Source organism: Aythya fuligula, chromosome 4 (assembly GCF_009819795.1).
Source record: "Aythya fuligula isolate bAytFul2 chromosome 4, bAytFul2.pri, whole genome shotgun sequence".
Classification (NCBI taxonomy): Eukaryota; Metazoa; Chordata; class Aves; order Anseriformes; family Anatidae; genus Aythya; species Aythya fuligula.
In genome coordinates, this window is record NC_045562.1 from 51,690,747 (window position 1) to 51,762,835 (window position 72,089).

Below are 72,089 nucleotides of genomic sequence, written 5' to 3' on the forward strand. Positions count from 1 at the left end.
CTGTGAACTCACAGAAGCTTGTAATATTAAACAGATCCCACATATAGGAGGTTGGCTTACTATCTCCTGCTGTACTTGCTTAGGCTTCTCATTATCAACATTTTTGCTCAGCATCTCTTCTCTTAGCTCTGAGTTGTACTACAGGGGTAACAAGGAATCTGTTCTGTACCTGATCCGTTCAACCATTAGTTTCTGAGACAAGCAAAAAAGCTATAGAGATGGAAGATATAGATATGAAGGTGTTTGTTCTTTGTGGGTGTTTTGTTTCTTAGTTGGTTGATTTATTGTTACTGTTGTTGTTGTCAGCATTGTTATTATTATTATTATTATTATTTATTATTTGAAGAGTGTTCTAGTGAAATATTTGTTGTCCTATGAAGGCAATGTCTAGGGGGAACTTTTTACAGATACCAACTTCACCACCTCTGGGAATGCATGTATACTTGTTACACCCCAGCTGTTAATCTGGTGGAAAATCTAGGGCATTCAGTTACACAGTTACTTAGCATATTTTACTTAGCCATTGTGCTAATTCTAATACCAAGAAGCTTCATCTGAGTTTGTGGTAAAGCTTCTCAATAACCTCTGGGTGTTTCCTTTCATGAATATCTCCTATTTAAGATAGAACATGATTCCACACAGCTTGAGAGGCAGCCTCTCTGAAAACCCAACACAAATCCTTCAGGCTGCTTCAGAGGGAAGGAGACAGAAAGAAAAAGAAAGTGAAATAGAAAAAAAAAAAAAAAAAAAAGGCAGTATCAATCAGGCATCAGAAAGAACACAGCATAGTTTTATGCTTTAAATATTCCCTCTACAACTAGAGGTTTCTAAGGTTCATATAGGTTGTCCTCATTCTGTCCTATCTTCCATGACTGCAAAGATGACAAACATGCCACAGAACTATTGAAGGGATTGGTTTCAACAGAGAAACAGGTTCTGAGCTTCAAGGTATTGCAAATTCATCTTGCCACATTCCATAGGCTGCAGAGATCATGTTCATCGTCCCACAGCATCGCAGACCAGAACCGCAGTAAGCTGAGGGGTTGGAAAGCAGTCTTACTTCTGTACCACATACAAGAAGATACACATGGGTTTAGTAGCTCTCAGCAAGCCAGCCCAACTCCTGGGAGAAACCTTTTTTTGCCAGGCTTTGAGTGTGTCTCTAAAAGGGGTAAATCAGTACTGAAGCTCACTAGTATCCCAGCTGGAAAGTAACTGGTTGCAGCTGAATATACATAAGCACAAAACATCAAAACCTTTTTTTCTTTTTTTTTATTTTTTTCATTTTTTTTTTTTAATAAAAGCCTGAGATGCACAGATGTGCATTCAAAAGAAAGAAATGAAATGAATTTGAAAGAAAAAAATGAAAAAAAAGATAAGGAAAGGGATGTTCAAGCATTAAGTAGGATCTGTTAAGGTAGATAAATTTATCTTGATTTTGCCTCTGTGGAAGAACTTGTTTGCAATACTCTGAAAACTATCTGTAGGTTAGCAGTCTGTTACTGGGTTTTTTGTTTGTTTTTTTTGCTTGTTTAGGAAGAATAAACTCAGGTAAAAATAAGCCTCTCCAACAATGGTCTAGCTGTTCATTTTGTTGTATCTTGATCTTTCTTTTATGTTTCGTGGTTGCACATCTTTATATTCTAGACCTTGCATGGCCTTTACATTGCTGAAAGCTTTCATGTAATCAATAGAACTTCCACATTAACTACATCTAAAGGTGCAGCTTTTTAATATAGGATAGGCAATCTCTAGTTGGTGTGCCACTATCTCCCCAAATTGATTAATTATGAATGGAAGAAAAAAAAAGAAAAAAAAAAAAAAAAAGTAAAAACTCTACAGGAAACAACAAACAAATGAGACTTTTTTTTTTTTTTGGTGTAGAAAACCATTAAAAAAAAAAAAAAAAAGGAAAGAAAAAAAGTGAACCTGTTCTAAGAATTACATTTCAAAGACAGATGACAACCTTATTTAATAGACTACTTGGATCAAAACTGAAGCAGTTCAGAAGGGGTGGGAAGGTGATTCCTGGCAAATGCATGTGGAAGGGGGAAATTGGAAACATGGAATCAATATAAGCAATCAATTTGCTGTGAATAAATAACCAAAGCTAAAGATCTCAGTTAAAATATATATATATAAATAAATAAATATAAAATCTATCTTTATCCCTAAAAGAGATACAGGATATAAAATGGATTATAAAATTTATAAAATTATACATCAATAAAAACAAAAACAACAACAACAACAAATGCTGGAAAGTTTAAAAAAAAAAAAAAAAGCCAATAAGAAGGTGGGAAGTGTGAACATATTTATGGGTTTTGTTTCTTTTATGTTATTTATTTTATACTTATAATACAAGCATCACAGAGTGCTTCTGTTGATTAGCACTCTGAGAAAGTGAGAAAGTGTTAAAAACACGTATCTGTAGTGAATGTAATAAATATGCAAAACTATATGGACAAAGGGGAAAATGGCAAGAAAGCTGAATAGATTAGTAATATTAGTGAATTAGATTACTATCTGAATAATAAGGCGGTAATACCCAACAAAACATATAAGCAAGGTTGTAATGCAAGAAACCAAGTGCAGACTTTGAAGGAATAAAGGACTTGGTGTCATATTCATAATAAAAGCTACTCCTTATAAGCTCCTATATGATGCTGCAGCAAAAACAGCTGCATTCATGTGATGATTAAATTAGTAATAAGGGTATGAGAAAATAAACTATTTTTTACCTAAGCCAAGACTGACACCAATATTGTGAAAATGTGTACAGTTTGAGCATCCATAAAGTAAAAAAGTAGCTAGAAATTCTCTAGTTGAAAGTCAAATAGGCAATTTAAAAGCTGGAGAAATTGCCTTGCAGTAAGGGTTTGAAAGTCCAATCTGTTCAGCCCAAATAGAGGGGCTTGAGAGGTGACTTGATTACTGCTTGCAAGTACCTCCATAGCAATAAATTATGTATTAAGAGGATGTTTAATATAGTAGAGTGATAATAAGAACATATGTATAGAAAGTAACGCCAAACTTTTCTGGCTTGACATTTTTCCAACAATGAAGATGATTAATCATAGGGAACTCCTAAGGGAAATGGTGGATTTGTAATTGTTTCATGCCTTTGTATCAAGATTAAATGTCTTTCCTGGAGATATACATTTGTTAAATGAAACCTGTTTGAAAGTATGTGAAAGAAAATGATTCAAGATCCTTTAATGTCTATAAATCCTGTGGATCTATACACCAGAACAAGACCTGTGCAATGTCTGTAAAGCATTGCAAGATATAAAGAGTCCTTTATGCATTGGAAAAGTTGCTGTTTTCTCCCCTGAACCTACATGGAAGAACATACATGGCTATACTCCCACGTCTTTTGGGATATCTATAAACACCTGACAATGTTAACATTTTATATAACTAGACAATAGCAACATCAAATTTCATGCTGGAATGAAGTCCCATTTTCCATCTGTAAGCCACCAACTCTCACTGCATTCCAAAACAGAATAGCTTCTTTAAGTTAATATGTAAAAACTGTTTGTTCAGTAAGATCAAGGCTTTATGGTCCTTGACAGATAGAGTTGGATCATCATAGATAAAAAGTCTTCTTTTCTGGTTATGTGAATTTTGTGGGGAGTTAATGAAGTTGACACAATTTTTCATTTTCACTTTTATGTATATGCACCTTTAGTCTGTGCATAAACTTCTGTTTCAGGGTGGATACTTTCTCCAGATGTGCTGGAAGACCAGTAGCCATTCTGCTCTCTTGAAACCTCTGGTTTCTGCATGTCAAGAAGCTGGTGTTGTGCCAATGCGTTTCCAAGTCATCCAAAGCTTCAGTGGAGACGCTTGATGTCAACTGTGTATTAATAATCAGTCTTCAAATGCTGACCTTCACATCTTGTTACCGTAGAATAAGGGTTATTATACTCATTTCCAGTATGGTCCTTGTGTGAACGGAGAGCATCTTCTAAAGCACTCCAGTCACTCAGCCTATCCACTCCATGACAGGTGAATGAAAAGTATCTTTGCAGCATCTTTGGCAATGCACAAGGCTTACATAGAAAAGAAATGTTGATGGCTGGACTGAAGATAATGTAGCTGATACAAATGAGAACAATCACTTTTCTTCAAACCACCATTGGCATGAAATTCAGCTGCACAGATCATCTCAAAGAAAGGTAAGAAAAAACTAAGAGGCTATTTCTCTGGAAATAAGAGTAAGAATCTAAATCTTCTACTGCCATCCTTGTTCTTTAGTGTTCAACACACATCTATGCATATGAAAGGAGTAGAGTACAGTGTTGTGGTTTAGGCCCAGCAACATCTCAACACCACCCAGCCATTCTCTCACTCTCCCCAGGTGGGATGGGTGAGAGAATTGGAAAGGTAAAAGTACAAAACCTCATAGGCTTATGTACAGACAATTCACCAGGTAAAACAAATGCTGTTTACTCAAAGCAAAACAAGGAATTCATTTGCTACTTCCCATCAACAGGCAGGTGTTCAACCACATCCAGGGTCCACATGTATGTCCACATCTCATGCAGAATGCTATCACTCTGAATGCTCCTCCACACACTCACCCTTCCTCCTTCTTTACTCCAGCTGTTATGGCTGAGTGTTATAGCATGATGCTGTATGGTAAGGAACATCTCTTTGGCCAGCCTAGGTCAGTTGTCTTGGCTATGCTCCCTCCCAGTTCCTGGTGCACCTCCATCCCCCTTGCTGGCAGGGCAGCATGAGAAGCTGAAAAGTCCTTGGCTCTGTGTAAGCACCGCTCTGCAAAACATCAACATGTTATCACCACTATTTTAATCAAAAATCTAAAACACAGCATTGTGTGAGCCTCTGTGAAGAAAATTCACTCTGTTCCAGCCAAAACCATGACACACAGATAAACTTGCACAGGACAGAGCAGTTCTGGTGCTTTCACTGAACTCTTTAAAGAATTAAAAGTGTGTAGTGTATGTGGGGATGGCTGTAGTACAGCTGGTTTTGGTAGATATGAGGGGAGTAGGGAAATCCATGGAATAAAAGTAAGCAGAAGAACCAAGATAAGAAGTGTAAAGTCCTGAAAACAGTGATGAAAGAGCTACAGCTAAAGAAACAGTATGTTTTGGAAATGACTTGGAGGGCTGTGGGGTTGAATCAGATATAACAATAAAATTATATGTTGCCCAGAAAAAGGTATAAGAAATCCTGAAGGTGTCATTTTGGAAGGAAAACATTACAATGCATGGATAAATAATGGGTACATTCTGAATATATAGAATAGCCTCTTTTTAAAGCCTTGCTTTAAAAGCCTTACTAGTATAAAGCACTGGTGCTCTGGTTCAGTTAACTGAATAAGACAATTTTTTTTTTTATTTTTCTCTGGATGCAGAAAACAAGAAAGTAGCAGCCCAAGGGAAAACCAGTGCATTCCTAGTTCTGCTTGCTGCAAGCAAAGCTTAGTTTGTTAATTGGGCTTACGAGAATATGAAACACACCAGCGGGAAATTACACTATGACAATCATGTTGCAGGAACACAGCCAGCCCTGCAACATCTGTCTTTTCCCAAATTTTGCTGAAGCCAATTAAGTTTTCTTATAGCCAGCTGGTCTCATTGTGACCACAAACTGACTCATTTGATGGAAGCTGAACTTTCTGTACAGGAGCAAGGCAGCTTTCATTTCTACCTCTGTTGCTCAACTTGTGCACAGCAACTCCAGTCTTGTTCCCATGGGCTTCCTTCACTAAATTGCTATTGCCTTCAGGATAAGACCAAAGACTTTCTCAAAATGTCTTGAGTCTGCTTTTGTGTTTTACCCTGCGATCCAGATAAGCTAACATACACAGGCAGAAATACCCAGCTACTCCTCTGTTGCAATTATGGCTGTCATGTCGATGGCAGGGGAGCCCAGTAAATGCTAGGCTTTAAGTACTTTCTAGTGCCCAGAGACTGCAAAGCCTTAGTTTCTAAAGAAGTCCCTGACATTTGAATGCTCCTACATGACAACAATGGCTGGACAGACTGACTGACCGACCCCAGCCCAAACTGTTTCACTTCAGGTGTTTTTCTAAGATATCTTTGAAGATTTCTGCTGGTTAAGGTCACTTGCCCTTTGGCTTGTTGTCTTATTAAAGGCATTGAAAAAAACATTTGCAGAGGTGCTACATCTTTTTTTTTTATTACCTAGCAGAGATAGTTATGAAGAATAGAGGCAAAATAATACGGTATCATGATTCTATTGTCTTTCTGCTCCTGTGTAGCAATCAATTAAGATCACATAGAAAAGAAAGTTTTATAGTACAGTAATCTTCATGAAAGTCATAGTCATACATTGATGAGGATGTTGACAGAAATGTAAGTGAATTACAGCTTGGTAATGGATGAAGCTATTAAAGGCAAAATGTCCTCCAAGTCATCCCTAAGGATCAGCAGGTTTTATACCTGACAGCTTTTCTTTACTTCATGGTGTTTCAATGGGAATTACATGAGCACAGTTTCCTTTACAGTACTTTTTATCTCACATTTGAAGTCTGTGCCTAGTCAGTTCTGTGTTAGGAAATGGGGGAAGGAAAGAAAAGGAACATAAGAAAAAACATGCTTTTGAAATTAGGAACTGAAAAAACTTTTTTTCTCTGTATAACCCAGACTAATACCTTTACATACCCAGACCTGAGTAATTACTACTGAAACACTTATCTGATATCAATTTATCATCACTACCAAATTAAAACAACATTAGCAGGATTTGTTGTTGCACAATAAAAATATAAATTATTGTAAAATGCTTTTTGTTTCCATACAGGCACATTTTATTTTACCTTTTCATCCTCAGTTCATAATATCATCAGTGATCAATGTATTTTCTTGCTTTCTCTTTATGACTAAAATTATCTTTCAAATAGAGACAGCTGTACCTTGATAACTTCCTGTATGAATGTGTCAACATCTTTACAATCCACCACCTCTTGCCAGAATGCAGAAATGCCCTGTACAGATAAAGTTCTAGTTTGTTTCTTTTCCAAGCCAAGTCTGAAGGGAAAACAATCTCTGTCTTATTAAATCATGATCAGTCGTGTTTATTGAGGTCTGAAAGGTTCTGGAAGGCCTCAGAAAAATGATATCCTCGTATAAAAATACTGTTATTTGTAAATATTTTTGTTATTTATTATATTTTTTCCATATAAATATATGTCACAGGAAGCATAAGGGAAGCATTCAGTGACCTAAAAATCATACACTCGAAATATATAAGCAGGGTGGATAGTTGATGATGCATTTCAAAGGATGAATGAGAAGGCTAAAACAGACCTACATGCTTGTTCATGGTCCAAACATTATTGTTTATATGTGTGTACAAATATGTATTCCATATCAATAGTATGTACATTGTATATATAAATACATAAAAATATATTAAGTATATATTTATGTGTGTGTGCAAATATATATAAATATGTGTGTATAATTAACATGTCTGTGACCTGTTTAAGGTCACCTTTCTTAGGCATGGTTTAATTTCAGATGAGTTTACCTGCCCATATTTACAGTTGTCCAAACAGTACTGATCCACTCTTGTTTTTTCAAAAATATTTCATCCAAATAGTTATGTATATCTTTAAAATGTTTTTTTGCTAGCTGAAATTCAGTAGTATTTGCATGGGTCAGAAGAGAAAACACCACAGTGACAATCTCTGTGGTCGTTCCTGTAGGATGGAAAAGGCTAACTTAGTGAAGATTATTTCTTTGAAGAAGATTCTTTTACGTCATATTTCAGCGATATTAAAGCAACACAAATTTCCCCCCTCTGCATTCACTCCTTTTGATCTCAACCTGAGAAGCACTGGTGTCACAGTTTGGATGGCCTCTCTTTGTGAGTGATGGGCCTCAACTGCTGCTAGTACTCACCAGACATTTTCTTGTCCACCAGGAATGTGGTATTTGGGTTGTCTCTGTGCATGGTGAAAACAACATTCCTTTACCATAGGCAACTAATTATTCTTGTGTAATTGTAAACTCGGTCTTCCAGAGCTGGATGCTTTCTCCTTCCCCTTTAACCTTACCCTGTTCTGAAGGTTTCAGGAGCTGCAATGAAGCTTTGCAGTAGTCAAAGTGACACAAGCCTGCTGAGCAACAGAATGGGGAAACAGGAAATTCTGCAGCCAACAGGCAAAGAAGCAGGTAAAGAAACAGTTCTGTCCCTCTTATGCCACAGTACATATTATTATTATTAATATTGTATTATTGTCGTGGTTCCGCTCGAGTGGGCAGCCGAGCTCCACCACAGCCGCTCTCTCACTCCCCTCCTCAAAGAGGAATGGGGAGAAAATATGTGAAAAGGGCTCAAGGGTTGAGATAAGGATGAGAAAATCACACAATAATCATTGTAACGGGCAAAACAGACTCAGCATAAGATAGTAAGATTTATTGCTCATTACTAACAAGCTAGAGAAGTGAGAAACAAAGGAAAGAAACCAAAAGCACCTTCCCCCCTCATCCACCCCCTTCCTCCTCCTCCCCCCGAGTGGCGCAGGGGAATGGGGGAATGGGGGTTATGGTCAGTCTACAGCACTTCTTCTCTGCCGCTCCTTCTCGGTCACTCTCGTCCCCTGTGCTGTGGGGTCCCACCCACAGGATGCAGTCCTTGATGAACTGATCTGGCGTGGGCTTCCCACAGGCAGCAGCTCTTCCAGAACTGCTCCAGATATGGGTCCGTACCATGTGGTCCATCCCTCAGGAGAAAACTGCTCCAACCTGGCTCCCCTACGGGCAGCAGCTCCTGCCGGGTCACCTGCTCCTGCGTGGTCTCCTCTCCACAGGCTACAGGTCCAGCCCAGAATCTGCTCCAGCAGGGGTCTTCCACAGGCGGCAGCCTCCATCAGTGCAGGGCCACCTGCTCCACTGTGGTCTCCTCCACGGGCTGCAGTGTGGAACCCTGCTCCACCATGGTACTCCATGGGCTGCAGGGGGACATCCTGCTTCACCATGGTCCTCACCACAGGCCGCAGGGGACTTCTGCTCCAGCACCTGGAGCACCTCTATCCCTCCTTCTACACTGACCTTGGTGCCTGCAAGGCTGTTCCTCACTGCTCTCTCCCTCCCAGCTGCTGTGTGGCACAGCGTTTTCTTCCCTGTCTTAAATATGCTCTCACAGAGGCACAAAACAACATCGCTTATTGGCTCAGCTCTGGAAAACAATGGGGCCCTTCCCAAACATGGGACAGCTTCTAGATCTTTCTCACAGAAACCACCCCTATAGCCCCCTGCTACCAAAACTTTGCCACGTAAACTCACTACAATTATATACATTATATATTATGATATATTATCCATTATATTATATATCATATTTATTATTGTTGTTGTTATTATTAATATTATTATTATTATGTGGTCAGGAAAGGAAATAATATGACAAGAAAATATTGTAACACTATATAATGGCATATCACTAGTTCTCTCAGTGTGACTACAAATTTTGCCCAATGTGTAAACAATAGGGTCATTAAGGAGCTTCCTAACCATTTTGAATTACTCCTGGTATCTCATAAAACTGCTGATAATAAAATGCTTTTGGCACACTGGTTCTCTTGTAATATATAGCATATCCCACATGGACTTCTACCTACTCTGACAGGTTCTGATTTACAATGATACTAGAAAGAATGTTTTTTTTCTGCTGTGCTCCAGATTCTGGTTCCATTGTTTTCATCAACGTTGTGGTATCACTGTTTCCTACTATATCGTTCTCTTTATTGAAAATTCTTCTAATCCCTGCAGTTCACTGCTGATATTACAAACAGGGTATTTCACATTTTCAGAAACAGCTGCCATTGTGATGTGAAAGTTCAGAGCACAAACAATATATAGCAGCTTTTGGCTATAATTCCATGTACCACATTACTGTGTGCTTTCTTGGTCAAAGACAGGATGGAGATCAATTGCATCTTCTTCCCATCTTAATCATAATTCAGTACAGTGGTAGGAAATCAAAGGAAAGCACTTCAGCTATCTTACATGCTCACTTAGGAATTCTTCTGGGAGTTCCTGACCCCTCTCAGCATTTCAGGAGGTGTCAATGGCACTCAGCAGCTGTGCTTTGGATTTGTCTATTCAGACTGAAGAATTGAGAAGTAAATAGCAGCTTGAGTTTTATGATTTGAAGTTTCTCAGGTAGTTTGTGTTTTGCTTTTTTTTTTTTTTTAACTTCCTTCAAGCCTTTTTAATTGCAGTGTCTATTGCAAATTCCAAAACAAAATTTGATCTTTTGGAATTTGTGGAAGAATATCTACAATCTCGGTTTTCTTGTAAGCAAACTTGCAATTCATCTCATAACACAGTGGTGGAGGGTAGAAATCTTACACCTTTTTAATGAGATTGCTGCTGAAGAATATAACTTTGTATGATGCTGGGATAACATGACAAGATTCAAGTTCATGACAATTTTGATACAAATCCAAAGGTTTGTTTGTTTTTCTTGTGAGATGAAGATTAGTTTCTAAAAAGATATTCTGAACTCTAAAATGAATAATGCCTATTGCATACAAGAATAGACAAAAACTTGGACACGTCTACATTCTTTACTTGGTCCAAGAATCTAGGAAGTCATTGAAGAAGCAATCTAAATTTTGTACTTCTTTATTTGTAAAATTCTGTTTATTATTCCTCATATCTAGAGAAGAATAAGGAGACTTTACAACTTTACTTCAAAAACTTGGTTCGTTAACAATTTTTCAGGGATAAAGAAACAGAACAATATTTTCCCCCGTTGCCTGATTTGTATACCACATTATCTCTGAGGATGAAAAATTAGCCAAAACTCCAATATATTTTTAAATGTCCTGGTTCACATCGAGCTCTATAATAAATCTGTGTCAAAATTGTCAAGTTCCAAGCTGAGACCAGTATACTTCTCACAGTTTTGGAATCTAAGCTATTGTCCTGGATCACCATGAATCCTCACAACAGGAATTTCCCCCATCACATCAATAAAATTCAGTCAATTCATCTAACTGATCTCTCATGATATGTGATATGCACGTAAATCATGAGCTTTATATGATATGCACTTAAATCATGAGCTTCGAGCAGCTAAAATTAGAGGGACCAAAACTCTTGGAGTAAGATAGGTACATTAAAAACTAACATCTAGTTTTCATCAGGAACATGAAATCCACACCATCTCTTTCAAAACAAGTCTGTTCTCACTGTCTGTTCAGTCCTGTTCATGATGTTTCTCATTTACAACAATCTATGTATTATTTACATCATTTATACAGAAGTATCATTAAGCAAGGTTAGAGAAAAGCAATGATGTTTCTTGGCTGCTCTTTGTTTCTCAAAGGTATCACTATTTTCCCTAAATTAAATAACACTTCTGCACTTCTGCTTCTAATATCAATTTCTTTAAAGGGACTCCAGAAGTCCTTCAGCATCCGTTTTGCTGCACCACAATTTCTGTTGCATTCAGTCAGGAAGACGTGTTCCCTTTCCATGACTGCTATGGGCAGTCTGCCATTTTCCAGCAATATTTTTTCAGGATTTCATGTCCTTTCCCAATGAAGTAAAAATAGACCCTCAAATGACTACCTGACTACCTCCAGATCAGATAACCTTGAATATATCTAGGTAATATTTTCTGGTCCCAGCCGTATCTATAGCTATTACAGTAGCAAATCCATTTTATTTTTTTTTTTAAGAAATCAGTGCTGACAAAAATCTATTCTAAAAATACATTTATGAGTTCAATTGCTGTAGAGAATATCCTTCAGTAATACAAAGATATTTGCAACATAAGGTCAGTGTTGAAAATCCTCAACTTGCCTGAAGCTCCCCAAAAGTCCAGAAAGTATAAGTAAAAGAAACTACAGCGTCTCACTATTTTTTCTGCTACAGGTCTCACAGTGTCAATGTCTACTCTGATTTGTCACACTCCTTAACCAGTTGGGTAAGGGCAGGAAAAAAAAAAAAAAAAAAAAAAAACAGAGAAAAGACCTTCACAGTTAATGCTAGAGCGCAAGTCAGCCCATTCTTTATTACAGGTAACATGAGACCACGGTGCCATCTTAGATCTTTCTGAATTCTTTAGTGAAGTTATACATCAGCACTACTTAAATACTATTTTGGGGATTGCTTTTAGTTTCTATGTACATTTAATACCATCATATGATCACCGTCTTTTGATTGAGACAATAATTTCCATTTGTTATATAGTCCTGGTGGATTTAATCAGGCTAACTTCCCTGTTATTAGAAAATAAATATATAAATAATCAATTACTTCTAAAAGAAGGAAGAAATCCCCTCCTCACTTACTCTAGAAAACTGTGTTTCCAGTAATGCTATGTATCAAAATATCTTTTTTATTATTCTAACCATTAGTAATGTAACAGTCGCACAATATAATTGCTATATAAGACACAGATTTTTTGCTTATTTAATTATATTAGGTTGATTACTGTCACAGTAGAAAATAGAAATTAAATTAGTACACATAAGAGGAACTGGCCAAGAAATGAAGGAATAAGATATAACTTAGATAGTGTGCTTCAAAGAGAAAATGTTCAGTGTAGCAAGATCCGCCTGCAAGAATGTGAAAATGTCCAGCAAACAACAAATTAGACGTGATTGCAAAAAATTGTTATAATTTCCTCTTCAAGGAGGAATAAGTCTATGTGAAATTATTCTCCCTTTGCACAGACCAGTAGTGTTGCCTCTTTTTTTTTAATTTCTTTTGATAAGGGAAAACTCAAATCTCTGTGAACAATTCAAGACTCCTTGTTATGAAAGAAAGAAAATAACTGAAAAATTTCCATAAAAGAAAATCTGAGAAGCTAGCAGACACAATAAAATATAAAAAAAGATCTTTCCAGGAGTAAGGGGAGAACATGTGAGGTCTTTGAAGGATGTTCTCAGATTATACCTCTGAGAATATGCTGGAAGAGAAAACACTGTGCTAGGATGTAGGGTTGAAAGTAGGGAAATTTTCCCAGAAGCAAAACAATTTTTTCTAATTCAATCTCTGGGTTATGGAATCTAAAATTGTGAGAGCGGGAGTCAGAGGACATAACTGTTATTTAAATAAAATTAAGCATATAAATGTATGTATATAGAGACACCTTGGTAGTTATTATTACGAGGTTATATTCTATACTACAAGACAAATTAATAGAATTACTTTATCTGTGATCACTGGATCACTGATTGTTTAGGTATCAAACAATCAATATGCTATTGTTTGCTTAGGTATTAGAACATTTTAAATGAGTTCACCTTAGCTCTTTCTTTCTTTGTTTCACACTGAACTATACTGAAACAGTACACTTCTCTTTCCAGCATATAATGTCATTAATAAATATCTGTCAATTAATTATACACACCTCTAGTCATTAAATGTATCTTTTAAATAGAAGAAAACATTCTTCTGCTCCATCTTTCTGAAACAAAGACATAATTATTAAGAAAGTATAACTGCAGAAATCCAGTCTTTCATTCTAAACAGAACGCTTAAGATAGATGGCTTTTAAATTTCCTTTATATTTTTAGATGTGAACAGAAATGTTTACATCTTATTTGAAATACATTGTCTTAGCCATAGGTCTGTATACATTTACTAGTAACAACTTCTAGCCTTAAAACAGATCATATAAAATGAAACATTAACAGAATAAGTTACTTCAAAAGTGTTACACACACACACACAAAAAATATTTTAAAAAACATGGTTATCAAATTTGGGCTGTGTAACATAAAAGCTAAGTTTATTTTGTGAATTACAACAGCATTATCTAAGATTGGATGCATTTTCCTGGCTACAATGCAGATTTTGGCCTATACATGGAGGTGCACTAGCAGTACTACTGCATCCAATACACAGGTGCTACTGCATCGAATATGCTCTGTGTGCCATCCTACCAGGGGGCTGGAGCAGGCATGGAGGTACAAGTGGCATAATGTGGCATCCAAAGCCTCTGCTGCAGTCCATTGTGTCTCATGCAGGACTGAAAGTGTCAGTGAGGAATGCTTGTGAACAGGATAACTTGTTAATTGCTGGGAACAATGGGACAAGCATTTGTATTATTTCCTTCAGAAACAAAGGAAGAAAATGGGGCTTTATTACTCTGAGTTTTGTTTTTAGCTGTTTTGTGGTGGGTTTTTGTTGTTTTTTGTTTGTTTTGTTTTGTTTTTTCAGCCACTGATGTTACTTGTAAATATTATCTCAGCTTTTCATAATCTCCTTTCAATTAAGAAAAAGCATTCTGAACAGATTGCACACATATCAAGCTCTAGAACAAAAGTTCATAAGAATAGGAAGGTAAATTGTATTTAGTTAATAATCTCAATTTGATTGATACATTTAACAGCAAAACACACAAACATCCATGAAGGGTGGTTGTTATTTTTCTTTTAATTAGATGAAGTATCCAGCTAATACATGTATCATCATTAGCTTTTTCTTTTGCAATTAGTGTAGTAGTTGTTCTTTGTGGATAAGACATTTTTCCATATTTTGTCCATAGAAACAGTGTTTAAAAATTCTTATATATATGTGATAAATTACAAAAAGAAAAAAATCCATAGTCAACTATCCTATTTCAACTGCAGATTATTAATCACAATCACAAATGTTCAGAAACAAAAAAGCTTTCCAAAAACTTGTTGTGACTTCTCTCAGTATGAAGCATGAATCCTTGTTTCTGCAGACATGATATGATCCTTTTGTACTGCCATATAAAACACTGAGTGTAATGACTGCTGAAAATATTAATAGTAATAGAAAGAATCAAATACCCATAAATATGAGAAAACATTACCAAACTTGCTACCAGTAAATTACAATTGATGTCTGTTTCTAATGAACAGTGATGACATGGTGAATTGCCTGATCAGAGTTAGGTAGCACACTTACAACACAAAGCTTTTCAATTTACAATATATATGATTTTTTGTACACAATCAGATTTTAAATGTTAAGACAGTCGTGCTATAGATATTTTTAACAATTTAATTATTTCCAGGTATCTAAGAGCATGGCATTTCCGGGTATCTAACAGCATGAACTGAGGAAGGAAATTAGAAAACTCAGAAACTTCTAGCTTTTCAGATAGCAAACTTTTGGCAAGCTCTATACTCTTTTTTTTTTTTAAAAAAAAAAAAAAAAGGATGGGGGGGGGGGGGAGGGGTAGCTGAATCCTTCAAAGGAACTATTTAGGGGACAGAAGACTTAGTGTATTACAATTTCTGCCTAATAACCTCTACATGAATATGAGCATTAGCAAAGATTGCTTTTGTCTGGCGATTCAGATTAATTTTTTCTCCCTCATTGCCTCTGAGGCAAGCCAGGATGCTAAAACAGGGATACTAAATCTCACTCTTCATTCAGAATTGCTGTGATGATTTTCACTGTTTATGAAATACTTTCAGATCCACAGACAGGAATTCCGTTATCAGTTAGTAATTGTTACTGTTATCAATATGAAATTCCATAATGGGAAAAAAAAAAAAAAAAGTCATTTTGATAAAACTCTTGAAAATAAATCCTGCTATGAAGTTAAGCTGGGGAGGAGAGGAGAGGAGAGGAGAGGAGAGGAGAGGAGAGGAGAGGAGAGGAGAGGAGAGGAGAGGAGAGGAGAGGAGAGGAGAGGAGAGGAGAGGAGAGGAGAGGAGAGGAGAGGAGAGGAGAGGAGAGGAAAGGGAAAGGGAAAGGGAAAGGGAAAGGGAAAGGGAAAGGGAAAGGGAAAGGGAAAGGGAAAGGGAAAGGGAAAGGGAAAGGGAAAGGGAAAGGGAAAGGGAAAGGGAAAGGGAAAGGGAAAGGGAAAGGGAAAGGGAAAGGGAAAAAGGGATCTTCTCCACTCTTGAGCACTTTTGCTCTGCAGGTGTACACTGGATAGACAGTTGGTTAGAAGAGGTTAATACTGGTTAATACCCCTACCAAAGTCAGGATGAGTGGAGGACAAAGCCTGACACCAGTTGTGAATTTGGCATAACAGGATGGAATAAACTATTTCTATTAAACAGGATGAACAAGCCGTCTGAGGAAGAGAAGATGAAATGTGTGAATGTGGGATCAAACTGTAAAACTGAGTTATGGTATAGTAAAATATTCTGCACCATAAGTTATAGAACAGCATAGGCAGGTGGTAGGAAAGCTCCAAGATGGGACAATAGGATTTGTGGCTATACTCTGAGGCTATAAATCATATAATAAGTAGCTATACTGAGTTGGCTGTAGGTAAGTGCAAAGTGCAGTGTGACATATTTGACATTATTGAACACAAGATGCTCTGTAAGATGCACAAGCTGCAATAGGAAAGAGTTATTACCATCATAGACCAGATAAAAGAGGGGAGAATAAATACAGAAAAATATTATAGGGTTTTTCAAACCATATTGCTCACAAAGTATGTGCTGGAAGACCAGCTATAGTGGCTATAAAGAGAGGAGAGAATTTTATTGCTAGTTCTTTTTTGACACAGGATGTGAACATTTAGTTGATAATGTGAGAAAAAAATGACAAGTTTAGGCTCATTATGTCCCAAACTGGTAAAAGAACATGAGACATGGAAAAAGAAAGCATAACACCAGCTGTCTGGGTGCACTGTGTGCATTGCCAGGAGATATTGGAAGAGGACTCTATCAAACATCAAGGACGCCTGTTGCAAAATTCTGCACAGGTGTCTCAAAACACTAGGGAAGAGAACTATAGCCTAAATCTTCTGACATATTTCTCTTTGTCAGTATTCCTGAGATCTTAACAATGTATGGAATAACAATAATAATATTCTACTTATGTTTAAAAATGCAGTTTTATTGTTTGATAGCATACATGGAAATTTTTTTGTGATTATGATGACAGGCAAAACTTACTGTATATTACCATCAGTCTGCAATGAGAGGCAGCATGATTTTCCTATAATACTAAATGCAATGATTGCAATATCCCAAAGACATGAGTAATGACGATGACTGCTTATTATATTTGTGCTTATATTTAAAAATAAAAAAAATAAAAAGACAAGTTTTTGCTGAGTCCTATAAATGTGCAGACTGAGGTATTGATTTTATGTCCTGTCTGTCTGACTAGACCCCTGAGGCAGTAGAAAGCGGAAGTTGCCAGTTCAGCCCTATTGATGCATAAACTTTAGCATAAATATATCATCCCACAGATCTGGTGGATTTTGTTGAAGTATAATATCTCTCTCTTACTGTGCTATTCCCAGTTGTCTTTGGATGAGGAAAACTAATGCACAAATGAACTTTTGTGGTAAGACTAAAGAACTTTAAAGTCCAGTTGTCTTGAAGCTAGAATAAAACAAAGTACTCAGATTTAGATGATGCTTCATAGATTTGTCATCCTCACACATTCATAATTTAACTGAACTGAGATTAGAAGGGAATTTCTTTTGTATTTGACAGTCAAGAGGGTATCCCCCAGATTTAATGTGATAAACCAGCAAATTTTAAGTGATAGTTTTATGAATGTTGACATTTAAATGATGATTTGATGATTTTCTACTGATCATTATTTGTTTATTTTGAACAGATCGTGATCAATAATAAAAATAACAGCTACAGTCAGCCTTTCTGAGTGATCATAAAATCCTTGCTCATTTTGAGAACTCACAACTGCTTTTTTCCTCCATATCAAAGTATAACTCTTTGTCACCTACTAGAGGGCATTGCCCTGAAAAATATTTATTTTATATATACTTTCAAATTTCAGGTCAGTAAACTATAATAACTTTTCTTGTACTTAATGTCTAATCTTTTTTTTTTTTTTAAATAAACCTTTGCTTTCAAAAAGATGATCCTTCCTTCAGGGGAAAAATTAGGAGACCTCAAAGAGAAAAATGGCAGGCATTATATGTTGTATTATAGTGTGGATCTTCTTGAGTGGAGAACTTATTGGATTTCATAATTCTTCTAACACATTCTAAAGCAATTTTTCAAAGTAGAGTTGATAAGCTAGAAGAAGCTTAATCTGCAAGTTTTTTTTACAGCCCTTTCCGTCTAACGTAATTATTTCCTGATTCATCACCCCTAAGCAAATTAATGGAAGAAGGAAGAAAAATTGGATTAAATATAAAGATTTATTTCTAATAATTTCTACTTTTTAAATTATTGTTGGATTACTATGTCTTTTACTATCATCTCTAAATTATTTAAAGTAAGCTAAGCAATCTAAATTCTTCTCCTTCATAAATTATTTAGGGCATAAATGTTCCCTGTTGAATGCTTTTGTGATCAAATAATGTATCTAAGGCTAAGTGAATAAAGTTAAATTTAATGCAATAATAAAAAGGCAATAGCTGGAAAAGGTAACCAAAGTGTCTACCATTATGAATTTTCTCACAAAAACTGTGAAAACCAACTCAGTAAAATTCATTTCTTACTTTCATTAATAAAAACACAAACCTCTCAGGAATTTGTTGATTGTTTTTTCATGTGTCACTGACATCAAAAGTAGAAAGCTTTCTTCAAATACAAGTTTACTTACAGCAGAATTAGTTTCTCACGTTTCAAGATTGTTGTGGTTTAACCCAGATGGGCAGCTGAACTCCATCACTCCATCACAACCCCTCACTCCCTCTCCTCAGAAGAGAAGGGGAAGAAGAAAAGGAAAAGAACAACTCATGGGTTGAGATAAGGATAATTTAATTAAAGGAAAAATAACTATTAAGGGAAATTTATCATTAATTAAATAATTTAACTAAAGGAACAAAGGAAAGAGGGAAAGGAAAAAGGTCAAACAAAGGCTGCATGAAAGTGCAGAGGAAAGGAATTACTGTCTACTTCCCACCAACAAGCAATATTTGACCACATCCTTGAAACAGGGCCTCAACATAGTTCAGGAGGACAGACATTTTCACAGGAGTTCACCCCCCCACACACCTTTTCTTCCTTTTTCCACCTTTTATGACTGAGTGTGATGCCACATGGTATAGAATATCCCATTGGTTGGTCTAGGTCAGCTGCCTGTGGGTGTTCTTTCCTCACCTCTTGCTCCCCACCAGCCTGCTGGCTCTGGGGGTATTAGAGGGAATCCTGATGCTGTGTCAGTATTGCTCAGCAATAGACACAACACTGGTGTGATACCAGTGCTGTTCTAGCTACAAGTGCAGAGAACAGCACAGTATGGACTGATGCAGGGAAAGTTAACTCCATCCCAGCCTGACCCAGTACAAAGACCTATCAGACTCCTTTCATGCATAAGTATGATTTCCTGCATGCAAAAATTTAACTCACAGAGTGAACAACATGGAGGGCTTCAAGATACAATGCATTATTTTAAGAGACATTTATACTATGTACTGTACGGAGTTAATTTGGTAATTCAGTTTCTCGCAGTGTTTCACTAGTAAAGGATAAGCTAGACCCAATCAAACAGGTGTTTAAATCACTAGAATAATTTTAATTAATTTGAGAGAACTGTGTTTGGGGTCAGCAAACTTTAGAAATGGGAACATAGGTCAGCTCTGTTTTGTTTTCCCCTCTCTTCTAAGCACCCCTTTTTATTTCTTTTTAAGTTTCTTTATTTAGGCAATTAGTTCAAAATTTTTCTTCTTTTAAAAATGTCCTGAAGCCACAAAAATGTGTGTAATCTGATGGTCAATTTATATATACTGTATATATGTATGTATACTGCAACATCATATTTGTCAGGCCAATTACTTAGAATGATATATACAATCTCCAAAGCAGTAGTGGCAGAGTCTTTGTTGCTCATATCTGAAACAATACCTTTATATTTCAGTCAGTAGGAGCCTTTGCCATGGGACAGCTTTAGTTTATCCATGAAGTTTGGGAATGTGAGATTTCAAGTGGTTCTAGTGTGGAAGCCATCTCCCTGCAGCATTTCAATTTCTGTTTTTTGTTTAATTTTCATGACAAGAAAGAGTAACCAGAGCTCATGAAATAGGGAAATGAGAAATTAATTTTATAGTAAAATCAATGATTTACATTATGTTGTGGCATGAATCCTGATAAAGCCAGGCCACCTGATGGCTGTAGCATATCAGTATGAGGGATGCAAAGCCACTGAAAAACATGATGGAGGCTACAGGACTGAGAACTCCAAACCTTTATCTTTCTCTGGATTAAAAAAGATTATTTTTGCAATACAGACAGCCTAGGGATTACCTTATTCTGTTACTTGCTCTCATATATGTTAATATGCTGAGCTGTCAGCCAAAGAACATCTACATGGTTCCTTACCTCAGTGTAGCAGGGGGCCAGAAACAAGCTTGACGTGTTTTAAAAAAGAAAATTTCTTGTGCAAAGATGCAACTGAGTCTTATTTGTTATATCAGAGGAGACTACTGTTAACTCCTTGGAATCAAAGATGCTATGCTAATTCTAATCACAACAGAAATACACTCCTTCTCTATTCTCATACTGGCATAAAAGTCATATTACTAGCTGCCCAATACATCTCTTACACCAGAAAGTATCATACCCCTGAAATGATGCTCTTGCTGTTGACTTTTTCTGGCTCCTGGACTTGCCTTGGAAATCTTGGAAATCTTGTCTTCATTGACCTCAGTGCTTCTAGGTTGATTGGAGTGAGCTGAGGAACCAGACCTAAAGCTCTAGCAAAGACAGCAAACCATGTAGTAAAAGCATCCTCTTGCAACAAATTATTATCTGGTTTTGGTTTTCATGCAGGCTGTTACAAGGAAAATATAGCTGGAGAGAAAAGGCTGGTAATTCATCTGATGACAAAAGAAAAAACAAAACAAAACAAAACAAAACAAAACACAAGAGTGTTTCTAGTACTGGAAAATTTTCATAGGCTTCTTGAAAAAATAGTGCCTGAGGAATTCTCTACTTATGATCATTACTTGTCCTGTGGTTTTATAATGTTATCTTCTAGTTTCTTAAAAATATTCTAAAAAACATGACATTTTGCTTTCATCATTTCTTCTTCAAAAATCCATAATAGTTCTATCTCATCTTTGCTTGTAGGAGTGAAATGTCTCTGTTACTTCTAACAGTAATGCCTAGGCTTGGATAGTCTCTCTAGGTTTCTTACATGCCCCCTGGGCCATGGAATGAACTGGATTTAATTTATTCATCTCACTCTTAAGAGAATGAATTCTCTCATCCCCTGAGAGGTGAGGAAAACAGCTTCAAACCCTTACTCCAGAGTGATGAAGAATTTAGTTTCAATGAAAATTTTAACCATACTCTTATCTGTTATAACAATTTAGCCATGTAGTACTTCAGTGGAAGAATGGTGACATGATTTATGCCATCAGGTAAATGTCTATCCAGGATAAAGACTGTGGAATTAAAAAATCACAAATACACTAGCATTCTCTTCAAAAATAATTTCCCTCAAGAACACATTTGTTTATGTCATGTGAGGTCTGGTATTAGCTACCATGAATACTCTCACCCCCTAGAGCCACAATATGTTAACATCTTAAAAAAATAAGGTTTCGTGCAAGAGAAATGATGGTTCTAAGAATCAGTATTCTTCTTTGTGTTATATTTCATTCCCTACTACACCAGTGTGGACTGCAATATTTGCCAGAAATAAAGGTTACAGGATGGTATTAAACACAAGAAGGGAACTGTAAAGGGAACCGTATTTTCTTTTCTTTCTTTCTTTCTTTTTTTTTTTTTTTTTTTTTTTTTTAATTTCTTCCACATACACTCAGTTAAACACATCCACAATTCAGTTTTATAGCTGTGGTGTTGCCAAGTTTTTTGGATGTTCTCTTTAGAAAATATAATCTCTCTCATGTTATGCAGAAGATCCAGATGCTCCCTCTGAGCCTCACTATAGAAGCTAGAAGAGCAGTAGGTTCTTATAGCACTTTCAAGCCTGCACATTTAATATCTCATAGAATACACATAAGCCTTCTATATTCAAAAGTTCAAAAATATGTTAGTCCAACTTCTCCAGCTCATCACTAACTACTACCTCTAGATATAGCAAGTGGAATGAAAGTGGAGGAAAAGTTCTTTTTTTGTTGATTCAGATAAGGGAAATCAAGAAACAAAGTTTCAGAAGAGAATTTTTTGCAAGCCATACTTAGGGCATAGACCAGCCCTTGAAACATAACAGCAGCCTGATCAGAAATTTCCATGCAATTTATAAAGCTATCATGTGTTCTCACTAGATCACTATTATTCATTGTTCTGTATGTAAAAAAAAAGGAAGAATTCACACCCAAGTGGCTGATAATACCCTACGTTCAGTAGACAACAAATCTCTCTATAAAGACTGTAGAAACATACACTTCAAGATTCATGATACGGTCATGTTTAAATGGCTTCAATAATCAAACCAGCAGAAGTATACTATAAATTGATTTTTATTGACTGAGTTAGATAAACAGATTCATTTAAAAAAAAAAAAATCATATTACAAACTGCTGCAGTACAGTAAAATGAGTTTGCACATGTGGAAATGCCATTCTTAGCCTGCACAGCTCCTGCAGCGCTGTAGCCCATTCTCATTGCAAGCAGTACACTTGAGGGCTTTGAATGAGTCCGTAAAGCAGTTCCGAAACACAGACATCTTGCTCCCATGGCACACTGAGCACGGAAGGAATCCAAAGCCCCCGCAAGAGAGGCACTCATGAGGGTGCTGGACTCTCTGCTCAAAGAAGAAAGTAAGAAAGATCACAATGTTACCTCCTCAACAGTCATATCTCTAGGACAAAGAAGGTTCCAGGACAGCTTCTCAGAAACACATTTAGGTTTCTGTCGTGAGAAACATCCACTTCCCCACCCCGTGGTATACCATCACAGATGACCCATACGTCTGCCTCTGTATGGACCCACATGCAATGGTTAGAAATGCTCACTGTGGGATCATCAGTCACATTACACCTCAGAAGCCTGTGTTGATAGTTGTCAAAAGAGCTGGCTAAGTGATCCTTGCATACATTACACTGATGTAGTCTTAGACCTAGATCAATTCTAACAGGTTTTGCAATTGATTGATTCTGAACTCCAGGCAGTTTATGTTGATGTTACATTTTTCTATGTTATATGTTAAGATATGAGTACTTTTATCATTTGTACATGCTCATGATGAATATGTTGTTCCTATTACAGTTAGAGCTGATCATATCAAAAAAAAAGCAATTCATAGTTTCTGACAAGGAGTGCTTTAGGAAATAAGTGAGGTATTCAAATTTACGGGTGTAGAATGTTGAAGCTTTAAGTAGGAAAGAGAAAGATCATTAACATTCAGCAGTTATACCTGGAGAAAACTGCTGCAGGAAATACTTGGGCTCCCTCAATTTTCTTATTTCATGAGTAAAACAGTAGTTTAACTCTACTTTGTGATGGATTAAAGATGATTGAGAACACAGGAAGATATTTTGAAGACATTTTTAAGTTACAGTTACTGAAAATATTGCTAATTTACTTAGTGGTTGCTTGAAAGTTCTGTACCAAATAAATGAAAAGTAGACCAGTACTTACCACAGCACAGATATTTAGCTTTAATATTGTGCTGTTGAGTAAAGTCTTTATAGATTTATTTATAAAGGAAGAAGGGTAATCCGTAAAATTCCTGTTAGTGTTGCTCTGAGGAATCATACACCACTGAAAATATTAGTCAAAAATTGTTACCAAAGCATACTAAAATATGTAGAACTAACATAGCTCTTTTTTAAGCATCATTGAGAAAACTGAAGAGATTGTTGCAAAGTTATTAAAACCTGCATTCATCTGTTGACAACTTAGATAAACATTAGGAAAAAAAAAAAAAAAAAAAGAGTATAAGATGAAAGGAAAGAGTCTTAGCTGATGTAAGTCATTTCAGCTGCTTTGAAGTCCATGTCAGTTTGATGTAGTAGAAAATCTGACTCATAATCTACAAAAACTTATTTTCACATGGGTTTGATTAGGAGAAATGCAGATTTCAAAGTGCACAGTACGCCCAGCAGGGCTTGTGGGTTGTTGTAGTAAGGATAGTATAGGCTCTAACAGAGGTATGATGCACCTGCAGCATCATACTTGCTGCTGCTGTCATGTTGGTGTATCTTTCTGTTCTGAATCTTTATTGTAATGTAGAAGCAGCTTTCTACTTATTTCACTTGTCAGTACTGTTGCTACAACAGTATTTGGGCTGCTGCACAGGAGCTGTAGTGCAAATCTCTCTAAGATAGATTTTTTCTTAATAGATTTGCAAAACATTTCCATTAATCTTTCTTGCCATGTGCTTGGCATGTTTGTCCATTAGCTTATCCTTATAGGTTAGCAGAAGACACAGCATGACTAACAGATTATGCGATATATACATCTGTCAAACAAAGATCAAAGTTATATGGGAAATTTTTGAGGGACAAAACAAATAGAAATGCAGTATAATAGTATCGGATTTTTTATTATTATTATTTGTTTGTTTGTTTTGTACTGTAGTTCATAAATTTGCCATTCTTCTTCACTGGACATACAACTCCTTTTACTGTTAACTTCTCCAGGGACAATGTTTAGAAGAATATAATGTAATGTTTTTGTTCTCTTCTATCTTGGGAGTGCACGTCATTCATAATTTAAGATGGAAGTTTACTTCATTGGACATTATTGTAATTAATCTCAACTTTTTAAGATAATATTGTAATCATTCGTTATTACTTCTTATGCTTATAAATAGCAACCTTTTCATGTAGAAAGCTAAGTAAGATAGCTAAGAATGCACAAGTTGGAGCAGTCTTGCACTGAGACCAAGAGTCCTCAGGGAGAGTATATCAAATGTTCAAAACTAAAGACAAATAAGCCCCAAAGTACTTGAACTAACAAGGCAAACTAAGAGCTGGAGAAAGGCATAACAATCTGTAATGTGAGGTCTGTGTAATTTTGTGTAAATTGGTGTGACTGAAAAATTCCAACTTTGCTCAGATTTTCTAGATATCCACTTTCAGGTCTAACCAGAATGCAGGAGATGTGCATGAACAGCATGTTCACTGTGGCACAGAGAAAGTGGGTCAGCATCCACACAAGAGGCTTGAATCCTTTGGGACATGGTGAAGATTAAATATCAAAGGTGTTGTCAAAAGTTCTAGGAACGTGAAAATTACCTGCCTTTCTCACTGTGGCAAATAAGAAAAAAATATAGTAGGTGGACATTTGGGTTTCATGTTATCACTGAGTTTTCTCAAACTTAATAGGCTGTGATACTGTGATATCATTCATTCAAAGAGCAAAAAACAAACCAGCATTTGGGATCATTATATAACAGAAGAAAGAATAACAGAGGAAGAACGAATAGAGAAGAAATAATAAAGAAAAGAATAAAGAGAAATAAACAAAGAATAAAGAGAATAAAGAGAAGGAATAGAGAAGAAAGAAGAAGAAAGAAGAAAGGAGAAAGAAGAAAGAAGAGAGAAGAAAGAAGAAAGAAGACGAAAGAAGAAAGAAGAAAGAAGAAAGAAGAAAGAAGAAAGAAGAAAGAAGAAAGAAGAAAGAAGAAAGAAGACAGATAACAAGAAAGATAACAGAAGAAAGGGAATCCATTCAGAAAAATGTTCTCAATTGCAAGTATTCAATGTACATTCACTGTGATTATTTGCAGAAATAGTTACCTCAATTTTGGTTAAGAGATCCTGCAGTTCCCCAGATTCATTCATTAGTAAAATTTTCTCAGCACCCTATTAGTAAGAAGAAGAAAAAGGTCAGCCAGTTTAATGTGAAAAGTAGAGATGTTTAGAAGATTTGTCCTTGAAATTTAAACAAGCTGAGGACAAATTTGACTCACATTAAGCATTTTGTAATTAGGTCAACATTAGGAAAGCTAGAAGGAAAGAATCTAATCATTGTTGTGGTAGAACTGTTTGAGGTTAGTCACCAGATGTCATATTGCATTTCCCCTTTGTAAAAGGTGACATGGCTCGGAAATTCTGGTTGTGTTCACTTTATTTTACAGGGTGTGGTTCCTGACAGAATACAAAATATGTCTAGTTACTATGTCAAAAATCACAATTATATAAATATAAAACACATCAGAGACTGCAACTAAATGAGAGGAGGAAATTTTATTTCAAGTATTATAGCAGTTGAGCATTGAATTAAGATATAATATGCCTAATGTATAACAGAAGGAAAAAAAGGGTAATGAAAATACCATAACAACATTAAAGTCAGACACAACAATGAATAATAATAATTTAGTCTGAGTACATTAGGCCTCTGAGGGGTTCTGTGATCTGAACCAAGACAGCACTCAAGTAGTTCTTTTTCCCTCTGAAAGTAAAGGCTGAGAGATTATTGCAGACAAAACAAAACTGTCAAAGATGATGTAAATCTCTTTTTCCCTTTTCTTTAATTAATTTAATTTCTTCTCCCTCTGTAGTTAGAGGAACATATTTGAATGCTTATGCTTCAGTTATATAGCCAAATATACTGATTACTAAATATTCCTGAATGCTTACAAGTACTTTTAATCAGTGGTTCAGAAGAAATTTACAAAAGGTAAGGAAACTGAGGCATAGACAGAAGGAATTGCACAGTCTTGAAGCCAGCTTACAGCAGAGCTCAGATAAGACCTATGTTCTCACCTCACTGTCTTGTGCTTACTCACTGCTGTGGAAAATTGGCCACAAGTGGTGGTTCCATGACACTCATTGTCCCATTTTTCAGGTAACTGAATGCCCAGACTGCTAAAATTCATCTTTTGTAGACTCCACATGAGCTGGGAGGTGTGGTGGGATGCTGGAAGTGGAACGCTGGCAAACTACTAAGACTTGAGCCAGCTCATGTCTACTAAGACATGGCCATCTGCAGGGCCCTGAGGGGCTCTCAGCTCCTGCTCCTCACCAGCACCATTCTCCCCATCATGTGGAGGTACAGGAAGGGATGCCAGGGAGCATATACATCAGTAACATATGTGCTAGTGTCAGACGAGTGCCTTGCTAGAGACTTCCTATGCTGCATCATCTTTCCAGTATCCCTTTTTTGTCTTGTAAAGCCATGGTCACAGACCAACCCCAGAGGGACCCAGGGACCCAACACACACACACAGCTAGCATTCAGATGGAGCTTCTACCAAGGTGCACAGCAGGAAGAAGGGAAGAAGCCCACAGCTCTACCAATAGCTGAGCACAGGGTACAGAACCACTTCAGTGTCTAACACAAACATCAGCCAAGGGGCACAGAAATGTTGCAAGGGATTTTGCATGACACCCTAGTAAGGTTGGTTTCCCTCTGCAAGGTCTTTTAGCTGTGGCTTTCTACAAAGACTTTTGACTCTGTGTATGGTGATATACTAAATAGGCCCCTTGCTGACTTCTTTACCATGTTCATGTTTCTTGTTCAGAGATGTTTGTAATCACAGCATTGCATTTCTCTTAAAAAGCAAGGTATTAATATTTTAGTGGATGTGAGTGTAACTTCTGCAGTCAATGCTACTCCTTCAGTGCTACACTTTCAAAGAGATTAAATAATAATAATTATTATTATTATTATTATTATTATATTATTATAATTATATTATTATTATTATTATAAGTATAAGTATTTACAATGTAATTATTTGTGTTTAATTATGTGGAAGATGACAGGATATTCAGATCAGCTAGCACTGCTTGTGCTGAGTCTTCCTCTGTTGAAATCTATTATATATCACGGGTTCAGTGTATACCAGCTTCAGCATATGCGTTGCATCCCTCTGTGTCCCCAGAAGAGAAGCTTTTAGCAGTTGACCAGCCTCCTTCACACTTGCCCTCTAATATTTCTCTATTTTCACACAGAATGGGCAACAGGAGTGACTGGCACAGAAAAGCAAGGGTTTGCCAGGAACCACAGGGTATTAGCTCTGGGCTTGAATGCTCTGCAGTTGCTTAAGACAGAGCTTGTACTGCCTGTGCTAGGCAAAAACATTAAGTATCTGGAGCTTTATTGATGTAATTGTGGCACTGCAAATTCCCTAATCTGGACAAACCATGATTTGCCCTCATTTAGACAGGGATCTCTTCTCCGTGGCAACAGCTGGCAAAAAGCATTCCTGTGACTTCTGTTCTGTGATACAATGGTACTGTACTGTAATGCTGACTGGCTTTTGCAGCCCTGTAATTAAAAATCTGACAGGTTTCCCATTATAGATTGATATTTCAAAGGATTTATATTTCAGATGACATTCATCAGCTAGCTGTGTTATTTCCAAAGTGGAAAGTCTTATTATTATAGCTTTAAAATTAAAAACCAAAGTTCTAAATGTCTATCAACATTTTTAAGTGTTTCAGTATGTCTTCTGTGATTAATGTCTGCCTCAACTGAAATTTGAATAAAAGATACTTTGCAGAGGTTAATCTACCCTTTAGATCTGTGAATCTTAATTCTCAGTGCCTGCAATTAATAGAATAATGAAAGCACCTGTAAAATATGTCCAATAGCTGCTCTCTGACCAAAAATTGACACCTTTCTTTTTATTCTTAGATTGTGTTGTACACAATTACCCATAAAAGGATGTGAAAAAGTTAAGAATCTGTCCCTCCAAACACAAACATTTTGTTAACCAGGTTAAGGTTCAAAGCACCCACCTGTTAATGCTACAGACTTTGCTAAATCATTCAACAGGTTTTCTAAACTATTTTTTTGCTTCAAAATATTTCCCAATTTTCCCTTGAGATATTTAGCAATTAGCATCATATTTCAGGCATGGTCCCACTATCTGCAAAATTAGGACAAGTCCAGTAAATTTTCTACTGCTCCAGCTCTGTCTTTTTAGTGAACCAGCTTGGTGATAATCCACCATGAATGTAACCTGTTACTATTTTCATGATGTAATTCCTCATCAAGGAATGTACCTAGATGTACACATTTGTATGCAAATGTTCTGCATTTGGCTGTACTAGACTGCCTGCTGATTTGGGGTAGCAGACTCTCTTTTGCATTATTTCCTACATTCAGAGAAAAATTAATACAGCACTGAAATGTTAAATGAGAGTGGGCTGGAAACCAACCTTGACCACCATGTGAGAGAGTTAGATTTGCAGGAAATAGACAAACCCAAGTATCTGTTGTGGACTTGTAAGGAATTTGATTAAATGCCTGGAAATCTGCCAATACACTGATAAAAGTGTGACTGTAGCATAAGAAATGTTAGATTTGATATGCAAAGAGCTATCAGATTTTGTATTAAGAGGACATGCAATTAAACCCTGCTGTTCCTGAAATGTTAAACTGCAAAACAGAGGAAGCAGATGACTGAATGAAATAATTATATCATAGCTTTATTGCCACAGAGCAGATATTTACCCCATCAAGTGAAGGTCAGGAAAATGCGTTTACTCTAGCAAAACAATAAGGCAATGGAGAACTACTAATCATAATTGACCACTGGAAAAAAGGCAAAAAGGAAACTGTTAATATTTTCATAAAGAAACAGAATTTACACAGGTATTTTCTAAAGTTAATTACAAAAATAACTTTATCATTCTTAGTAAATGGTCATAACCAATGAGTCAGAATATTTTGACTGTAAAACTCATGCCATTGTAGATTCATTACAAGACTAAGTAGGAAGTTGTTTCTTCATGTAAAACAATGTACATATTTGAAAATGTTTTGACTAAGTTTGAAAGGAGGAATGGCTGATGCCCCAGACGTCTGTGCTGCCATTCAGAGGGACCTGGACAGGCTGGAGAGTTGGGCCAAGAGGAACCTCATGGAGTTCAACAAGGGAAAGTACAGGGTCTTGCACCTAAGGAGGAATAACCCCAAGCACCAGTACAGGCTGGGGGCTGGCCTGCTGGAGTGCTGCTCTGCAGAGAGGGATCTGGGAGTCCTGGGGGACAGCAGGCTGACCATGAGCCAGCAGTGTGCCCTTGTGGACAAGAAGAACAGTATTCTGGGGTGAATTAGGAAAAGTGTTGCCAGCAGGTCAAGGCAGGTGATTCCCCCCCCCCCTCTACTCAGGCCTGGTGAGGCCACACCTGGAGTATTGTGTCCAGTTCTGGGCTCCTCAGTACCAGAGGGACATGGAGCTACTGGAGTGAGTCCAGAGGAGAGCTATGAAGATAGTTAGGGGACTGCAGCACCCGTCATACAAGGACAGGATGAGAGAACTGGGCCTGTTTAGCCTGCAAAAGAGAAGACTGAGGGGAGACCACTCAATGTGCATAAATATATGAGGGGAGGGTGTCAAGAGGATGGATCCAGTCTCTTCTCAGTTGTTCCCAGTGACAGGACAAGAGGCAATGGACACAAACTGAATCACAGGAGGTTCTGGCTGAATATGAGAGGGGTCACTTTACTGTGAGGGTGACAGAGCACTGGGACAAGTTGCCCAGAGAGTTTGTGGAGTCTCCTTCTCTGGGGATATTCAAAACCTGCCTGGATGCCATCCTGTGCAATGCGCTTTAGGTGATCCAGCTTGGCAGGGGGGTTGGACTAGAGGATCTTCACAGGTCCCTTCAAACCTTGGCCATTCTGAGATTCTGTGAAAGGCAGCTGAATACTGGAATCTACTCATGTGCTTAAAGTGATACATAAACAAATGTATTTTTAAAATATAGTGCATTATGTATTAATATCTATAATGAGCTAATATGTATATTAGGGATGGCTCTGTCTTTTTTATCTGCATCTCTTTTCCAGTAAGGTGGGCTTTTACATAACATAAATCTCTAGCAATCCTGGGTTCCTTTGTACAAGTAAGAGAATGTTCCTTTTTTATTTATTTATTTATTTATTTATGCATTGCATTCTGCTTTCTGGAAATTATTTTTTATTCTGCTTTGGCACCCCAGCAGATGGCATAATTCCATTTCAGATGGAGAGATGGAGACAGCCTCAGGTGAAAAGGGAGGGGGGGTGGGGGTGGTATTGTATCAAATGGTAAGGAACATGTTGCAGAAAGAACCTGAAATTTCCTGAAAGACTGATATTTAGACAGCGTGTGTCAAAAATACAATGATTCAATCCTGAAAGAAATGAAAAGATTAAAAAACTTTCTGTACTACAGCACACCGGCCTTTACTTGACAGGGACTAAATATGATTTTTCTATTGCTTTTGCCCAAGTAGCTGATTTGTCTCATTCCCCCTGTGTAGGCAATGATAAATTCCACAGTATTGTGAAGATTTATCCACACAGCTTGCAGTACTCTAGCAACCCTGTCAGGATTTCTGAGCAGCTCGAATACTGTGTACTATGTCACATGCACATATGTTGTGTTCTGGTGCTTTTGTTACATTTATCTCATTAAAAATAATCTTGTCCCTTTTCAAAACTCTTCATATTTTAATTAGGATGTTTTTTTATCCTATGACTCATTGAAAGGTTCCTGGCTCAATAGAGATTCTCTTTTGTATTGCTACATGCGATCTCCTTTAGGGAGGGATTTGCCAGGAAATAAATATTCAAAATTAAAAAGAGAGAGAGAGCAAGAGAGAGAAAATATTGCATGTTTAATTTACTGACACACCAGCCTTGTGGATTTCTGTTTTATGATTGCATATCAGAATATAATTATCATAAAAGCCATTACAGAAATGTCCACTGTTACCAGTGAGACCAAATTCTGTGTGAGTTCTCAATCACATTTTGCTGAAACAGAAGCCCAGTGAAAGATTCAGCCAGCTTGCTGCCCTGTGAGTCCCTGACAAGTTGTTTTCTTAAGATGTCACATCCATGAGGCATAGAAATAGCTGGGGAGTGATTGCTTCATGGCCAGATCCTGAAAGACTGGTAAAACATTTGTAACCTTCCTTATATGCAAACTGTCCTCCAACTTATTTCTCTTCCACAGTGATTTGATTTTGGCCAATTTTGTTTTTTACCAGATCAACAGATACTTTTTCTTGTCTTAAACAATATGAATGGAGCTTCCATGCTGTAATAAATGTGTGTAGACCACAACACTACATTCTTTTTTCAATTTTTAACCAATGGTGTCAGCAGGTAGTTTGACAGTTTGATATCTCTCCCACATTTATCTAGCTTCCTAATTCACTTTTCTTCCTTCCTATATGTCTGTTAAATATCTCATAAAATAATTAAATAGTTTTAATAAAATTGTATTGCTTGTTACACTGTTGCTCATCTGTTAAAGACAAGTTTCGTATGGTCTTCTAAAAAAAAAAAAGTGGCAGTGAATTAGTGGGCCATCCATCACACCAAAGTGACTGTAATTGGGCATCAGCTATAGCTTAGCAAATAATTTAGTCAATACATTTCAGTATTTTACATGATTTATTTTGACAAAATTGATCACAGTGAGATTTTCTTGGACTTGGTCATAACTCATTGTGTTGTTTTTTTAATTATTATTTTCTTTAACATGACAGTTGGGTAAGCAAATCTTAGTCTGAATCCTGGTGAATTTTAGGCTTTTCTAGAAGAAGGACTTCTGTTGTTGGCTGGTTGGAGACATCTCTGTTTCCTGGATTTGATAAAAGCAGTCTCTATGTTGAACTAAATTTCTCTGTCTGCTAATACCCTGCGCATGGCCCATTCTGCAAGTACTAGTGTTGTCTGGTGAAGTGGACTGCTCAGAGAAACCAGCCCTAAGCAGAGCATTAAGAGTTTGACAGAGTCCTGCCAGTGCCACGAAAGGAAGGGAAGAATGTGTGCTTGAGTGTCTTTGCAGCCCCAGCACCAATTATATGCTGTTTGTTGATTGCATTTTATTCCATTACTTAAATCTTTTATAAAAATGAAAGCGTTAGGCAATACCAACAAAATAACCCTGCTGTGTTTAAATACAGTTTGCCTCCACAAATCATGGTCTCGCAGTTGGTGTTAATTGCTAATTCTTCAACACTTGAGATAAATACCTTTTCTGAGATCCCAACCTATTTCGTTGGTTGCTTTCCAGATTGTTTTGCTTTTAAACTCTGATTTTTCAGTTTATGAAAGACACATTTCTAAAGAACAGGTTGTCCCTAATACAAAGGTGCAGTTTTAGACACAGAGTACCAATGTACAAATTTTTATTATAATTTTCTACTTGGAGTTATGTCTCACAACAGAGCAGAGTTAGGCTGGTTTTATTGCTAGATTTTAAGTATTAACCAATCCTGTACCTAAAACAATGTTCCGCTGATTATAGTTGCCCAATACAGACTACATTATATAAAATTCAGTGCATGTTTAAGTTCTTAAACTTGAAGCTGTTAGACATTCTAATATCCAAAAGAGTTATTACTAAGTGACAGGTATGTTTTGTGTGTTAATTTTCCTGGGTCAATAATACACACAGGTTTTCATGAGGAAAAAAAATCTATTTCTCTAGATTTCCATGGTTTCAACTACAAAGATGAATTCTTTTCTTAGAAACACAGCATCACTTCCATTGCATTACTACATCTTACTCCCCTCCTGAAAGCCTCTCTCCAGCTCTGTTGTGTCTTTACATCAAACTTACCAGTGTGGATGGGTACAACACATCCCACAAAGGGGCCTCTGTCTTTGTTCCCATCATTCCAGCATTGCAAACGATTTCATAAAAACATAATGACTTTCTTCTGTTCTTACAGACTTCATAGTCTCATGTTTTACTTACCCCAAGGTAATGGCCATCAATAAACACAACAGGGAGGGAGGGAACTTCACACACCTTCCTGCATCTCTCATCTAGTTCTTTTCCGTAATCACTGTTAAGAGCAATATTTTTTTCTTCAAATTTAACTCTGTGGTTTTGAAAGATCTTTCTAACCAGTTCACATCTTTCAAAAGTGGTTCTCACCACACGAAGGCTGGTAGTATAAATTATTATACGGCCAAATTCTGGCACTGATGACACCTGGAAAGGAAACAAAAAAAAAAAAGTTCCACTTGCAGTATATGAAGTGTTAAGTATACGAAGTGTTAAAAGATTTTTTGTTTCTTTTTTTCTTTTTTTTCTTTTTTTTTCTGGCTGCTGTAACATCCACATACTGAATAATTTCATTAAAAATATTATTTAAGCAAAAAAGAGAAACACAATCTTTTCTGTACTTTATTGAAATGTAAAGATAGAGTGTGAGGAACTAAGTGTTTGTAATCACCACCTTAAGGCAATTTAAACTGCTTATCAAAGTAAGGTGCAAACTTTACTTCTTTTGGAAAGCTTTGGAGATAGTTAATCAAGTACAACATTTTCAAGAAACAGACATATTTTAGAACTGGTGGGCTTCCAAACTTGAATAAGTCATCACTCTTTTGTTGTTGTACTGTATACAGATTCACCAACCTTCCCCAAGCTGTAAGACACAATGCTTTGGGTTAAACCCATTTCATTTGCAAAAGCACAAATTCTTCAAAGAAACAACAGAAACTTGAATGCAGGGTTCCCCACTGTGTTTAAAACTGCCTGATTCTGTTACAACAGTGACTCCTTGCGTTTATACAAACACAATCTGTAGTATCCAGATGAAGTCCAGACTTGATAGCTAAGGTGTTAACAGCCTCCTTTCAGCAAGGTCAATGCTAAAGAACCTTCAAGCAAGAACCAATGCTAAAAGCTCTATCACATCCATGAACCAACGCTGACATAGAATAATTTATCTCCATGCTGAACTAGATCTGGATTGGAGAGAGGACAGATTTATCACTAATTTTTTAGTGGGGACCTAAAAAATCATTCTAAAATCCAGCCAACATTAAAAAGTGTATTTTGTGTGTACTCAGTCTCCAAATCAAAGTCCACTGCAGTTAGGAGACACAGTTCCATTGACTGTAATAAGTAATATTGGCCTGTAATATGCAGGCCAATTCTTCATAGGTATAAGTTTATACCTCATATTTCATTTCTACGATGAAGAAAAATATGGAGTGTAAATACTACAGGGGTTATTTTGTCCGAGAGAACAGTATATTTTAAAAAAAATCCTGAGAATCTTTGCTCTAATCAAAGACACTATGTACTAATGAATAGCTAAAATCCTTGCTTTTCTAAAAGTTAGTATGACATTCCAAAGGTTATCTATACTATATTGCAAAGGAAATTTCATTATTTCAGTGCTATTCCAGGAGTAAAACCACAAGTTAGAAAATAATAAGTAAAGATACCTATAATGCACTGTAGCAATCTATGCAAAGCAAAGCTTGATGGGTGTATGGATACTTTTGAACCATGTCATGTAATAATTGTAAAGACAAAACTGGGTAGAAGCCACTGGAGATTTTGTCAAATAATATGGTCATGATTTATCTTACTATTTAAATTGAAGAAAAATGTTTCTTTGAAAGCATATTCTATTTAAAAAGATTTCTACATAGTTCAATGTACAGCAAAGAATTCTCAGAAGAACACGTGAGTTTTATAGATCACTTACAGATCACTGGAAGTTTAATTGCAGATATACGTAATTTACCTATTTTCCATCTGCCATCCTAGGAAAGAAGCATGTTGTCGTACGTCAGTATTTATTTCTCTTTGAATAGAATTCAGAGCTTTCATTTTAGGAAAAAAAAATAAATGTTATAAATAATGTTACAAAAAGAGAGCTACTTTTCTCTAGTCTTTTTTCTGGGCTGAAAATTTGTTATATCTCTACTGCAATTTGACTCTTCTCCAGAATATTATTCACACATCCCAAGTGAAAGGATTAGCTTGTCCTCTGCTTAAAAGACAAGTAATCTACTTAGACACTGCCGAATATTGTAGTAACTGTGCATGGAAGGAAGATGAGTTCATCCTTTGCAGAAGTAACCAAAAGGAGGTCTTAAAATATTCTTTCACAAGATAATTTCACATATTCATTGTTTTCTCCTCTTTGGAGTGAAAATACATTTTGAAGTGGAAAACCATTCAACAGGATGGAAATTCGTGTTGCTTCATAGCTCTAATCTTTAATGCTGTTTGTTCCCAGACAGCAGGGGCTGGCAGAAGAGATACAGTCATTATCTAGCAAAGCATCAGGGCTGTGGTGTCTCTGTAGCATATAAACAAGCAGCTGAAGACATGGAAAAATGGAAAGTTGTAAAGTAATCTGGAAAGATATCAAGTGGAAGGTGTGTACACAGAGTCACTTTTACACTTATTCCATTATTTTTCCCTGATGTGGCAGTGAAGAATAGCTCTTGTTTGCTCTGCGAAGAAATATCAAGGGCATTGATGATTAAAAAATTCTTTAGGGAAATTTTATTAAATACCTTGTTTTCATTGCTAAAAATGCACATAATTTATCCTTGGCAGGACTTTATCATACCAGAGAAAATCCTTCCTCTCACCTTTCCTGAACCACATTGGTAATTAAAAAAATAATAATAATAATAAAGATAATTAGAGGGATTTACATGTGTGTGTTTTTTTTCCTTAATGAGAATCTATGTTAATTTCTATTTTTCTATCCTATTCAACAGCTAAAGCCTGTAACGTTTAATTGATAGAATATGCTCTTGAAATAAATCAGCAGAATAATGTTTGAATCCTCTGCTTTTCCTTCCTAGGAAAAGGAACTTCCTAGGCTGGAACTGTTGCAAAAACATAATAAATGGCAAGCAAAGTAAGCAAATGAATAGAAAGGCAATCTTTAAAATGAATATTACAATTTAATATAACAAACTTCAAATTAAAATCATCTTGTATGACTCATACTTACATAGAAAATTTGAGCTGAATTTAAACAGAAGGTAATTCTCAGGTTAATGGGCATGACAAAATTTTGCTTAGGCTGTGGAAGTTGGACAGATGTACAAACCAAAAGATTTGGAGTGACTTACATTGACCATTCTCTTATACTTAACTAGGATTCTCCTTGAAACCTGTAGCAACCATTTGGCCAGAGGCAGCAACTTTTTGTAACAAATTAAGAAAGTCTCTTGCACATGGGCCAAGAGTGTGTTTCAGAGAAGGTGTCCATAGAGAAAGACTGTCAAGGAAGAGATTTAAGGCTGCAGATGGAAATAAACCTGCTTTAGTTTCAGTGCTCTGCATCATTTACAGCTCATAAGTTAGTAACACTGTGCTACCAACATCCAAAGAAGCATACAAAGTCATTGGATGTTTTATTGTGTCAGTCTGAACAGCTTAAATTTGGCTTGGGACCATCTAGTAGACAGCAACAGCAGCAACATAATCTACATGACTTAATGACACAGATGCCACTAAGTGATTGAGGAACTGCTGCCTTTTCTATGCCTTTTTTTTTTTTTTCTTTTTTATTTCTCAGAACAAAAAGAAGAAGAAAAAAAAAAAAAAAAAAAAAAAAAAAAAAAAGAGCAAAAAGAAGGGATGTAGGAGACTGAAAAAAGAGATGAAAAGACAGAAATAACAACAGAAAAAAAAAAAAAAAAAAAAGATAAAGCAAAAAACAATTTGTTGGGTACCAACAAATTTAGAGCAGTACAAACTAAATGTAGAAATCATAATGCAAGAAATATGACAGAAAATACAGACAGTGAAACAAAATGTAGTAAACAATAAAGCAGAGACAAGGTCACTAATATATGACATTTTGAACCTTTTTTTTAAACAGAAATCCTGGTAGCCAATGAAAGTACTCAACAGCAAATATGTTATGGAATATACAAATCTCCAAGTTGTTTCAAACAAAAACTTTGGTTTTGTTTGTTTGTTTGTTTGTTTTTTAAGCAAGGCATATTGCTGGAGCTGCACAAATATCATGAAATATTTGGGACTCACACTCAAAATTTATTTGAGAATTTACTTTTTCTATACAACAGCTGCCACAACAATAATAACAGACATCTCAATAGCTCTGAAAATATTGTGTAACAGCCAGGAGTTTCCATGGTACTTCTGAAAGTATTTTAAATTCATACATTGTAAAATTTCCGTAGATGTCTGTGGGCTCAGATCTGCCCCAATGTATCTTAAACCTAGCTTCAAAATCCCATTGCAACTGAAGTAGCAGCAAAAAAAGTCCGTGTTCCTCTGCTTATCACATATCTATGCTGGCCCTGACCACTACTCCAGTCTGTGTAGATAGCACTCACAATCTTATTTGTGAGGGAAAAATATAAAATGAATTATGGAATAATAATACTAGATTATTTCTTCAGCATATTTGTCATGAATTGTTTTCCCAAGGCTAAGATTTTAATATCTTTTATGACATTTTTATGTCTACCTTGCTGACTTTGAGTGGTTCTTTGGACCAAAATTCATATCATGGATATTTTTGCAGCACAGTTGGGATCTGGTCAAATTCAGAGCAGAGGAAGTGGTCCAAGCTGACAGTTTTCTACTTGTGTAAGGACCACTGGTAGACCTTGGGGTTGTCCTTAAGCAGTTATAATTCCTTTTTTTTTTTTTTTTTTCTGAAAGCCTTTGTATATGACCATGTGTACAAGCGAGTAGACAAGCTTAGCAGGGAGAAGAATGCATGTCGTTAGCCTCATTTTCATTTGCTTGTAAAAGAAAACTGTGAAAAGAAAACTTTGAAAGTCATCAGGGGATGTTTTTGTTTTGGTTTTTTTGTTGTTGTTGTTGTTTGTTTGTTTGTTTTTTATAATCTTCCCTCTGGACAGAAGTATAAATGCGTATTTTAATCTCATTGGTGTGAAAAGAATATCTATTTATATTCATACTCATATATAATTTATTTCAATGGTGGTGTCACCTGCAAATTTGCACTTTTAAAGTACTTGTTTCCAATGACAAAAAAACAAGCAAGCAAAGAAAACCAGCTCTATTTTACTTTATATGAGCAACTCAATTCTAGTAAAAACAGAATCTTTTTCTGGTAAGATTAATGGGCTTGTATAATACTTTGTCAAAAGCCCAAATTTTAATGCCAGCCTTTATCACATAAGAGATTTTAAAAGATTTTTACTATGTTCAGGTATAACATTCAACTAATCTTATTCATGCAATAGTGAATTGCTTCATTGACCTAAATCAATGGCTGATATGCCCTTCTCTGTCTCAAAATATCGTCTTTCAACATCTCACAGTGTTCTACTGAAATATGCACCTCTTGGCTTTGCAATTAGATACTATCAGACCAGCAAAGTATCTCTTATCCACTAAGTTGGCTGAAGAAGGAATCTAAAGCACATTACAAACCCTGCACCAAAAGATGCTTCAATGAGTAAATGCAACATTCATGACCTAAAGAAAATGTTGTACAAGAGAAAAGATGTATATATAGATATATGTATGCATGAATGCATGCACATATATATTTATATATGTTTGCATATCTACAAGTTTTAAATTAAGCTGTTCAATTCAAAACTGTTATTGCATAACTTAGGGCTTGAATCAGTATCAAAAATTGGCAAGAAAAGTTGTGGTCTAACAGTAGTTTTCTAATGATGATTTGTTTTGGATTTTCATTTTTATTTTACACTCAGAAGGGATGGCAACTATGACTGACTGTTGAAGAAATTTAGCAGAAAAACAAAATAAACATTTAATTTCTTCAAGATTGAAAAGTTTGTACTGTCTTTTGACTTTTAAAAGATTTCCAAAATCTATACTAAATGTGTACTAATATAAATGTGTTCTTTCTGAAAAGTTAACATAAAAAACAATCACCAAAATGGTTTTTGTTTGCTTTTTTTGTTTGTTTGTTTATTTGTTTTTTACATGACATTTCCTCAGGGCATACGTGTTTTCCAAAATGCATAGTATTTAATGAAAGACACCAGGAAACTCTTTAGATGAAGATGTGTAACATTCTTTGAAAGAGATGGCTGGAGACTGAAGACTTGTGGTCTAGTGAAAACTCTACAGCATTGTACAGTGCTAATAGAGTTGTGAACTAGTCCCTTTGGTCTGTCATTGTTGGTTGTCTATTTCAAATTAAAGATGTAATGGCATTTTTCAGAAAGCATTGATTCCCAGGACATAAGACCTCTTGCAATGAATGGATCTCATGTTCCAAAATAACATATTTTTCCTTGGCAGGTAAGGTCTGTTTATGCATACTGAAGGAATTGCAAACAGTCACGGTGTGCACTCTCAGTACAAAATCACATTCTGTTCCATTTCACTGTTTGTAGTTCAAACCCTCCATAGGCTCATGCAGCAAAAGCACAGCGTTCACTTATTTTTTAATTTAAGCATTCTCTAAAGTGCTCTATTATGTTAAGGCTGGTAGTTCTGTTTACATTGTCTTCAAGGACCTGGCACTATGTCAACATTTGGGAAAATTCAGAACTCAAACTTTATTAAATACAAGAATCTATGCATTTTAGTAGTGCACTGTAAAATAAAGACTAATTTTCTGAAACATAGCAGGTCATATACTTGAATCAAATCAAGTCCTGACCTTCTCTTAAAAGTATCACTTTGATAGCACTACACTTTTTCTTATCTGGTTTGGTACTTGCAGGGACCATAACTGTAGGACTTGGAGTTTGTGACACCTTGTCATTGCAACAGTGAAATTATATCACCAGTTATCATACTCATAACCATGAGAAAGCTGAAAAGATGTATCAATACCAATTTACAAATGACAGCATCAAGAGCTGCACCTCTAAACTAGGTAGACAGAGAGACCGGAACAGTCTCAAACACAGACAGTAGTTTTGTTGTGTTCAAGAAATTGGTTCAGTCCCTGTTTATCTCAGTTTTCAAAATAGCACAAGTACTTGTGTGCCTTTTGTCTGCCTACTTTCTGGCATTCTGCTCCTCCACAAACAGCAGCCCTAGGAATATGTCCATTTCCCAAAGCGGTACAGAAGAACCTGTTCTTCTGCTTGACTACATGTTCCAAAACTGGCATGAAGCATCTAATTTTTTATTTGTTTCAGTTTTAGGGCTAGTTAATTCTGAGGAGCTGGTCACAGTTACAGAGAAAGGCTGAGATCCAGCAGGAAACTGAATTATTTGATCTTCCAGCTCCCGGGCAATTCTTGTCTCTCTTGCCTATACATCCACCATATAGTGCAGACTGTAAAATAGCACATTTTTACCTCCCTAAAGCTGGCATCTTCAAAATTGCTCATCAACAGCAATATAAAATAGATACAGGATTTCATTATGCTTAAGGCATATGTATAGTTTCTTTACAGATGTCTGTAATTCATTTTTACTTCTCAGATCATATGTCAATATTGTGATTTCAGATGAAAATAACAAAAATAGTAATAATGTTACATGTGATTTTTATATAGTTCCTTTCTTCCAAAAGAATCCCAAGCCTCATTTTATGGGGGAAAAAAAAAAAAAAAAAAAAAAAAAAGGACAAAAAAAAAAGTCAGTTGACTGAGTACTCAGAAAACAAAAGGAGGCCTGTCCAACCTCTCACACCATGTATAAGTGCATTGTGACCCTTTCTGTTCCTCAAATATCACGACATAGTATTTTTTCTGCCACTGTAGGCTTTCCCACATACTCTCCAGCACAGACTGCTGTGCAGGAGGTGTCAGAGTTTTCACTTCAAACCAGAAAAAATAATTGCAATATCACAGCAGTGGAGTACAGGGTGTGACCCTGCTTCTCCCAACTCTTTGTAATGCTTCAGCTATTCATGAAGTTCATGAAGGGTTCATGAAGTACAAAGACTACATCTGAGCTCACCTCCCAATGTTCCTGTTACCATTCTTCCTGCACACACTCATACAGCCTGCTCTCAGGTGACCCCACTCCAGCTAACAGAACAAGTTATCTCCCTCAGGTTCATGGTTTCTGCTATACCCTGATGCCTCTGTTTGCATGTACTTTCTAAAGCCAAAACTGCCTGCTACCAGCATTGCACTGACTCTGGTTTAAAAATAAATAAATAAATAAATAAATGAAATTTGAATATATAAAATATATTTTGAATATATATTTGAATATATAAAATATAATTTGATTTACTTAAGGAAGTCAGCCAGTGCAAAATTTAATAGAGTGTTCAAATTTGTAGGAAAAAAAAAAAAAAAAGAGCAGTGTCTGTCCATGCCTAATTGGATGTTATTTATCATACTTTGGGATGCCTATCAGTATTTTCTTATTAATGTATTTATTCCTTTTTGCATACGATAGGAATAAATGAGGCCTTTGAAAATTAGAAAAAATAATAATAATAATAATTTCTGTGAGTAATTCTAATCTATCCTGGAATTCTCCCTGGAAGAAACCTCACTGTGACATAATGCTTGTTTTCCTCTTTTGCTCACTCACTCTTTATTTCTCTCTCTTCATGCTTACCAATTCGATATCTCCAAGAAATCCTTCCAGAAGAACAGGGAGAGAGTTTCTGGGAAGTCTCACTTGGAAATGTTGAATGGGTTTGCAAGAAAAGAAAAGGATTTCATTGTCGCACAGTTTCACTGCCCACAAATATTGAAAGGGAAGAAGCAAAAGAAGCCAAAAATAGTTTTGCCCTCAGTAGTTTACACGAGGCACTAGAAGTTGTTTGAAAAAGGTTCTTTGGTAGCAGTGTCCAACAATAATTTAACATCATACAATGCTTTTAAATGTTCTTGGCTTTGGTGAAAGAGGCCTGAAGACAGAAAAATTGTACCTAGATTGTCTTGTAGCAGCTGCTTTTAGGTTGTCTGGGGTATGGGACAGGTTAGAACAGGTAATAGTTTAGTTGTTTAAACTAGATGAGTGTTTCTATCTTCTGCACCTTACAGATTTCATCAGCCTGGTAGATCTTATCTTTATATATATATATATATATATATATATATATAAGCTGTTGCAGAGATCTCTGTGATTGTTTCTTAGCATCTCCTTCTCCGCTCATCAACATAATAAAGACACCAAGATAAATACAGTGTTAGAATGCACAAGAGAAATAATAAAGTAGTAGAGCTAGACAAATTGTCCCACAAGTAACCTTGCTACAGTTGGCCTGTACTGACTTTAGACTGCTAATTATTTTGAAACTTCCACTGCCAGTACAAAGTCTTTATGACTGCATCCACAGTGGAAACATCTGGCACTTAACTCCAGACAGTGCAATCTGTTAAGTTACAGCACTATCTATTAAGATACAGCAGTATCCACAGAACTTAATATCAGAAAATTGTTATCAACCAATACAGTCACCATTCAAAAATAATGTTTATTTATAGCCAAGAACTTCTATTGCAATTTTAAGTCAGTAGTCAGGTAATATCCAAACCAAGTTTCAGCAAGGTATAGAAACACTTTCCCCTTTATTTACAAAGTGTGCTATGGGATCTTACACAAAAACAGATACCTGAAACCTTTCACACTTATTATGATCTCACCTACAAAATGATTTTCTAGTGACAGATGTTTCCAGAATTAAGTAGTACTTAAAATCAGAGTTTAAGTGTTGTCTGATCACTTTAGTTTCTTTGAGTATATCAATTATCATAAACCACACAAAGCATCATTCTGGGATGATTATTTTATATCAATTTGCTTTATTAATGATATAGATACATTTGGAGTTTTTTAGCCAGTCCAAACTGACAACCAGGATTCATGTCAGTATGAGGAGACATGGTGGAAAGAATGCTGTGCACCAAGTGAAAGACATTCAAATTATAAACTGAATAAAACTGCAGTAGTTCCTAGAATTCATTATGATAAGGAGAAATATTTATCACTTGATTGGAAACAAGTCTCATAGAATGATTTTGCAACCCTAGGACCATCATTTTCTTCAGTGCATATCCATGAAGTGACTTCACCTGAGTGAAGCTCCATGACAGTTTCTCAGTGTGTTTATTTTACTATATACAGTGTTTGCTTGTTGGCTGAACAAAGTGGCCTCAAAGCAAATGGAAGGTACACTTGTTTTTTCTGATGTTGATCTTCATCTTCGCTAAGAGCTCGATAGCTTCTCAACTTTCTATAGCTGTGCCATTGTATAGTACGGTTTTGTTCTGTCATTTGTTAACTAAATAACTGTAACATCATCTCTGAAATGAACTGTTTGGGAACGTGAAAGTAAAGAAAGTTTAAAACTTCTCTCACTTAAATCACCTATTTTAAACTTTCTTCACCTTACCTTTCCTGATCAATCATTTCAGAGGACCAAGATTTCCTATACAAAAGTGGTGGTATTATTTTACTTACAAATATAATATTTACAAAGTGGATCTTTTGAGACAATGAGCAGCACTAACTTCTAAAAGATTTTTCTTCCAGCAAAACAAAATTTCAGTGGGGAAATGCTACAATTTCCAAAATAGGTTTTACTTCTAATATATGTTTTAGAGCATGTTTAACAAGAACATGTTTAATACCTGTGTTAACCTATACAGAACACATCATGCAGAGAGCAACACCTGTCCTAACAATAATTTTCTTTGGCAATAAGATATGTCATGTTCCTTTATGTGCCTATTTTATGTGCCTATTTTTATTATGTGCCTGCTGACAGACAACAGAGAACAGGCAAATTGGAAGATCATTGCTACGTCTCTAAAGCATCTTGGAAACAGAAATTAATTACTGTAAGAGAGGAAAAAAAAAAAAAAAAAAAAAAAAGTCTACTGCTCTACTGCATATCACTTAGAGAAATGTTGCCATCCGTAAATGAAAAATGTATGAATGTATGACTGGAGCTGCATAGCATCTGCCTACCGAAAGATACCTCTGTAAATAATGTGGAAGACAAGAGAACTCAAACAATGGATCACAGATGGATCATGAAAATAATGTTAATATTAATTATGAAATTCTAAAAAATTTACAAGTCCTGGATATCTAAGAATTAGTCTTTATTCTTAGAAGAAGATTTGACCTAGATTACACCATTTAATTTCCTATTGCTTAACGTTTATAGGACACTACTTGGTACTAAAAGTTATATCTAGAAGTATGGAAAAGAATTATTATTCAACATTTGTTCTCTCTTTATTTCACCTTTATCTCCTTATCACTGGGAACAGGGAGGTACAGATTAAAATGAGAATGGAGTTTCAATAAAATGCAATTTTTCTCAAGTTAAAAAACACTCTGATTTTATGTGCTTATTTTTTCTGAGCCTTTCTTTTTTTTTTCTGGTTCTAGTCAAAACAAGAAGATGGGCTGAAAATAAAAGAGAGCATATAGGTCAACTTGAAAGAGTTGTGACTAGTCTTTAGTGTTTCACCACTTGCCCAAACAGAAATGTTAAACTTACCTAGAGTTGATTATATTTGTCTGTGTTCACAAAATATTTAGAATTGCTAATTATTTTTCTTGCATGTTATATTACTCTCAGTTCACATTGTAAAGTTCCTTTGGGCCTTGCTTTCTGATAACATGAGTATGATTTTTCAAATATGATTACCTGTCATGAGTAGAAGCATCTTGTTCTGCTAATTATTCAAATGCTGGGGTTAATTCTAAGGTTTATTTACACTTCCCATGATGTCACCCTGAATTACTAACAAAACAAACAAACAAAAAATAAAAGCACAATTTAATTGTCTTAAACAGGTTTAGGTCTCAAATCCTATCTTCAGAAATAAAACAGCTTTTATTCTTGCTTATGTTTATCACACTGTTCAAGATATTTGAATATTGAGTTGTCTCTCCATGTAGAGCATGTCTCTCCATTGTACAGCTTGTGTCCTGTTTGAGAATATCCTATAAGTAAGGATGGCCTTAGCCAGAAGTGAAGCAAAGCAAGACTTTCTGAGGGTGGGCAGATAAAGATTAAGCTGTTTTAGAGCACAGATCATGTGAAAAAGTCAGCAAACAGCATGGCTCTGAGTCCTGGTTTGAGCATGCTGGTCCCATCTGTCTGTAATCACTGCTGCTTCCCCCGGTGGAACATTTCATACTTCAGGGTTGTGTTGATCAGCAGCAAATTGCTGTCATGAAAATGACCGTGTCTACTCCAGCCCATTTCTTTTTGGCAGCAGCTTTGGAAAACCCTGTTTATTGTTCTTTGGCAGGCAGATGAATTTTAAAAGAAAAGGTTGCTACTCCTTCCTATTTTGGCAGGTTGATTTCTGCTTGAATAAATAATCACTCTTTCTGCTTTCTCCAGTCTTTCACCAGTCCCTCACTCATCCTTTCTAAAATATCCCCTTTGTAACCTTACACTGCTGGAGAGATTGATAGATGCTAATAATAGTGTAATAAAGCATACATGGATCTCTGACAATCATTTTACATTTAAACACATCCAGGTGCAGTTTGCTCACATAGTGATTCTTCCAGCAGTTCCCAAATGTCAGTTACAGTTTGTTTAATTAAAAGGCATTACTGCTCTATGAAAATGAACTCTAGCCTGTTGAGCTTCTTACAAATGTAATTCATCACACTGCTGACTGCAGAACAAACTGTTTATCAGGTGGGAACCTGGTCATGATATTATATGCTTCTGTCTTCTTGGTCAACCTATGCTGTGTGTGGTGAATGGTTCTGTTTTCCTAAGACTTGCCTTGAGTATATCACACACAAAAAAATAAAAATCAGGAAACAACGCAATAGTCCATGACATTGCACTAGTGCTGAAAAGGTTAATTTTTCTAGTGTTAAAGATACTGTGTAAGTACAAACCAATATCAAGGAAAGCGCTTATCAGTTAGATTTAAGTCAGGTGATAACTTACCTTTAATTACGAAAATTACAGACTGACCAAAAATCAGTCTGTCTTACACAATAGAACTACTGCTCACTCAGAACAGCTGAAAAAAAGCAATAGCATAAACGGATTAAGTTGCTGGTGCCACTTCTGAACTGCAAGTAGCAGCAGTAGAGAAAATTCTAAATTGTAATCCATTCTTCACAATTTACCTTCCTATTCTATCAAATGGCTGGACTTGATGATCTTATGGGTCTTTTCCAATCTAAATTATTCTATGAAAACCAGAGGAAAAATTTGAATGAATATTACTTTGATTTGGGATATACCCTGGAGTTTTTATGCTTGGCAGATAATAAGCTACCTGTCAAAAGTAATTTAATCTTTTACTTTATTCCTGTGAATGGCAACTGGAATGATATGCACTGGCATCTTGAAACTCACAAGAAGTGTTGAGCAAAACTGGGAAACCAGCACCCTCCTGGCATGTATAACTTTCATTTCCAAACTTCTGCCACTTATGTGGAAAATGATTCCCTTTTTCTTTCCCACTGTTCTATACTATTTAAATACTACCTGAAGATATTACTCATCTGGGTTGAGATAAAAACAGGCTATTCTGTAATGAGTTGAAGTTGTCATTTGTACTTCACAGTCAAAGAAAATGCAAATAATTTTTTCAGGTGTGCAGTGAGCATACTCACCCCCAGGACCACAAAACACTCTGCTTCTGCTAATGAATGTTCCACAAGTCTCTGAATGAGACAAAGAGCAAAGTTGAGCAATGCTTAGCTTGACAAAATGCTGATGAAGTGCTGACTCGGTCCTTGCTCCGCAACAACAGAGAGCCTTATCACTCAATACACGGAAGTGATGAACAGGAATGTTTTCAAGTTATAGCACTACTTAGTTCTGTATTAACACTGAGAGATAAAGGACCCTGTTTCCCTGCTAAATTACCTAACATAATTGGAACTATGCTTTCAGCTATATCTTCATTACTTAATAATATCTAGAACTTTGGTACTTTCATCTTCAAACTCTGAGTAGTTAATTACTCATTACACACTCAATCTTTGTTTCTTTAAATTAAAGAGCCATGTGCATTGAACACATAAGGTGCATCATTCCTTTTCTTATTGAATGGATTCCAAAACCAAAGGCAGAGATGGAGATTTTTATGTAGACAAAGAGGATGCAACTCCTAGACAGCATAAATATACTAGCTCAGCCCTGGAATAACCCATACTGTTATTCCTAGCTTTGATGTAAAGAGGTACAGATGACTCATCCATCATTTTTGTGTGAGAAAAGTAGATTATATCTCATTGCAGAACAGTTATAGGTTTCTTGTTGGACAAAAAAAAATAAATAAATAAATTGTAGGCTTTTTATTTTTTTGTCCTTTTTTTAACTAAATAGATAAAATGTCTGAAAATCAGAATGTAACAGGTTGTATGCTTCAAATGAATACCCCAACCTGTTAGCAAAATAGCTGCCAATGTAATTGTTCTGTATATCACATCTGTAGTTGGTGAAAATTTTTTAATGGGGACAGTTTAAGCAGCTTTATGCTCTAGTCAAAAGCAGGATTTGGTCCAGAGATGTATAGTTTTAAAATAAAATATACATTTTTATTCTTAAAATTATATTTTCCTATAATAATGTACTTATAATAGGGATATAATCTATATCATGTCATGTAGTTAAATGTGTTGTGGTCAAAGAATATGAATAAAAATGGAGATGCTGGAGTTATTTAAGTTAGCTATTTGCTTTTCTTTTAGAGCAACATTTCCCTGTCTTCTTTGCATAGGTATTATTTAATCCCCTAAATAAATAAATAAATAAATAAATAATAATTTAAAAAAAAAAAAACACAGTAAGAACATTTATTCTAATATCATATCACATCTTCAAGCAATGTTGAAACTCCATACTGATTATATTTCTGTTTGCTACATACTTTTCTACTAATATGATAATTGATACTGAATGAAAGAATGGTCAGAAAGTTCACTTGACATCTTTTCTTTGTCAATTCTTGCCTTTATCTGTTGTGACTTTAAAAGAGAGCTGCAAGAGCAGCTGAGATAAAACTGCCTGTTGGATGGAACTGCTTATATTGTTGGACGATGGTGGGATTTAGAAGAACAAATGACTTCTCCATTACACATTTGGAAATCTGATTGAAAATATCAGCCAACACCTGGAAAGGGAAGTTCTCAAGATGCAGATTAAGATCTGCAATAGATGGAATGAGCTCTAGCAGTAATGGTTAAATCACTCATTATTCCCTTCTTTAATCAGGAAAGGATGTTTCCTGTCTCTTGTGGCATTCTGCACTTGAATACCAATGAAATGCTTCACTGATGCCTGTGTGGGAAGGGAGAGTCCTTTGCATTTAGGTGCACTACATCAAGAGCAGGATGTGAGCAGCTGGGCAGGAAAAGAACATACTTTCTTTTAAAATCTGCAATTGTGTATGCAGGTTTAGAAACTGTCCACTTGCTGATGTACATGCACAAGTTGCATGGGGAAATACTTATTTATTAAATAATATTGTACAACTGTTAAAATTCATTAAAATATTAGCAATCAGTGGCATTCCAAAAATCTTACCAGGGTCAATCTCAAACAAATATTTTTTTGCCTTTGCACCAGTATTGTCTGATTTGTCAGTGCGGAAGATAACACTGCATTTTGTTATCAACTTGTGCAGTTATTGGCCAGTAAGCTTTCCCATATTTCTTTGTGACAAGGGAAGGAAGAGTGAGTTTTCATGTGGCATTTCTGTAGTATGGAAGACATACTTCTCTGACATTATTGATGGATGGTGTCTCTAGATATAGTTCCAAAGCAAAATTGTGCTAAAGTTGTTAAAATGTTTTCCACAATTCATACTAGCAATATAGATGGATTTTCTGTCATCTTTCTTGTCATGTGTGAAATAAGTCTTTACCTCACTGACTTCAGTTGCTCATCTGTGACCATTTCTGTTGCTTTGTATGACGGAGGTTGTAAAGACCTGTACTGTGGCCAACACTCTACAATATGACTAACCGTTCCAAGCAAAAGCACAAGACTGCCTCTTTGGTTGGGAAGCTATATTTTTCCTACTCCTTTTCAAAATCAACAGGCTAGGGATGTTATCCTAATTACTATTTACCTTATAAGATGTGGAAAATTTTAGCAAGATTTAACTTTTATACTTTGTAATAAGTAGCACTGGATGTTGCAATGAAGAGGGTTTTCATGCCTGAAAGTCAAACCTTTTTCTCTCTGGCTGCAAATTACATTCTTAAGCATATTTTATTGCTCTTTAGCTACAAACTTATGATGCTGCTGAACATTACAGCCACAGGCTAAAGCTCCAGCCAAAAAGAGAGGTATCTCTATAACCACTTCTTTCTTTCAAACTGTTAATCACAAACCTTGTGTTGGTGTAGTGTGTAATAAACTGTCAACAGTACTAGACAAATGTCAGAGCAGGCTGCTGACAGACCAGAACAGTCTAGCAAGCATTATCTGCAAAGAAACATGGCTTCACTTCTTCTCTCTTAAGAAATGAGATGACACATACATGACAATTAAATTGGCAGCAGGTGACTCCTGAAATGTGTTTTTGGTCAACTACTAAAATACACTTTACTTGGGTCATTGTAACAGAGTACCAATAAAGCATGTGTACATTTAATGTCGACTAGCTAGTCTTTGCAAATACTGGTATTTCAAAGGGTTTGTAAATCCTAATTCAGATCTGAAGTAGTTCTGAGATCTGTAAATTACATGGAATCATAATGTAATTAACTTGTTAATAAGTATTTTTGTTAATGTCTTTTATGGCATGAAATGAAAAACATCAGTACACACCTGGAGAACCATACTGCTAAGGTGAAGAAAAATTCTAACTCTTTGAAGCTAAAATTATTTGAAATAAATGAGCTCTATCCTCATCATTAATATATTTTTACAATTGCACAACTGTACTGCTGTGCAAACTAATGACAAATTGGCCTGTTCTAGCAAAATCACAGAATCACAGAATGAAGGTTGGAAGTGACCTCTTAAAGGTCATCAGTCCAACCCCCCTACTGAGCAGGATCACCTAGAGCACATTGCACAGGATGGCATCCAGATGGATTTTGAATCTCTCCAGAGAAGGAGACTCCACAACCTCTCTGGGCAGCCTGTTCCAGTGCTCTCTCACCCTCACAGTAGAGAAGTGCCCTCTCATATTCAGCCAGAACCTCCTGTGCTTCAGTCTGTGCCCATTGCCTCTTGTCCTGTCACAGGGCACAACAGAAAAAAGACAGGCTCGACACCCTCCCCTCATATATTTATGCAGATTGATGAGGTCTCCCCTCAGTCTTCTCTTTTGCAGGTTAAACAGGCCCAGTTCTCTCATCTTGTCCTCATACAACAGGTGCTCCAGTCCTTTAATCATCTTAGTAGCCCTAAAATATTTGCTTCCATGTTTGCAAATGTAACTAAAATATACATCACCTAAGACGTACAACGAGGACCCTTAAATGTCTTGTTGCAAGGTGGTTTATTTGCACATAATCATTAGATCTAAATAAACAAGACTGATGCTAGTAACTAAGCATATAGGATGGTTCGTATTTGTAGACAACTGTATTTCAACTTTCAGCTTTAAGTGTTCCACAGACTTCATTTGTCCTGTGTCAAAGGGATGAAGATATCTATTGGCAAGAGGACAGAGCAAATGAGCTAGCAGGCAGCATGTTGTACCATATCAAAGAAGAGAGAATAACCTAAATTCTTCTTGATGGTCCTAGTTTTAAGAATACTTTGAAAGTCATTTTTTCCTAATTGTCCTCCTGAGTTACCAATTTGAGCTTCATAGACACACAAAAAAAAAAAAAAAAAAAAAGTTATTGCTGCTGATTAACATTTAAGTTTAACCAGTTCATCATTTTATCTCTGTTGTAAGAGGCCAACTCTCAGAAAAAAAAAAATAATAATCATACTGTTATAATAAGCAGAAAGAACTTCTGCACTAATATCCTAAGAATTTTTTGATAAGCAGTTTACTTAACATTACTCTTTTTCAATCACCAATAAGGTCAGCTTAAAGGAAGAAGAGGCATTTTCCACATTCATTCAAAGGCTGAGCACCTTCTTGAGCAGCTCTGCAAAGTGACATTATGTAAGAATACTAGAGCCGCAACTGGGCTCAGCACAAGTGTTCATCTAGTATTCCAGGTCATCTACCAGACAGATAATTAAGAGAGGATAGAAAATATATATGGTATTTCCCCCTAATACTCTCTAAGTTTATGATCCTTTTCAGCTCAGAGAATTTCCTGAGGGCAATATTTTTAGGAATACTACTTCCTACAACCAGGAGGCACTTTTTTTCCATTTGGCATTTGTGTTCATTGCCTGAGAACAAGCACATTAGTTCTTTCTTTCAAAAAGAAAGTAAATGTTTTTGGTTTTGTTTTTTTTTGTTTGTTTATTTGTTTGTTTGGTTGTTTTTTTCAGATTTAAAGGGAGGCAGAGAGTGGCAGAACATGGTTACTTGCAGTCTCTCAGGTCGTGTCTACCTGGATTCAGTCTGCTCTCTGCCTCCTGTCCCTGACAAGTAAGTCACAGGTTCCAAGCTTTTCTAGGACACTTTATTGCTGTAGTAATGCCATCACCTTATAATGTGTAAGACTGGAGAGAGAGAGAGAGAGAAATGCAAGTCAAGTATAGTATTTGGGATGACAAGTTGGGACTCAGCAAGCCTGTCCCCCACTCACGCTCCAGCAACTTATTCATGCTGTCTTATGACTGCTTAACTGAAAGTACTACTCCCACCACTGCCTCCTGCAGACACGTTTTGTAACAAAGCAGCATCTGCTTATGTATATTTTGTGTAGGATCCGATCCACCAGGCATGCTCAGAGGACACCTACTGCATCAAGCCCTGAAGTTGAGACAAGCAAAGGAACGCCTATTTTGTGGTTCCCACAGGACATGAGTAGGAGGTACCTGTCACGTCCTGTCAATACCAAGATAATGAGGCACATGGCCAAGGCAGATCATTAGTCAAATTTTCATTAATAAAAGTTGGTTTTTTTTTGTTTTTTTTTTGCCTTTGACACAAGGTGGCAACAAAAGAGGGGTTTGGAAAATCAATTTAGTTGTAAGTCCTTATTCAGAAGCCTATCTTTTTTTGAATCTATACCTAAAGTCTTGGTTCACTCTAATACTACTTATATGTATTCCATATATAAGTATTCACTGCAGTATAAGCATATCTTCTTCGCTCTGCCCTTTGTTATGCAAAGGATAAAGCCAGAGGGTGAGACTTATTAATAAATCACTCTGCTTGGGAAAGTAGCCACATGGTGTAGACTTCACAGAGAGAAAAATGTAATTGTGTTCTCCCTCACAGCCCAGGGCAACAGCTCTGCTTTTTCATACAGGCTGCTCAATCTGCTTGGACCACGGGTACTTAGACCCCAGCTGGGGTGAGTCTGAGACATCTCTATTCAGTACCAGTTAGTTCTTAGTAGTTGCTTTCTATCAGCAGAAGGGAGAGGGTGAAAACAAAGTGCAAAATGATCTCCCCACTGCTGCTCCCATCCTGCTCCTGCCAGAGTCTGGCTGTACATGAGACTCAAGTGTCAAGGGTGTTCACAGACCAGTGCTAGGAAGTGTCAATACAGTCTCTGTTTCAGGGAGGGCTGGTGTGCACAGATAAGCCTGTTGAGGTTCAAAACTGCACCACTCACATCACTGATGCCTGACTTCTGATGCAAAATGCACAAAGGCTGGTTCTCGGTTGCCTTGCATTTTGTGATCCTGTCTACCTGTGCTAAATTAATAAAAACAGTACAACCAGTGGGGAAATGCCAGTTCAGTTTTATAACATATTGCACTCAACTGCAAATGTAAGTGTGATTTCAGAAGCAAAGTACATGCTTATCTGAAGCAGAACCATATATTTACACTGAGCAGAAAGATTTAATTGTCTGAACTGTCTATGGGGTTTGCCTCTGCTCTGAGTGTCTCAAGAATACAGACTTCTTTTAAGGATCCTTTGTTTGGTGCTTTATAGCTGATTTATAGGAGAATATGAGAGCTGATTTATAGGACAATGTAATAACAATATTAATATCCTAAGTACAAACCAACCCCAGGTTCCTGTTAAAAACTGACAGACCTGAACGTTTGTCTTTTTGAATCAGTGTGGCTGTTCAGCAACCAGCTCTGGAAACAACCATTTTTAGCCATCACGTAATCAACTGAATTAATTGAATCACTGTCCCACGTGTTGTGGTTGAAGATAAAAGTACATAGGAAGGTACAAAGGAGGAGGTGAAAAGACAGTTTGACCATTCCAGTAGTGATCCAGATGACCTGTTAACACTAATTTTCTGTAAAAAACACCTTTTTTTTTAGTCATTTGACTCTCTGTAATTATAACTTTTCCTATTCTTAGGTGGATTTCAGTGCTACACTGCTCAATACTTAGTTTTCCAGATTCATGAATACTAAGAACAAACATTTGAACTTTATATCTCAGAGAAGGTAACTCACTGGGGTGGAAAAAACTGTGGCTTTAGGTTATGAGCAGGTTTCCCTGCCATTGCTATAGACAGGTACTGGGAATCCAGCATGTCAATTCCTTCTGCGAACTATGCCTGTTTGGGAGTCACAGGACAGTGTCTATGGATAAGAATATGAAGAGAAAGCTCAGGAGGCCTCTAACAAACTTAGTCCATTCCTGGCATAAGTTTTTGAGTTCAGAGAGTCCAATGATGCTGGAGAATCAGGAGCACAACCAACACTGACCATCCACCAAAGAAGCATGGAGGGGAATGATGTTACATCATGACTTCTCCAGTAAAACCACAGACCTCTTCCTCTCTCTTCTGCCCATAGTTTTGGGGATTGCAGTGCTACACTTCAGAGGATGGACTGATATAGTGTGCCACCCAATCTAAGGCCTTTGCTTTTACTGTTACACCAGAAACATTCTTACCAGTACTTTTCAGCATCTGCCTTCTTTGGAAGACTGTTGCTTTTGTCGCTGTCTTTCATTTTATTTTCTCTGTGGCTTGGTATTAGCCATCCCTTCTGGTTTTGTGAGATCTGCATGTCTTGCAGTGTGTTCACTTCTCCAGATCACTAACAAACAGAGATGGCAATGAATCTAACCACCCTAGAAGCTTTCATTCTCTTAACAAACTCTATCTGATTCTTAACTCTATCTGATTCTTCCTTCCCATCTCTCCCTCTAAATATTAATAAGCTAATTCTTTATCTGGCTGAATATTGACTTGCACTTTGTAATGTTAAATGCTAGCTCTACCTGTGATACTGCACTGGAAAATATCATTAAGACCAAACACATTATGTCCCTCTTCACCCATATCCATTCTCATGCAATGTTCAGAAAGGCATTAATCAGGTCTGTTAACCAGGCCTGCCCTGCCATAATAGATGTCAGCAGGCCCTGCCTGAGAATAAGATCTGTAGCTAATTTAACAGAAAGTGACCTCTCAGAGCATATTGGAAGGCCAGTGTAGTGTGTAAGTTTGGGATTAGAGGAAAGGACCCGTGATGAAACTGGGAATGAGAGGAGACCTGTGTGAAAGCTCTGACTGAACTCCATTGCTGTGCACAGCAAAGTCTCACATGAAACAAACATTGCACTACTTAGCAATATACTGGGCAACCCGAGGATTTTTGCTCTGCATCGCCTGGAAGCCATCACAGGGACAGCCTGTTCAGACACCCAGACACACATACACACACGCAAAGTAATTATGAAAAGAATTAATTTTATTTCAAGGAAACAATAATAATTTCTGTTCTGTTTCATATGGGAAAATATAGGATGCATTCAAACCTATTCATATTTTAACAATGTCCAGGTTTCAGTATTAGAAAACAAACACTTTAGTTACATGAAGAAAATAATTACTTTATATATTCAGAAAAGAGCGTATGCCCCTGTGTAATCAGAAGGTCACTTACTTAGCTCTGGAACTGCCAGTGTGGTCAGATTTAATATTTCAATTAAGATAATTTCACTCATTCTGAGAAGGTGGATGACCAGGAATACCAAGAGCTCATGGTCCTTTCAGGGTTTTGAACCATGCACATTTCTCACGGATAAAATATTTCTGACTATCTGACCACTGTAGTGTCAGCCTGTACAAATGAACTTGAGGCCACCCCTCAGGTCCCAAGTGAGGTGTATTTGGCTGCTGAATGGGCATGGTGGTGGGACAGGATGGACATAGTGGTGGGACAGACTGGACACAGGGGAGCCCCAGAAGCCTACTTGCTCCAGGAGATGGTTGCTATGGGAATGTTCTCCTTGTGGCATCACCCCTGGAAGAAAAAGGCTGGAGGGATTGAAGACCTGGGGAAGGTCTTCTATGGGAAGACACCATTCCCCATAAACGGGGCTGGTGTCTTCCTGCATTTTTGTCCCTAACACTTCCTGCCATGGAGCAGAGATGCTACCCTAAGCACATGCTTCTCTGCCCCACACCTCTGCCCCACACCTCTGCCCCACAGCTGTGCATGGACGCTCCTGCTGGGCTCCCCAGGCTCCTCCCAGGGGGAAGGGAGATGCAGCTCCTACTGTCACTATGCCGCAGCAGCTCGTGTCCAGGGACAGTCATTGGCCAGGCTAATGCATGGGACCTAGTTCATTTTAAGAAATGCCTGAAATTGGAATTTGGTGGCTGTGCTGGTGATGGAAGTGCTTGGCATGTGGTTGCAGGAAGATGTAGCTGGGGCTGCACATCTATTTGGTGGTATATATATATTCTCAAGCCAATCTTGTATCATACAATAACAATATTTTTTTTTTTCCTCTACAAATACTGCCTGTATGTCTCACAGTATTCACATTCCCAAAAGCTCCAGAAGATGTAAGGTTTCTGCATGAGACTGTTGTGGGAAGGAGCTGTCTAAACCAATTCTGTAGAAAGGCTGTAGTTAGTAAATGAGGAAAAATTAGTCAAAAAGTCAAGTATTCAATGGAATATCAAAAATACGTAGGAATGCTTTCATCACAGGCATACCAGAAGTTTTTCTGAACATCATACATCAAAGACCTTTACTGTGTGACTTAAGGACCATTTAATGAATCCCTGTTTACCCTTAGAATATCTGAACAAAGTGACTTATTTTAAAGGACAGTTGGACTTGAGGATCTTTGCGGGTCCCTTCCAACTGAACTATTCTATTCTATTCTATTCTATTCTATTCTATTCTATTCTATTCTATTCTATTCTATTCTATTCTATCCTATCCTATCCTATCCTATCCTATCCTATTCTATCCTATCCCATTCAATTCAGGATAATAGGGTAATAGAGGTGTGCAGGTGTAGTCTGAAGAATCAAAGGACAGACACTGCAGAAAAACAAAAAAGTACTTTCACGGTCACAGGACACTCGCAAATACACAGTATTTGACTTCTTGCATACATATTTTAGTTAATAAGTGATCTATTAAAACTAAATAATAAATGTTTGCATTCAAGAATTTATCAGTATTCAGTTTAGGACTGTCAAGAGGTCATGAACATACTTTGAGATTACAAATAGCTGATTTGACACTGATTCTGAGAATTGTATGATGAGGTCATCTACTGCTGAATCAACAAAGGGGCAGAAACAGGCTCTCATCAAGGATAAGAGATTCCATATACATTTTAGCTGTTGTTATACATCTGCTGTTGCTTACCCAAGGGAAGCAAAACATGTAATTGTAGATGTTCTCACATCAATCAAGTGAACTTAGGAAAGTGCTCAGATCAAGGGATTTTGAGTTATATCTTTTTACAGTGACATATTTCTATCTTAATATATTTTTGAATCCAGAATGGTTGTTGCTCTCTACATGGTATTGCTGCACAATACCATGTAGACATACAATGTCTGGAACATACTTACAGAAAACTAGAAATTATCTTACAATGTTATCCTAAAAAATTATACTCCATTTGTAGCTAGACAGAGTATGATCTTATTTCAAATCAGGATCAGGACATTCCAAATCAGCCCCAAAGACAACTTCTCTGTTTAGCTCTTCTCTGTGCTCACCAAGTAGCACAGAAAATTGTATCACAATATGACATAAAAGATATGCAAACAACCACCCATTTTCACTACACTTCAAACTTTATCTCTAAGGAAACAGGATCTTGTAGGAAAATAACATGGAGCAGGGTCTGGAATCAAGGTGGGAGAAGAACACAGACAAGTCCCGGCTAACACTTCTTAACTCATATTGGATTAGAAAAAGTCCCCAGTGAGTTTGTCAGAGCGGGGAACTCAAGAGCAAAGTTTTTGGTGAGTAGCTTGAAAGAAAGCAGTGCTTTCTCTGAGTGCTCTGTGATATAAAGAACAAAACACAGACATTACAGATGATTCATCATTGAAGAAAGAGTCATCTCACACAGAAACATCAGTACTGACAAAAAAAATAGGTACAGCATAAGGGGTGAGTTCGTATTCAGAAGCAAGAGAATGCTAGTCCACAGCCATTCCTAAAATATTATGAAATGACTTAGCTTCAGAGTAACAAAGAACTTTTAGAATATTTAATTTTAATACAAAAAGCCGTTGTTACTAATATCAAATTCCCCATGATTTAAAGCTGCATAAATTATTTTAAAAGAAGGCACTGAAGGCACTATAGGCTAATTTAAATAGGCATCATAATTCTGGGTTCTAACAAACTTTAGAGAGAGTTTGGTTGCATACCTGTTCCTTTGTTTGAATATTAATGACTGAAAGACCTGAATAATTATGTAGATAAATTATATATATGAACTAAATTTTTTAGAACTTTATCTTGAATTTTCTGAGGCCTGTATTTCTCTGCCTAAGGGGTCAGCATATCACATACTGTTTCAAATACAGATATTCTACTCCTTCAATAAAATGAATGGAAAACAGACATTAATAAAAGAGACTAATAAATTAATAAATGTGACTAAGATTTCATTCCTCTGAAATTTTCATGTGGGAAAACAGTCATTGCTGCCATCCTGCATTTAATTTGATCTTCTTTGCAGATTAAACACAATGGAATTTAAAAGTATACATATTTACATGTAGGGGACAGTAGATAGCATTGCAAACTCATTAGAACTAATACAAGAGAGGTGGAAACATGACACATCCTTGTACATATCCCCTATACAGATCTTTGGTAAAGTCCCAGTTAATTCCTCTATTTTGTTTCTTTCCTGGTCTTGACGTGAGAAGCACAGTATACCCAGTGCTCGTAAGCAAATTTTAGGTCAATTTTGACAGAAAAATATCACAGTCAGCTTGGAGGGTGGAGCCAAAAAGAGGAATGAGACTGTGCTGAGAAAGAGCAGCCAGCAGCCAGCAAAGGGGAGGAGGCAGAATTGAATCCAGAGCCTGAGAAATTGTCAAAGAGAGAGATCTGGACAAAGGAACAGAATAACGTGCAACAGTAAAAGGGACAGATACTGGGCCTAGAGCCAGCTGTACTGCATCACTTACCTGAAATACTTTTGACAGATTGTCAAAGAGGGCTTGACCAGCGCTGACTTTGTGCTTGACACCTCTGACAGTGCCATTTTTGCTGAGAATGTTGACTCGCTTTGTACCAAAACCCTTCTCTTTAGCAGCTCTGACTAAAATAAGCAAGTCATCCTGCTCGTTTTCATTCTCATCACACTCAGACCCGACGTGTCCATTCTGCTGCCCTTCCACCTCACTCAGACGGCTGGTCTGGTCGGTCTCCGAGCTACTGGCATATTCAGAGTCCAGCGAGTCAGTGGCCTCCCCATCAGCATAGACCTCCTTCAGCACCCTCCCGCTGTGAGAGGATGCCACACGGAACCGAACCTTCCTCGACAGTCTCTCGCCTTCCGCCTTCACCTCGCTCTTAAACATCTTCTCTTCTACCGATATAAGCAGTTTGCATTGTTCCACTGTAGTGCCCATTGGATCTGCCAGTTTGTCACGCTTACCAACAATACCAGCACTGTTTCCTGCTGACAGGGGTTCTCATATTAAGCCAAAGAGGATCCCCAAGAACCTACACTGCTGTTTGGCAGTTAATAATGGATGTGTTTGTGCTATGGTTACCTTTAAACTAAAACCCGTAAAACGATATCTTCAATTAAATATTAAAGAGCCATTGTGTAGTTTTTAGCACTAAAGAAGAAAGGGAGAAATTATATTAATTGAATAAAAATTCAAACCTACCCATGATAAACCCAATAACAGACATTACATGAGTTTATATAAATGTAATTTTTGTTTGCTGAGGAGGGCAAAAAGGAAGAAAGAGCTTTCCACGAGATTTATAGAGTCACAACTGCTCATGTACATGACACCTGAGGTGAAAATCACGAATTTCAATATCGAAGAGGAGTCAATGATGGGCACATCTTTCATCATGATATTTCATTCACCTACCAGTCAGACCTCATTTGCCAGTTTCCTTTCTGTATAAGCTTACAGAGATTAGGAGGGGAGCTATGACAGTACTTGGAGTTGCTGGCATTTACATAAACTAACAGAGCAGTGGAGAAGCAATTAGTCTCAATTTGTTGCAGAATAACAAGGTGATATTAAACAAAATTTAGCCACTGCTGTCATCAGACAGCAACTATGGTCTCTGTTCTGTTTTGGGTTTTCAGTGGACTGGAATAAGGGAAACTGAACAGAAGAATAGGAGAAAGCTAATTAATTGGAGCAATATGTGTCAAACAAAAGAAATGTAGGATAAGATGGATTACACAACAGGAGAAGCAAAAATGTTCCATACACACTCTTTACAGCTTCTGAAATTATCTAAATAGGGCTAGAAGGCACCTAAAGAAATCACTTAACAGATTGCCTACTCCAAAGTTAACTATATCTTTACATGCCATGATATCTGAGTGATCTCCTCAGAAATCTGCAGTAATTAAATTATTTTTAATATTTTTAATTAAATAAAATCCTAGTGTTTTGCAATGAATTGTTACTGTTTAAGAAAGATGAGCTCCTATAACAAAAATATTTTTCACACTTTCACTATATTTTTAATCTCCTCCAATTAATGTTATACATTCTTTAACATAAAAACAATTTTATTCTCATTGTAGGCAATGGGAAAAGCTCCTAATGTCTGTATTGCAGAGAACCTGATGATACCTGAGTGATTTAAGAAGTTAATGTAGCATTGAAGAAATGCAGAATTAAACTGTACTACATTCTAAAAATATTTCAAATACTGTTAACAACTTGTTCTCTACTAGTAGGAAATAAACTCACTATTTTCATGGCAATTCCATTACTCAATGGAAAATATTTTTGTTTCTGATTAAAAGAAAGAAACAAAACAAAACCAAAAAACTACATGACAATTTTATCTGAAGGAAAACATGCAAGCACACTAGAGAATGCCCTTTGACAAAGGTGTCTACACACATAAGGTTTCATCTTTATATTCCAGCTGTGGACCTTCTCTGAGCAAACATGTGACATTTGGGGGCAAGTGCACATAACCAGCAGGAAACAGATTACAGGGACTTAACTGATTGTGTTCTTGACATGACATCTAAGAGTTCAAAGAACTGAAATGCACAGATTTGTACCATCTGCTGGGTGCATATTCTCAACAAACACAGAATGGATAAAAATTGACTAAGCATCTCTGTCTCTCCTGTAGAATTAAATTTGTTAACTCCTGTAATAAACACTGACACTAACCCCACTTACCCACTTTGCTGCTGCATCCTGCCAGCTGATATATTTGTGTTCCTCATTCCTTAGTTTTTCTATACAAAGTTATATTAATTCAAATGATTATTTCTTTTAATGAGCGATATCAATTAAAATTAATGTGGCAGGTTATTTCAGTAATGACATACTTCTTACTTGTAATTATGACTTTTCTTGAAACATTTGGCTATTGTTTTTTATGTTCCTTCTTCATCAACTTTTGATTAACTTGAGGCAAGGGGATCAGCAAGCATAAAGTCAAAGCACATGGAGAAAAAGTTATCACTACAGAGATTTCTCCTGTATAAAGAAGCACTCTGTAAGTGTAGGTACTACAGTTTTGTAAGTACTAAAACCATTCCTTGAGTCTGGAGAAGGAAGGAGACACAAGGAACTGGAAAAGACCATTAGCTTGACGTTGTTTCTAAATAATAGTTTCCAGTAAAATTCTCAGACTTCAACTTTATCGGTAAGTTGAAAGGAACAAAGAAAACAGTGATTTTGGTAATTACTGACTTCCTTCTTGGCATGAAGTTCAGATAACTGTACTGGAGGAAGCTTATGGGACAAGTGCTGTACAGTGCAGCCTAAAAGACCAACAAGTGCTCCCAGATAGACATCTGAGAATCTTCCACACTCCGTGGAGAAAGGTACATGCAGTATGCAGCCTCTTGTATTTTCCTTCCAAGACAGTATGAAAGTCCAACTAACTAGTTTAGCCTAAATACTTACCTTTTAAATTACTGAAATTAGGTCAAGTGAGGCAAATTATTTAGTGCTTTTAAGGAGGAATGATATTACGTCAAAAATTGCTATTCTAACTGTATCAGACTGGAAGAAAAGAGAATAGAAAGAAGGTATAGTTTCATTTATAACCCTAACAATTTATTTAATATCTAGACAACATCCACTTGTCAGTGTTCATCATATGTACACATATATTATATGTTTTTATTTCAGCAGATTATGCAAGTAGAGAATCTGTCCCACATAATTTGTTCTCATAAGTCTGGAGCACTAACAGCTTCATCTCAGAAATGGACCACACATCAACAAGATTTAACTGTAGCAAAATGTTTGAAAGATAGTCTAGGCAAGTGATTAAGCAGTAAAGATTTGTTTCATTTTGTTTTCCTGAAGAAATGCAGCTTATACTATCAGAAACTACAGTAAAAATAGACCTCATGACATTCCCATTAGTAGAATAGAAGACCAAGGTAATAAAAAGATGCCAGAGTTGGTAGCTTTAAAATACCAGTGAAGTGGAATCTAAATCATGAAAACAAAACTTTTAGAAGAAAAGAGCTGTCCAAAAAAGAAATAAATCAGGTTGAAAACAACAAATGTCTTTTTCATTTCTAAATATGTGATAATTTTAATAGAGTAATTTACCCTGTGACAAAGTGTTATACTCTCTGTTTTGATGCACAGTGTAAGTGGGGCCATTTTGCTTTGTGTATTTGCAGGTTACTAAGTATATATAGCAAATCTGTAGGCTGATTTGATAGCATTTACACTGGTGTCATTCATCATTAGACAGATGGCATAAATTCACAGTGACTCGTCTTGTGATATTAATTTTTTTTCACTCTACAAAGTCTGTTTGCAACTACCTTTAACTTTATTACACTGATAGTAATCAGAAGCATATTACTGCAATCTATAGCTGTTAATGCATAATTAGAACAGTTATCAGCACCCAGATACTCAAAAGACAAAGATTTCCCATCCATTGTTGGGAAGCAGGTAGCTTGGTTTGAAAATCTGAACTTGTTCATTCTGTTACAAAGAACTAGTATTTGTGGATAATAACATCAAACAGGAAGGTTTAGAGATTACAAAAGTAGATGATAATAAAGGATAAACATGTTGCTAGCTGAGCCAGATTTAGTGCATTTCCCACTTGCTCATAAAGGAATATTCCCATTTGCTAGCCCTGTAAAACATCTGCCTACTTTTCTGCAGGTCAAGGGTAATATTTTAACTTTAGTAAAACTCAGAAGGACACACAGAGTATATACACAGATACCCACCAGAGAACATGCATCTGTTTGTCAGGCATAGCAGCTGCTAAACAAAAATACTACAGATTAGAGCAGGCTGAGCAGACTGTTGCTATTATAATGCCTAATTATTCATATGACAAGTGCTTTACAGTGTCATTTCATTTTGTTTGTAAGTTTTATTTAACTTCTGTTAAACACTTGATAGACAGAATGACAGGGCTTCTGTGACTATATTTCTGTTGGCAATAGTGGTTTGGGTATGTTGGTTCAATTTATATAATGGAGGATTTAAATGAATGAGGAAATAAACCAACACATGCATCTAGGCTGTGCACACAAATGCACAAGGAGGAAAGAGGACCTTTCTGTTATGGCATCTTTCTGCTACCCTTTTTGCCAGGGTAGCAGAAAGCTTTCATTTCCAAACTCTTTGAGGAGACACACTTTATGTTGTATCTGGAAAGGTATTCAATAATTATCTTGATTTGAAATTGACAGGCATTTCAGCATAGTTCTTTCATTTCTGCTTTTTCCATGGTATATATCTGTAGGAGCCAGGCTGCTGGGTTAAATGCAGAAACAGTGGTTCGTGAAAAGTTTCTGTCTTTATGAAGTAGTTCAACTTCTGCTGAAAACATATTTTGTTTATTTATTCTGAACAAAGTAAAACATCAGTTCTTAAATATGTTAAATATCTGAGTTATACAAGATACAGACCAGATTTTTTTCTTTAAGAGAGCTTGCAAATACTTCTAGCATATTAACTGCAGTAGTAAGAACACTGACTGGAAGCTTTGGCCCATGTCATATGTCAGATAACAGGCGGAATCATTTATTTTCTCTGTTACATAGCCAGTCTCAAAGTTCATTGTTTGTAGCTCCTTTTTTTTTTTTTGGTCATGTTAGTTGTCATCATTGGATATGGAATGTGCTAGCTGTCTCTCCAGAAGCTTTGGCTTGTAGTTAGACGCCAAAGTCTTTAACGATCATAAATTTTAGTGTTAAGAACAGGATTGAATTTATATGCTGAGCTTCATTAAAATCTTTGGTATATTTTCTCTCTGAGTAGGACATGTCCTACTCAGTGTAGGACTAAGAACAGTGTGCACCTGTCTCCCAAGCCACTTCCCAGCTATCATGACAAGCATTTCCCCAGGAAGGAGGTTCCACTTACACCTAAAGTGCTAGGTCTGAATGTCAGAACCTAGCATAGTCATTGTCTTCAAACTAAAAGGTTGTTAGGCTGTGGAGTAACCATAAAACATATGACATAAAGTTCAGTTTTCTGTCTGAAAATTCCTTAGGGGCTCTGCTTGAGCCCATCTCAGATTGGCTTTACTGTCATTAATATAGGAAATTACAGGTAAGGTGCAAAAGAAAACATGAGAGATTAGAGAACATTACAGTTAAAGGGAAATATTTATATATCATATTTATTGTAAGTTCTGCTTAGGCTTTCAAATATGAAAACATTCTATTTCGGTGTGATTTATAACATCTTTGAAATCTGGACTAAAATCTGATAGTTCCTCATCAAATATTACATTCCAAATTCTACCAAATTAGCTAATATTTGGAAGAAGAACCTTCTACAGGAAGCACTGATTCACTAGAAAGAAGATTCTCTCTTGTATTTATATCTATATGTATATATATATGTGTATATATACATATATGTATATATATATAAATTTATAATTTTATCAATGACTTCAAAACCTAAGAAATATCCAGGACTATAAAAGCATTTAATCTTCTTCTCTTGGGAAGAATAATGATGCTCACACTCATACTTTTCAAGGCGAATTTTCAGGGATTGCAGAGTCCTTCTTCACTGAGGAAAAAAAGAAAATCAACATCATAATTTCACAGCATCATTTCCATTCTCGGAGCTCCACAGGAAACAGCAGAAATACCTGAACCCTGTCCTGAGCTGCCTCATACATCTATTCATCTTAACTCCTATTCTAAAAATTAAATTAAATTAAATTAAATTAAAACAAACAAACAAACAAAAAAAAAAAAAAAAAAAAAAAAAAGAAGTATAAGAAATAAGAAAATCTGGCATTCTGTTACACCAGAATAAAACAGGAAGAACAATCTGGTGAAATTCAGTGTAGTACTGCTCTTTCTCACATGACTCACTACCATTTGTTAAGTATCCCAGGTGTGCTTTCAAGGACTTCAGTGTTCACAGACAGCATCTCTGGGTAATATCACCTAAATAAAATATAAAAAATTCTAGCACACTTCTGTCAATCTTCTGACTCCTAAATGCATATATGCATATTCACATGTATAACAGATATGAAGTTTTTGATTAGTAATACTTGGCTTTGGACTTCACTTTTGAGGGAGTCAATGCTAACAATGTGTAAGTGGCCTCTTCTTGTCCAGATTTATCCTTCTGCAGAAAGATATACCAGTTACTGTTCACAGACTGTATGGAAATTCTGTTGCTGAGCATGTAAATGTCTACCAAAATCTTATATCTGATTTGCAGCACAGATCTTGCAAGCCTCTCTCAGACTTCCCACCATATAGCATTTTTAAGATATATTTTTGAGCCAAAATATAACTAATAGTGATTTAGAATCTTTGTTTGCATCTCTGGCTTTCACAAGAGAAAATCAGATTCAGTGTTTTCCTCCTATCATTTTTTTTTTCCTTAGAAAACCACATCATTACTGTAATTGTAGATGTTAGATACTCTGGAGACAATAACATATAATAATGCAACTTAGTTCTGACTTCACATGTGGGAATAGGAGTGATGAAAATAAGATAAAGGACTTTCATTTGGGTATGTTATTACTAGCTATTGTTACCACTAACATTCTTTCTGTGGATTTCTTTTATTCAAAACTTCATAAATCCTTACATGTTATTTTGCCATGTCTCCAGATCATTTCCGAGGAGAAAAAAAAAAAAAAAAAAAAAAAAAAAACCACACTCCACAACTCCAAAATCTTGTGAAGTTGTTTTGTTTGGTTTTCAACAGTGTACACTGCTGTTCAACTACATAGCCTGACTCTTGTACAAGGAAGATGATCTGCATACACTGTGATTTCCCATCTGGCTTCTCGTTGATAAGAAATGTAGCTCAATGCCTGGATTGATGTGCTATTTTTAATTTATAAATATGGTCCCTATCAGTAGTGATGAAGGAAATATTTATGTATGTACAAATGTATTAAATCCTGGATGGAAAGAAAAGGGTAGCATTTCATATACCCTTCAGTATAACAGGAACACATCAGCTTTGTTTTGTGTGCCCCTGAGGAAATTTTAATAGCTGTGAATTCCCACAGTCAATTCTTTATGAGGCCTGGAGGCAGAAGGACCATCCACAGACACAGAACAGATGAGACTGGTTTGATTTTTCCACCTGACTAACCGATTAGTGAGTCTAGAGGTGAGCAGAGAAAGAATGCAGAGGGCAGAGGCTTGGGGTATTGGTTTCCTTAATGGCTGAGCTAATTGCAAGACAGATGAATCATTAAGTCATTTTGGCTCTGCAGATCTCAGCCACTGAACTGGGATTACCTCACTCAGTTTGATCCAGGCAAAACTCCTTGTATAAGGAGGGAAATAACATTTACAAGTACTATCTGGAGTGATTGATGATATCACGCTCATGCTGAACGAAATTCCTGGCCTTATACTGACAAATTCAGAGCTTAGCCTGTGTAAATGAAAGAGAGGTAATGATCTGCACGTCAGCATAGATATGTTAGGGAGCTGTGGGACCCATACTCTGGGAAGGGCAGGCACAGGGCACCCCCAGGTAAGTGTAAGATGGGTTAGGGAGCACCACCACCAGAGGAGGGAGGCCTTCCTCTTCTGTTTGCTAGCAGAAAAATGGGTACTTTTTGATGTATAGAGGAAGAAAAAGCTTGGGAGGACAGATGACTTCTTTTAGCACTGATAGCTTCAAAATCCTTTGCTAATAAGTGATGCAGCACATTGCTGTTATCGTAAATCTAGTTATTCGTGGCTCTAATTTTCACTCTCTTCCTTGGGCCACTCATTTGCTATTTAAAAAATAAAACTAAAAAAATATGTCAGATATTGTCCAAAGGCATATGCACATAACAGAGTACTGAGGGGGAAGGAAGGAAGGAAGGAAGGAAGGAAGGAAGGAAGGAAGGAAGGAAGGAAGGAAGGAAGGAAGGAAGGAAGGAAGGAAGGAAGGAAGGAAGGAAGGAAGGAAGGAAGGAAGGAAGGAAGGAAGGAAGGAAGGAAGGAAGGAAGGAAACACTGACTTGCCAGCTGAGCACCCAACACTCAGATATTTGAACACTGTAACATGCTGGTTTGTACATTATAACAAATCATACGTCTTCAATCACATATCCTTTTTTCATGTTATTATTATTACGTTGGTCTTATTGCATTCCCCAGGAAATCAAAGACACCAAAACACAAATAACCTCCATACACTATTCTAATCTTGCTTTCATTTTGCTTGGATTTTGAGCACTTAGACTGAGCTAATTCAATTTACAGGCCCATTAACCAGACTGCAAATGAAAGGAGAAGACAGTGTGTCTCTACAGGAATCCTCAATGTCAAAACAGTCTCTGGGTTTTAAAACCTCAGGAGCTCCTGATGCAGCACCAATCTACTTTCTTAAACCTGAAATCCAAAATAAGATCCAACAGGTAGAGAAAGTGGCAAGAAAACCAAAATGAAATTTGTAATGTTTTATTTTCTCAATAAATGCTAAATTGCATGTGAATTTATCTACAGGCTTCTGAGTGAAATCTCGACAAATAATCACAGAATCACATAATCACAGAACTGTAGGGGTTGGAAGGAACCTCGAAAGATCATCGGGTTCAACCCCCCTGCCAAAGCAGGTTCCTCAGAGCAGGCTGCCCGGGTAAGCATCCAGACAGGCCTTGAATCTCTCCAGAGAAGGAGACTCCACAACCTCCCTGGGCAGCCTGTTCCAATGCTCCGTCACCCTCACTGTGAATAATAATAATAATAATGACTGACATGCCTACTGGATTTTATTCTTAATAACATTTTTTTATTATTATTTGCCTTAAAGGTGTTTAAAAATAAAAAAAAAATTATTTATTTCTGTGTCTCTCTCTAACTCTACCTCTATCTCTGTCAGAATTGAGGGACAGCAACAGCATTCAGCCCTGTGTTTCCAGCAGGCATGTATGTCAGCTGCAGATGGCTGTGTGCTGAATCCCCCCATCATAACTGTTCCATGCATCCAGCCTCACAACATTATTAGTACCTTGTGGTACTGCCACCTTTTAATTACAAGACTCTTCCCATTAATGCAAGATTCCTTAATTTATATATATATATTTTTGGTTTTGTTTTGATCAGAGTATCTTTTGTATTTGGTTTGGTTTGATTAGTTTTACTGTAGTTGTTAGTTTACTATTTCTGCTCCCCAGAGCTGAGAAGACTGCTGAATTGCATCTGTTCCCAAAGGACACATCCTTCAGCTGAACACTCGTACATAAACGACTATTATTTCCTCTGTGATGTGTATTCATCAGAGGCAAATTCAAATGTGCACTCTCACTCTATTACATTCCTACATCTGAAATACGTTTACACAAATGCAAGATTTCAAATCAAGACTTTGGCAAGGCTCAGTGGCAATCTAAGTAAGTGGCAGTCTAAATAAGCTCAGAGGATTTCAGGTCTCCCTATCACCTCTCCATCACTGACGTCAAGCCCAAGATATTGACTAAACTGTTGAATATTTAATTTAGAAATTTACCTGTAGTCTCCTGTTAATAATACACATAGACACTCTCTTTTTTGAACAAAAGTAGTGGCCTTTATGTCAGGCAACTAAATGCCTGCTGACTAAATGTCACCTCTCTGAATGCAAAAGCTATTTCATTGTCCAGAACCGTTCCTGGAACACTGAGCAGCATAACGATTCCTGATAAAATAGGCACCTGGGAGGGCTGATACCACAGTGAATTTTCATAGACATGCACTGTCACTAGACTCCCATTTTATTGTAATCTCCAAAGACTTGCATTTATTGGATTCAAAGTCTCCCTTCTGCCATTCTGCTGTCACTTCTCTTCCAAGGTAGATAATTTGAAGTTTTTCCGCATCTTACATTTTCTGGGGCAGATTCTCTTCTCTGCAGCAGGCTTTGTTTATTTTCAGAAATAAAAATGCAGGTGAGAGACAAATCAGCTGCGCAAATGAGCATTCCTTTTAAATAAGTGAAGCATTTTGGTGGTTTAAACTATAGCACAGATATCAGACTATTTTAACATGTCCCAGAGTCACCTGAATGAAATTTAGTCACTAACAATATTCCCTAAACATTTAAAAATCATGAGTCAAGTCCCCTAAAATCTTCAGAGTGAGTAACTATTGTACTATCTGAACACATGCATATTTCTTGTCCTCTCTGATCTTGATCTTGTTATTGCACTCCTATTTTCAAACTTTGCCCCACAATAACATAGAGACTAATCTCATTTTTCACAGAAGATGAGATTTTCATGCAATCCTTGTATTTCAGTTGTTTTGCATTTGCCCAGGACCACGTCCAGTCGTGTTTCAAATATCTCCACATTTTTTGCTTAAGAACACCAGTTATTGTGATGCTCACATAAAAACTGCAAGGAATGCTAAATCTGTCTCAGGGTGCACAGTGCTTCAAGGTGCATGCAGCACTTGGCATCCCTCTTGAACATCCTCAGCCACAGTACAGCTAGTTGTGTATGATAATGACAAAATCTTTTACCAGTTTATGCCACACATCAAAAGTTATGCACTACAGTGAGAAAAGACCCAAAAATCTGGCATCTTCTAATCCCTCAGCCCTTTGGATTTCTACTGGAAGTACTTACAGGGTCCTTAACAAATAAGCTTCTCACTAATCTTTAGTAGAATAACTTGACAATGTTTCTGAGGTGCAAAAGTGTTTTCCATCAGTCATCCCCATTGCTTAACCCTTGTAAAGCTACCAGAGTCTTCTAAGAACTATGTAAGAACTTCTGCCCTTCGCTGTGGGAGGATTTGGGATTTGGATTGACCTCAGGGGTGAACTTCTTTACAGATACCAGTCACAGTAGCATCTATAGTCTGCAGGGCCTTAGTTGTCCTACCTAGCATTTAAGTGATAGTAATTTGATATTTCATTATGGACCTTTCTCAGAGGGAATCCCTTGCTGCCTGCTACAACAGTAGTTGGTATTTGTGAAGGTGAATCTAAATACAATATGGATGTCAGCAGCCATGGCAGAAACTCTGATCTTCAGCAAAACAACTATATATGTTGTGTCATGCCCCAGACCTTGTACAATATTGAGGCTCCTGACTCCTGCTGACAGAAGTGAGCCTCACTGATAGGTGTCTGAGTATTTCAAAGCCAGCAAGTCCAGGGTCTTGACCTGAAATGGCCCACAGTTAACCCTCAGATCAGCTTCCCAATCTTTCCCGATAAAAGAAGTTGAACTCTAGACCTCCTGCCAAATTTTATTTTTGTTGTTTCAGTCCTACTCTCCTTTAAAAATATCAGCAGCCCATAGTAAGCCACCAGGTTAAAACACACAGAGAAAAGAAGTTCAGGTGTTAGAAGGTGTCCTTTTCTTCTCCCTCCCTCAGACAGCTTGACACTGAAGGGCAGTACAGGCTGCAGCAGGGAACTGAGTTACCATTCACTTGGACAAATAGGATGAAGTTCATGTCAAGAATGTTAGGAGGTATTTTTAAATAGGATGAAATTCATGTCAGGAATGTTAAGAGGTATTTTTAAAGTATATATTAACATGAAAATATATTTTGTTACCAAAATTTGTCTGTCAAATTTGTAACAAAACAAAAAAAAAGACACTCCAAAACTGGCTTTCCATGTTTTTACTAGCTCTGTATTATTTCATTATTAGAAAGTTTATTATTAGATTCATTATTATTATTATAAGATATTATTATTATTATAAGATTCATTATTTTTCTGAGACATAAGAAAGATGTCCATTTTCATATAAACCAACCCCATAATTATAGACAATACTTTAGACAAACATATTTGGAAAAAATAAAAATTGTTATATCTCTGATTCTATGTTTTTTACTTCAGTCATCATATAATATGGCTCATACCACAATGAATCTTTTCAGACCTTTTCAGAATAGGTAGTATACAGGGAGTAAATACAGCTTACAAGAAAGCCATGAATGTACTTCTGAAAATACATACCTACTCTAAAAGTACTGTTTTATACCGATAAATACTAGATTGTAATAAACATGAGGTTTAGATCCAAGTTTTCATTGTACTACAGCTGTAGTACTTGAACACTGGAATGAAGTGCCTGGATGCATCTTATTTTCCTTTTTGGAAGAAATGGATGATGCTTTCCTCCATGCACAGTTGTAACCCCCCACACACACACACTTTTTTTTTCCATACAAGTCCACTAATCAGCATATGAGATTTATGAGATTTGAGAGCTGTTCCTTGTTGCAGATTAGTTGCATTTAGTGTCATCAACCGGGGTCAGAATAGCCTCACCTAGCTTTAGTATTATTGAAGCTTTCAGAGACATTTGACAATGTTAGCAATCTTTTTAGAAAATGCAATATAAACATAAAACATATTGATATTATAACTTCTTTGGCATTTGATCAAATACATGACAAAATGTTTGTGCATGTATGTTTGTGCTCTTTGCTTAGTACCGTATTTGTTGTCCTTGCCCATCTCGAAAGGAGAAATGGGAAAGGTGGATTTCAGCCAAGTCATTCGTAACATATTTGAAACAGCACATCACATAGTTTGAGTGCTCAATAGATTGTGTTGTGCAAATAAGTGATTTCATACCTCTTTGACTCTCATAATGAAATAATTTTATTATACCAGAATTATATCTATTATTCTCAAACTGTCTGCACTGCTGAATGTGTTATCTTGGGAAGCATACATATTTCTAAAGTGAACTAGCTGATGTTTTAACAGTATTTTCTTTTGCAATTTGTTGACCAGAGAAAGAAATTTTGCCTCAATGTTTCCAATAAGCTAGTACTTTCAGGGGAGAAGTATAATATT

General features: G+C 36.5%; 1 protein-coding gene across 1 annotated transcript; it reads right to left on the reverse strand.

The window, feature by feature from the left end:
• Positions 1–22,421: 22,421 nt before the first annotated feature.
• On the reverse strand, positions 22,422–59,258 carry GRXCR1 (glutaredoxin and cysteine rich domain containing 1). Its single transcript, XM_032187511.1, has 4 exons — positions 58,812–59,258; positions 33,462–33,701; positions 25,543–25,608; positions 22,422–22,601 (listed from the first exon to the last, which is right to left on the reverse strand). Exons 1-4 carry the CDS (start codon positions 59,256–59,258, stop codon positions 22,422–22,424), a joined length of 933 nt encoding a protein of 310 aa, XP_032043402.1.
• Between the last annotated feature and the right edge of the window lie 12,831 nt (positions 59,259–72,089).

Coding starts and splice junctions, on each gene's coding strand:
- GRXCR1 (XM_032187511.1), bottom strand. CDS start 59,258: ATGGGCACTACAGTGGAACAATGCAAACTGCTTATATCGGTAGAAGAG. Junction 33,702..58,811: donor ATCTGTCAAAAGTATTTCAG/GTAAGTGATGCA, acceptor TTTCCTTTCCAG/GTGTCATCAGTGCCAGAATT. Junction 25,609..33,461: donor TTGATGGCCATTACCTTGGG/GTAAGTAAAACA, acceptor TCTTACTAATAG/GGTGCTGAGAAAATTTTACT.